The sequence below is a fragment of the Pelodiscus sinensis genome, chromosome 13, assembly GCF_049634645.1.
Source record: "Pelodiscus sinensis isolate JC-2024 chromosome 13, ASM4963464v1, whole genome shotgun sequence".
Lineage (NCBI taxonomy): Eukaryota > Metazoa > Chordata > Testudines > Trionychidae > Pelodiscus > Pelodiscus sinensis.
Genome location: NC_134723.1, coordinates 20,244,255 through 20,316,343, shown reverse-complemented (window position 1 = coordinate 20,316,343; position 72,089 = coordinate 20,244,255). Strand labels below are relative to the sequence as shown.

Sequence of the window (72,089 nt, the reverse complement as noted above, 5' to 3'; positions counted from 1 at the left end):
TATCATAGGAAGCAAACGGGGAACTCAGAAATAGGGAGAGAAAGGAAAATCTGAGCTGAGAGGGGCAAGAAAGGTTTGGAGTAAGATTAACATGACTCATGTGAGGACTGTGATACTAAGTCTTTAGATTCAACTGAGGCTAAGCAAAGGGCTATGGGTATGTCTACACTACAAAGTTAATTCGAACTAACGGACGTTAGTTCGAATTAACTTTGATAGGCCCTACACTAGCGCTCCGCTAGTTTGAACTTAATTCGAACTAGCGGAGCGCTTAGTTCGAACTAGGTAAACCTCATTCCACGAGGACTAAGCCTAGTTCGAACTTACTAGTTCGAATTAAGGGCTGTGTAGACCCTTAATTCAAACTAGTGGGAGGCTAGCCCTCCCCAGCTTTCCCTGGTGGCCAAACCATTTGTCTCGTGCCATCCCTCTCCAGTCTTCCACAAACTTCGGGCAGAGACACCACTCCTACCCCTTGGCTAATACCACTCCATGGACCCAACCTCCATGAATTGATCTCACTTCTCTTTAAACTCTGTTCTAGTTCTAGCCTTCACAGCCTCCTGTGGCAAGGAGTTCCACAGGTTGACTCTTTGCTTTGTGAAGAAGAACTTTCTGTTACTAGTTTGAAGCCTGCTACCCATTCCTTTCCTTTTGTGTCCTCTAGTCCTTCTATTATGGGAACTAATGAAGAACTTTTCTGTATGCACCCTCTCCACCCCACTCATGCTTTTAGAGACCTTTCAGGTCCCTTTAAGCACAGCCCTCGGTTAGCCTGAGACAGCAGCTCCACGCTCTAAGTCCTCCTCTGATGCCCTGCCGACACTGCTTCCGGCCATCCTTAACCTCAGTTCAGGGTCCACTCTGTGTGGACATGCTAGTTCGAATTAGCAAAACGCTAATTCGAACTAGTTTTTTAGTCTGGATGCGTTAGTTCAAATTAGCTTAGTTCAAATTAACTAATTCGAACTAAGTTAGTTCGAATTAGCGCTGTAGTGTAGACGTACCCTATGAGACTTATCTGCATTATGGTGAGTTAACATCTATTTTGCCCCAGGAGGAACAATAGCAGCCATTCCAAGCTCTTTCTTGTATTAACTGACTCAGTCTGACTTTTGGTCTGGGATAGGAGAGAAACTTTGAGATCTCCCAAACCGTGTGTTAGAACTACAGCTATTTTATCATGCCACCTGGGGTATGTCTACACTACAACGTTAATTCGAACTAACTTAGTTCGAATTAGTTAATTCGAACTAAGCTAATTCGAACTAACGGATCCAGACTAAAAAACTAGTTCGAATTAGCGTTTTGCTAATTCGAACTAGCATGTCCACATTAAGTGGACCCTGAACCAGGGTTAAGGATGGCCGGAAGCAGTGCTGGCAGGGCATCAGAGGAGGACTCAGAGCGTGGAGATGCTGTCTCAGGCTAGCCGAGGGCTGTGCTTAAAGGGACCCGACCCCCACCCCGGACAGACAGTTCTCAGGGGTGTCCCCCTTGCAAAGCAGTCCTGGTTTGGATTGCCCGGAGTACCCACACTCGGCACATCACAGCACTCGGCCATCAGCCCGGCTGCACTTGCCGCAGGCTGCCATCTGGGAAGAGGAGGTAATTGGGGGGCAGCAGGAGAACTTCCACCCCGAGGAGCCTGCAGAGCCAGCCCAGTCCTCCCAATCGGGGGCTCGTACCCCATTCCACCCTCACCTCCTTCCACTTACCCTTCCCTAGCCCCCCTTCCTGATGTACAAAATAAAGGACATATGTGTTCAAAAATAGAAACTATTTAACAAAACTGGGGGAAACTGGGAAAAGGAGGTGGTATAGGGGAAGAGAGAGGGTGCGAGAGGGGAGGGGGAAAACTGGGAGGAGGGAGCTGGAAGGGGAAAGCAAGGGAAAGGAGGGGGTGGGGAAACTCAAGGATCGGGGTGGGGGTCTCGCCGGGCCAACCGCCTCCCAGCACGGCGAGGGAGGGGGCCTCGGACATTGAGGAAGAGGGTGTGGGGGTTGAGGAGGAAGAGGTGGGAGGGGGGGCAGGAGTGGAAGGAGGGACAGCAGTTGGGGGGGCATCAGGCGCAGGACCAGCACGGGGCACCATGCTCTGCAGCAGGACCTGCAGGTTTGTGCTCAGCCCTTGGACCTCAGCCAGCAGCTCGTGGCGGAGCTGCAGGTCTGCCCGCATCTAGGCCTCCAGTGTGCGGTGCACGGCTCACAAGGACCCCAGGTGCTGGTCCCAGTACTCCTGCTCCGTGCTGGTGGTCCGGAGCAGGCCACGGGTGCGGGAGCATGTCCCGGGCGGGGTGGTGCGCCCTGCACGAGCAGCTGGTGCAGCTGTAGAGAAAGAAGAGAAGTGGTCAGTCCTCCCTGGGGACACAGCGGATGATGCCCAGCACTCTCCCCCACCCCGCAACGTGAGGGTGACCGTGTCCTGCACCGTCAGAGCTGTTGTGCTTGTACAGAGGCCATGGTCAGGATGTCTGGCTCTCCCCGGGACAGGGAGCTGCCCCAAGACCACACCCATGTCCCCGTGCCATGTATAGTGTGGCTGGGGCAGCGGGGGGGAGGGGAAGATGTCCCCTGCCTCCGTGTAGAGGGGACATGTGAAGGGAAAGCATCCTGCTGGGTCCCGCCCCGGGGTTGGGAGCATGTCAGGTCTCTTCGCACAAGCATGTGCTTATTGGGCCATGGCCCCTGGGTGTCACGCAGCTGGAGCCACCTGCCCAAGGGTGGCATGGTACATGCGAGCACGTGCACAGGTGTCTGCGTGATCCATGGAAGGCATGGCCCATGCGCGTAGTCTCTGGTCTCCCTCCCGCCTCCCCCCCCCGAACTACTTAATTCGAACTACTTACCCGGTACGGTCTCCCTGGACGCTGGAACAGCTGGCGGTGGCCCATCCGGTGTGCCCGGGTCAGGGCCCTCTGGTCCCGGCTCGCTGTCCCCCAGGCTGGCACGGACCGCCCCGCCCCCCAAGAGTCTGTCGAGGGCGGGGAAGTAGGGGCAGGTGTCAGCCCCTGCAGCGGCGCCGCCCCTGGTGGCCCTGGTGTACCCCTGCCGCAGCTGCTTCACTTTAATGCGCACCTGCTCCCGGGAGCGCCTGTGTCCCTTGCAGGCCATGGCAGTCGCTATGCGGCCAGAGACGGCCGCGTTCCTCCTCCTAGTGCGGAGATCATGGAGGTTGGGGGCCTGCCCCCAAACCTCAATGAGGTCCATGACCTCCACACTAGTCCAGGGGGCCGCGCGCTGTCTACGGCCCCTGGGTGCTGAGGTTCTGGGCAGGGGACGGCTCGCTGCCACTGGCTGCCTGGTTCATGGTGGAGCCACTGGGTCAGGGGCAGAGACCGCTGGCAGGGCTGGCTGTCTCAAGTGCCGTCTGGCCAGAGTCTACCCCTTTAAGGGCCCGGGGCTGGGGGAGAGGAGAGGAGTTTCCCTGGTGTTGCCCAGAGAGGCCACCAGGGGGAACCTGGGAAGGGCTAGCCTCCCACTAGTTCGAATTAAGGGTCTACACAGCCCTTAATTCGAACTAGTAAGTTCAAACTAGGCTTAGTCCTCGTGGAATGAGGTTTATCTAGTTCGAACTAAGTGCTCTGTTAGTTCGAATTAAGTTCAAACTAACGGAGCGCTAGTGTAGCGCCTATCAAAGTTAATTCGAACTAACAACCGTTAGTTTGAATTAACTTTGTAGTGTAGACATACCCCTGGAGAGTAACTCACCCTGGGAATTAAGGAGAAGCTGTGTATACATAGAAGGGTTGCTTCAGAGAAAGGAGGCTAATGTATCCAGGATATGTCTACTGAAGATGTAACTTTTAGTTAATTGAATACAGGCAGTCTTACATCGGATCCCTACTTACAAACGGGGTGAGGCAAGCCCACACTAGCTGCTTCCCCCCAGCAGACCAGGGAGACATGAAGCTAGTGCCCACCCCAGCAGACAAGGGAGACGCGGAGCAGCTTTTCTCAGCAGACACCTCAGCTTGAGAATAAAGGACTGAGGGAAGTGAGGTGTGAGAGAATAAAACTGAGCTCTGGAGAAATATTTGGCTAGAGTTTCCCCTACAATATGTACCAGTTCCGACTTACATACAAATTCAACTTAAGAACAAACCTACAGTCCCTATCTTGTACGTAACCCGGGGACTGCCTGTAGTTGCTGCCTACAAAATAAATTCTAAGTGATTATTACAAATCCAGTAGGGTTTCATAGCAGTGTAATAAACATTCATATACAAACATATATCTATGTCCTATTGCTAATTTCAGTAAATAATCCTTTCATTTTTAGGTCACCAAAACCCTGGTGGCCTCTTGCACTATACTATACTATACTATACTATACTATACTATACTATACTATACTATACTATACTATACTAATACTTCTCTATTGCCTTTCAGCCAGTTGTCTCAAAGCACTTTAATCAGACTCCCTGGCCTTCCTGTGACCTAACTATGGGTTGAACCTCTCTAGTCTGGCACTGTCTTGTCTGGCAACATCCGTGGTCCGGAATGATTTTAGTTAGCTGGATGTCCACTTATCAGGCATGTGGCCAGGTTTCCCATGATCCCATAAAGTTTTTTTACAGCCACCAGTCCTGGCTCTCAGTATTCTATGTTGTTCTTTAGCTCTAATTTACACCTAAATGTCTTCTAAGACCCCAGTGAGCAGTGGAAGTACTGGTAACGCTGCTAGACAATATAGACATTTCATGGTTTTGCAAATTCTCTGGTTCGTCACTGATCAGGCCCTGATGGTGACAGACTAGAAAGGTTCAACATGTATTACTACTCCATTATATAGAGGAGAAACTTAAGCACAGAAAGGAATGTGATTACCAAAGGTCGTACACAGAGCCAGGAATGGAACCCCAAACTCCAGACTCAGTTATAGCCACTGACCAAGCAACCCCTGTTCTGCTTTCTTCTCTCCCCCACGGCATCACACCAGACATGAAGGCCTATCCTGTCACATTACTGTTTTTAAATGGAAGTAGAAGCCACCACATCAAGAAAGGATTGCAGGGAGATCCCAGTATCCAGGAGATGGAACTCATTATTAGGGAAGGGCAAATTGGATGAAACAATCCTTTGCCCACAAATCCAGGATCACTTCAGCCCTCCAGCCCAGTGTGAGGAATATGAAAGTATGTGACAAACTTTTCAAAAATGTTTTCAGCTCTTTCTATGTTGTTTGATTCTGGCTCATCTTGGAAGTGACAACACACTAGAGAAATGACTGATCTATGAGTTCTGGCCCAGCTGGAAGCAAGACATTCCAGAAATCTCACATGAGGATTCTGGTTCAATTTTGCAAACCCAAAAGCTTTGGAGAGTTCAGGTTGGCTTTAAGGAACAGTTTTTAGGGTGCCTCTCTGAACCAAGCTAAAATGTTGTTTTGATTCCTACACAGTTCACTTCATTGGATGAGATGTTCTATACTTGACTGGAGAGGGCATGACATGCCTGACCCTGCAACTAACCTGGCCATTATGGGGGAGCTACTTACTCTAATGAGCTATGCCTACCCTGTTACTCTAGGGTGGTGGCTGCTAGGAACCCTTCCCAGGAGAATACAACACTGTCACCCCAAGTGGAGTTGCTACTAGAGCAAAGCAAATGGTCAGCTATTAATGACAAGCCAGTGCAAGTATGCTATTTCCCAGCACTGTGCTGGTCCTGAGTAAGGCCAGCCTCTCTGAAGAGCACCTGATTCCTCTCCACTTTGTTGGAACACAGCACTGGGAACATTTTGCAGCCTTCACTTTGTGCTGTAGAAAATGGGAGCCAAAGCTAGGAGCAAATATAAGTCTCTCTTCCTGAAAACATTCCCTCAAGGCCTAGTGGAAGACTTTCCTTTCTCACTAGGGCTGTTTAAACAAGTGCAGAGCCTTGACACAATTTTGCACCCTCCTTTTCCAAAAGCCTCGCTAATGACTTTTTTAGAAGGGGCCCTCACAGCCTGTTAAATCACCGTAGAATTTAGTTTGTGTTGTGTGGCTTACCAGCTGTCTGCACATGAATTTAAAACTCAGCTGTGTGGAATGGCAGCAGTTACAGCAATGAACTTTGGGACAACAGTAATGATGATAACCTCCTTCTTCTAAGCTAAGCATGTGTCCTCACATTTCCTGGTAAGGAACTGCTCACAGTCTAGGGCTTTGGCTTATTCTTAGATCTCACTGACACTGTTTTTGAACCACTGAAACATTGACTCTTGTATTTCAAACACAGTTCCTCATGACCATTTCCTCCATGCGTGGAGCCACACAGGAAATATTGTCACCATTGATGGGTATTCCAGATCAGCATTGGAGCAGTTTGGCTAGGGTTTGAGGGAAACTAGCCTTGCTACTGTCCATACTGTACACCTGTTGCATGGATGCACAGAGGACGCCAATCTCCACAACTGTCCAGGCAGCATCCTTCACCAGCATGAAAGTACAAGAAGAAAGAAGGAAGCCTGGGTTCTCATCCTGACACAGCCACTCTCCTGCTGGGCATGATCTTCGGCATGTTATGCCACCTCTCTGTACCTGTTGCCCCTTCTGCCCTCTGTCTTATTTATTTATATGATAAATGCTGTGTGTGCACAGAGCCTAGTACAATTGTCCTTGACCTCAGCTGATGCTTCTAGATGTTCTTTTAATACTAATAATGAGAAAGAACCAGGAACCTATGGAAACTAAGAAAGAAGTCAGAACCCTGAAGCAAGACAATAATGCTTATAGAAAGAATAGTCTCCTGGTGCAAAATTTTCTATATAAACAGTTGTAATGGGTGTGATCTTGTGTGGTGTTGGCCACCAGTTACTCAGTAATTTATTGAAAACTTCATCAAGCCAGATCCAATATTTGGGGAATCTCACTGTGAGCCTAAGAGCAAGCCAGTGCCAGTATCCCAAAGTGGGGCATGTAATATATCATCAGAAAGCTAAAAACCATTAGTATTCTTGCATGGTGTATGTCCAGTAAGTCCATAGAGGATTTTATAGATATGTGTTGCAAAAATGATCTTAAAATGCATTTGGAAGGAGTGTATTAGCTATGCCTGTTCTAGGCAGAGGCATTTGGTTTCACCTGCTTGAATATGTCACTGATGTAAATTAACCAGGTGTAACCAATGGCAAAGAAAGCACATTTACATGCAAAGTAAACTATTACTCAGGTTAGCAGGGAAAGAAAGATGAATACTTAACAATCTTGATGGGGGACAGAGACAGCACCTCCTGTAGTCTTCCTGTCTTTTGAAGCAGAATCAATGAACTTTGGAGGGATAGAGGAAAGAGAAAAGGGCATTTTGGCATCCATTACTCGAGGGACTAAAGGAGCAAGAGCTCAGACTGTTGGATCCTTCAGACAAAAGGGTCAAAGCCCCTGAGAACTGGGAAATTTGCTTAGGCAAAGATTGTAACTTGCTATTTTAGTCTGAGAAGCGTATTTTTGCTTTTGTTTGCTTGTAACTTTATTTCTCAGACTTGATACCACGTAAAACTATACCTTGGTGATTAAAAACTTGTTTTACCATAAACCAATTCATTACTGAGATTGAACAAGAATGTTTAGTAATCCCGGTTAAGGTAATAAGCTGTTGCCCTTTAAGAAAACATCAAACTTAATAGCTTCTCTCGGTATTCAGAAAAAGGGCAGAGCACTCTAGGGCAGACGGTATTGGGAAGAATTGAATATTGGGGTCACCCTGAAAAATGTGAGTGGGCGGTGGAAACCAGGCTCTGACTTGCATGCTTGTAAGCTGGCTGTTTCCATCAGGGCTGTGAGCCACAGCAGCCTTGCAGTGAAGTCACCCAGGGTTACAGAGAAGGCAGGGGCACAACCCCTTGCTGGTGTGGGGGGAACTTCCGCACATCACTTCACAAAGGTCACTCAACATCCAGTTTTTATGACACCCCTCACAGCACTGGAGTTGCATTTCTGCCTAGTTTGTGGCTGTATTACTCTGTCCCGGGCTGGATAGGAATTCAGAGAAAGGCTTAGACTCCAATAATCAGTACACTGAGCCACAACCTCCTCGGGCAACATTTCTTTTTTAATATCTGTGTATATGTATTTTCAGAAATTATTAACAGGTAAGTACAAAGGAAGTTACTCCGTTGGCTTAGCACATACAGAGAAATGGAGGCAGGTGAAGGAAAGGTTATCAATTGATAAAGTGACACTCTCCTCTTCTGTTATATGCCATTTGTTATGCAGCTCACTGGAGCAGATGTATCCAGGCAGAGAGGCATGTCTCTGTGCAGCATAAATTAGATAGATAGATAGATAGATAGATAGATAGATAGATAGATAGATAGATAGATAGATAGATAGATAGATAGATAGATAGATAGATAGATCTTGGAAACTTCCTAGTTTTACAATGAAAAGTGAAAAAGAAATCCTAAAAAAATATTTGTTTCAGATTTCAGAAATGTTCAGGTTTTTTTGTCTCATAAAAAATGGAAAATTGATCACCAGAATTTTTCAGCCTACAAATATTGATCAGCTATAATGAAAATGTTCATTGCACCCCTGGTGTAAATAGCCACATATGTAAGTAGATATTAAAAATTATGTTTGTTGCACCTACTGTACATGTGACTGGGTTAGTTACTTCATCTGAGTTTCAGTATATATACTAAGGACTGAAATCATAAGAACATTTAAGTCCAAAAAATGGCTATACTGGGTGAGACCAAAGGTCCATTTAGCCCAATATCCTATCTGCCGACAGTGGCCAATACCAGATGCCCCAGAGGGAGTGAGCAGAACAGTTAATCAGCAAGTGATCTCTCTCCTGTCATCCATTCCTAGTCTCTGACAAACAGAGGCTAGGGACACCATTCCTACCCATCCTGGCTAATAGCCATTGATGGACAAGACCTCCATTAATGTATCTAGTTCCTTTTTGAACCCTGTTAAAGTCCTGGTCTTCACAACATCCTCTGGCAAGGAGTTCCATAGGTTGCTTGTGTGCCATATGAAGAAAAATTTTCTTTTGTTTGTTTTAAACCTGCTACCTATTAATTTCATTTGGTGATCCCTTGTTCTTATGTTATGAGAACAAGTAAATAACTTTTCTTTATTCATTTTTCCACCCCAGGCAAGATTTCATAAACCTCTATCATATCCCCCCTTAGTCTCCTCTTTTCTAAGCTGAAAAGTTCCAGTATTTTTAATTGCTCTTCATATGGCACCCATTCCAAATCCCTAATAATTTTGTTTCCCTTTTCTGAATCTTTTCCGATGCTAATATATCTTTTTTTGTAGATGAGGGGACCACATCTGTATCTAATATTCAAGATGTGGGCGTACCATGGATTTATATACAGGCAATTAGATATTCTCTGTTCTATTCTCTATCCCTTTTGTAATGATTCCTAAAAGTCTGTTTGCTTTTTTGACTGCCACTGCACATTGAGTGGATCTTTCTTTTGAGTATTTGTAGCCAACTTAGTCCCCGTCATATTGTATGTATAGTTGAGATTACTTTTTCCAATGTACATGACTTTACATTTATCAACATTAAATTTCATTTGCCATTTTGTTACCTAATCACTTCGAGTGTGTCTACACTACAGTGCTATTTCGAATTAACTTAATTCGAAATAGTTAATTCGAATTAAGCTAATTCGAAATAACACATCTACACACAAAATCTATTTAAAAATAGCATTTTGTTATTTCGAAATAGTGCGTCCACACTGATTGGATGCTGGATCGCATTTAAGGGCAGCTGAAACCGGTTCCAGCAGGGCATCAGGTCAGTAGTTGCTTTGTGTGGCTGCTGTCTGAGGCTATCTGAGGCTCGTGCTTGGGACCCCCCTGGACAGCCAGTTCTCAGCTTTCCCACTTGCTTGCCAACCTCGCCGAGGGACAGCAAAGCGTTTTCCTCTCTGAGTGCTTTAGTCGCTCTCATTTGGGACACCTCAGCACTCGGCACCATGGAGCCAGAGCTGCCCCTGGGCCACTCTGGTGCTCATTTTGAATGTGTTGCTGCAAGCCTGCCAGCAATTGCTGGAGGTTGTCTGGCACCATCTGCTGCGGGCCAGCCCCCTGGCCCTCCCCCTGCTACCCCGGGGGCCATGGAGGAGCAGCAGCAGCGCCTGGATGCCAATGTTCCCTGCCTCATCTGGCATCTGGACACCAGCAGCAACTGGACACCAGCAGCGACTGGTGGGACCACATCGTCCTAGAGTGCTGGGGAGACCAACAATGGACCCAGAACTTCCGGATGAAGAAGGACACCTTCCTGGAACTCTGCGAGTGACTCGCCCCTGCTCTGCAGCGACGGGACACACACATGAGGCCCGCCATTCCCCTCCACAAGCGGGTGGCCATTGCCCTATGGAAGCTCTGCACGCTGGATAGCTACCAATCCGTCGGCAACCAGTTCAGCATGGGGAGATCCACCATTGGAGCAGTGCTCGTGCAGGTACGTCAGTCACTGGCCACTGGGCCAGGAAGGGGGGCTTCAAGGAGGATTTGGGCTGCCCCAGGGAAAACAGGGCGGGAGGTGGTGTAAGTGCCCTCCACGGGAGGGTTCGGTCTGTCCCAGCTGCACTACAGACCACCCGCGGTGGCCAGGATTGCAGCGGGAGTTGCTCCTGGGAGTGGGGCGCAGGGCAGTGGCGGGGCACAAACACTCCCAGCCACCCGGGCACCCCAATGACCCTCGGTTTTGTGTGTCTCTCTGCAAGTGGTCAAGGCCATCAACAGGGTGCTGCTCTGCAGAGTTGACCACCTCACTGACCTGGACGCAGTCATCTAGGGGTTCGGCACCCTGGGCTTCACCAACTGCAGGGGGGCAATCGACGGGATGCACATCTCCATCTGTGCCCCGGAACACCAGGCCTCCCTCTACATTAACCTCATGAAGCCTTACATGGGACACCTGAACCCCTACTGGCAGGCCTTCAATGCCAGGCTCAGCAGGGCCCGCATTGTGGTCAAGGGTGCCTTTGGTTGGCTGAAGGCCCGATTTAGATGCCTCCTCACTTGTCTCGACCTCTCCAAGCACAATATTCCACACGTGGTGACAGCATGCTGTGTGCTCCACAATGTATGTGAGAGGAAGGGGGAGGCTTTCCTGCCAGGCTGGATGGCAGAGGCTGACCACCTGGCTGGCCAGTACACACAGCCCCACACAGCTGCCAGCTGGGAGGCCGTTCAGGGGACTGTCCACATCCGGGAAGCCCTGCAGGAGAGCTTCCAGGGGGAGAAAGAGTGAAGTCCCCTTAGCGTGCCCCACTGGGGCCTTGTGCCTTACATTCCACCCCCACCTCCTTCCCCTTTCCCCTCCCTAACCCCCCTTTCTGATGTAAAATAAAAACACCTGTGTTGCCACGAATAACTCTCTTTATTTAACTTAACTGGGGTGAGAGGAGGGAGGAAATGAGGGCAGGAGAGGGAAGGGGGGAAACCTGGGAGGATGGAGCTGGAAAGGGGAGGCAAGGGGAGGAAGGGGGAGGGGAAGCTCATATTTGGGGATCTTGCAGGCCCTTTGGTCTCCCAGCACTGCGGATGCGGGGGCCTAGGCATCCCCAGGGGGGAGTGGGTATGGAGGGTGGGGCAGGAGGGATGGGGGGTGGAAGAAGTGGGAGTGGGAGTAGGGGCATGAGCAGGAGCGATAGCTGGGGTGGCCTCAGGGGCTGGAGCAGAAGGAGGCAGCAATTGGTCCGCCAGGGCCTGCAGGTGCTCGCAGAGGGCACGGCTCTGCTCACACAGCTCTCGCAAGCTCTCCCACTGCAGCTGCAGGTCTTAGTGCACCCAGTGCTCCTGGCTGTAGACCTGCCTTCTCAGTAACCCCAGGTGCTGCCGCTGGTACCCCTCCTGGTTCCGGGTGCACCTGCTGGCCCAGGTGTGGGTGGATGTTCCAGGCGGGGTGGTGCGCCCTGCACTCACAGGTGCTGCGGCTGCAGTGAAACAAGAGAAGTGGTCAGTTCTCCCTGGGGGCACAGTGGGTGAAACCCAGCCCCCCTCTGCAAGGTGAGGATGGCAGGTCTCCGCACCATCACGTCCTGCTATCCCCAGGAGTGTGAGCTGGCCCAGGACTGCACTCCAGCCCCTGTGCTGCCTATAGTGTGGTGTGTGTGGGGGGAGGGGAGATGTGCCCTGCCTCTGTGTAGGGGGGCGTCTGGAGGGAGGGCAGTGTGCAGTGTCTCTCCCCGGGTTCAGGAGCCTGTCATGTGCTTTCACGCGTAGACACATGTGGGGAACAGGCCAGGGCCCCTGCATGGCACCTAGCTGGGGCCACATGTCCCGGCTGGCACGGCAGATGCACATGTTGCCGCCTGCTCCATGGTCAGCAAAACCAACGCGCACAGACCCTGGGCTCCCCGTTTCCCACTCCTCCACCCCTGACCCCGCATAAGGGGACAATGATGGCATTCACATGTGGAGGCCTCCCCGGCCTCAGATGAGACTATCTGGTATGGCTCAGGGGTCCTGGGTGCAGGGCACGCTCCCTGCAGGCTCCTGCAGCTCCTGGCTGTCGTCGTCCTCTTCTTCCTCCTCTTCCCCTGTGTCAGGGGCAGGGCCCTCTTCCCCGGGGTCAATGACCACTAGGGGGACATGGACTGTCTGACCCCCCCCCCCCCCGGATGTGGTTCAGAGCCTCGTAATGTGGGCAGCTGTCTGGGTCAGCCTCTGATTGGGAGCCCCTGGCACGGGCCTGCCTCAGCTCCTTGATTTTTGTCCGCACCTGCTCCTGGCTATGCATGTGGCCTCTGGTGTCCAGGCTGCCAGCCAGGCGGCTGTAGACAGCTGAATTCCTGTGCCTAGTGCGGATATCGTGGGCATTGGAGGCCTCCCCCAAACCTCAATGAGGTCCATGATCTCCGCACTAGACGAAGCAGGCGCCCACCTTTTGCGGCCCGTCAGGCTCCTGGGAGCTGCCAGCCTGGTCCTGGGGAGTGGTGGAGGGCTGGGTGGCAGCGGGTTGCTGGCTCATGCTGTGCCAGGTGCACGGTCTGCTGGTTGTGTGCTGGCAGGCTTGCAACTGGCAAAGGCACCGTGGCCAGAGTCTGCCCCTTTAAGGGCTCCGGGGCTGGGGAGGGAGCAGACAAGTTTTCCTGGTTGTGCTCAGAGTGGCCACCAGGGCTCCCTGGGAAGGGCTGGAGGCCCCCTATTTTGACTTAAGTGTCAACACAGCACTTAATTTGAAATAGCTATTTCGAATTTGGCGTTACTCCTCGTAGGATGAGGTTTACCAAATTCGAATTAAGTGCTCCGCTATTTCAAATTAAATTCAAAATAGCGGTTTGCATGTATAGATGCTATTGAAGTTAATTCAAAATAACAGCTGTTATTTCAAATTAACTTTGCAGTGTAGACATACCCTTCGTTTTGTGAGATGTTTTTGAAGCTCTTCACATTCTACTTTGTTCTGAACTATCTTGAGCAGTTTTGTATCATCTGCAATTTTTTCCACCTCAATATTTACCTCTTTCCCCAGATCATTTATAAAAACGTTGAACAGGATTGGTCCTAATAGAGACCTATCAGAGACACCACTTGTTACCTCTTTCCATTCTGAAAACTTACCATTTATTCCTACCCTTTGTTTCTTGTCTTTTGATTAGCTATCAGTCCTTAAGAGAACCTTCCCTCTTACCCTATGACAACTAATTTTACATAGGAGCCTTTGGTGAAGGATTTTGTTAAAGTCTTTCTGGAAATCTAAGTATGTTATATTAACTGGCTCCCTCTTTTCCACATGTTTGTTGACTCCTGTCAAAGAACTCTAATAAGGCTTGATTTCTCTTTACAGAATCCATGTTGACTTTTCCCCAACAAATTATGTTCATCTGTGTGTCTGACAATTTTATTTTTAGTATAGTTTCTACTAATTTGCCAGTACTGACCTAAAGCTTACCGATCTATAATTGCCAGGATCACCTCTAGAGACCTTTTTACAGATTGGAGTCACATTAACTATCTTCCAGGCATTAGGTACAGACGTTGATTTAAAGGATAGGTTACAAACTACAGTTAATAGTTTCACAATTTCACAATTGAATTTTTTCAGAAATCTTGGGTGAATGCCATCTGGTCTCTGTGACTTGTTACTTTTAAGTTTATCAGTTTGTTCCAAAACCTCCTCTAATGACACCTCCATCTGGGACAATTCCTCAGATTTGTCACTTAAAAAGAATGGCTCAGGTTTGGGAATCTCCCTAACATCCTCAGCCATGAAGACTGAAGCAAAGAATTAATTTAGTTTCTCCACAGTGATCTTACTGTCTTTGAGTGCTCCCTTAGCATCACAATTGTCCAGTGGCCCCATTGGTTGTTTATCAGGCTTCCTGCCTCAGATGTACTTTAAAAAAATTTTTTTGCTATTACTTTTTAAGTTTTTGGCTAGTTGTTCTTCAAACTCCTTTTTGGATTTTCTTATTATATGTTTACACTTAATTTGACAGAGTTTATACTCCTTTCTATTTTCCTCACTAGGATTTAACTTCCACTATTTCAACAATGCCTTTTTATCTCTCGCTACTTCTTTTACTTGGTTGTTAAGCCACTGTGGCATTTTTTGGGTTCTCTTACTGTTTTTTTAATTTGGGGAATATATTTAAGTTGTACCTTTATTATGGTGTCTTTGAAAAGTTTCTGTGCAGCTTGCAGGGATTTTACTTTTGGCACTGTACCTTTTAGTCTATGTCTAGACTACATCCCTCTGTTGAAAGAGGGATATGAATGAGCCCGACCAAAAGTGCAAATGAAGCAGGGATTTAACTATGCCACGTTTCATTTACATATTCGCATCTGATCACTATTTTGAAAAAGGGTATTTCGAAAGTGAAACCACAGTCTAGATGCGGTTCTTTATTTTTTCAGGAGTACGGGTTCTTTTGAAAAAGGGTTGTTTTTTTAAACAACTGCGTCTAGACTGCGGTTTCACTTTCGAAATACCCTTTTTTGAAACAGCAATGGACATGATTATGCAAATGAAGTGCAGGATATTTAAACTCCCGCTTCATTTGAACTTTTGATCAGGCTCATTTACATCCCCCTTTTGACAGAGGGATGTAGTCTAGACAAGCCCTTTATTTCTGTTTAACTAGCCTCCTCATTTTTGTGTAGTTCCCCTTTCTGAAATTAAATGCCACAATGTGGGGCTGCTGAGGGGTTTTTCCCACCACAGGGATATTAAATTTTATTACATTATAGTCACTATTTCCAAGTGGTCCAGTAATATTTACCTCTTGGATCAAATCCTGTGTTCCACTTATGACTAAATCAAGAATTGCCTCTCCCCTTGTGGGTTCGAAAACCAGCTGCTCCAAGAAGCAGTCATTTATGGTACAAAGAAATGTTATCTCTGCTTCCCATCCTGAGGTAACATGTAGTCAGTCAATATGGGAATAGTTGAAATTCCACACTATTGCTGAGTTTTTTTATTTTGATAGCCTCACTAATCTCCCTTAGCATTTCATAGTCACTATCACTATGTTGGTCAGGCGGTCAATAATATATCCCTACTGCTGCTTATTATTATTATTGGAGTGTGGAATTACTCCAATAATAGAGAGATTTTATGGAACATTTTGGTTCATTTAAAATTTTTACTTAATTTGATTCTACATTTTCTTTCATATATAGTGTCACTTTCCCACCAGCACAACCTGTTCTGTCCTTCTGATAAATTTTGTACCTTTATATGACTGTATCCCATTGATTGTCCTCATTCCACCAAGTTTTTGTGATGCCTATTTATCAATATCTTCCTTTAATATGAGGCACTCTAGATCACCCATCTTATTATTTAGACGTCTAGTGTTTGTGTATAAACACTTTAAAAATTTGTCACTATTTATCTGTCTGCCATTTCCAGATGTGTTAGATTCTTTTTCATTTGATAGTTTTCATCTGATCTTATCCCTATTTTATCATCTTCTAGCCTCTCCTCCTTACTAGAACATAGAGAATCTCTATTAATAGACCCTCCTCTAAGAAATGTCTCTGTCCAATCCATGTGCCCCTTCATACCCATCTGCTTTTCCCCAGCCCTTAGTTTAAAAACTGCTCTGCAACCTTTTGTAATGCTAAGTGCCAGCAATCTGTTTCCATTTTTGTTTAGGTGAAGCCCATCATTCCTGTATAGGTTCCACCTTTCCCAAAAGTTTCCCCAGTTCATAATAAATCTAAACCCCTTCTCTCTACACCATCGTCTCATCCACGCATTGAGACTTTGAAGTTCTGCCTACCTACCCGGCCCTACACATGGAACTGGAAGCATTCAGAGAACACTACCCTAGGGTACGTCTAGACTACAGGCTTTTTTCGACAGAAGTTTTGTTGACAGATACTGTCGACAAAGCTTCTGTTGACAAAGAGCATCTACACTAAATTCAGTTCTGTCGACAAAGCAAGGTGCTTTGTAGACATGGTAGTGTAGACGCAAAGGACAGTTTACATGCAATAACACCTTAGGTACGTCTAAACTACATGCCTCCGTCGACGGAGGCATGTAGATTAGCCAGATCGGCAGAGGGAAATGAAGCCGCGATTAAAATAATCGCGGCTTCATTTAAATTTAAATGGCTGCCCCTCTCTGCCGATCAGCTGTTTGTCGGCAGATCGGGGCAGTCTGGACGCGACGCGCCGACAAAGAAGCCTTTCTTGATCAGCACAGGTATACCTGGTTTCACGAGGCATACCTGTGCCGATCAAGAAAGGCTTCTTTGTCGGCGCGTCGCGTCCAGACTGCCCCGATCTGCCGACAAACAGCTGATCGGCAGAGCGGGGCAGCCATTTAAATTTAAATGAAGCCGCGATTATTTTAATCGCGGCTTCATTTCCCTCTGCCGATCTGGCTAATCTACATGCCTCCGTCGACGGAGGCATGTAGTCTAGACACACCCCTTCTGTCGACAGAACTCTGTTGACAGAAGACGTTATGCCTCATAAAATGAGGTTTACCAGCATCGACAAAACTGCTGAGTTCTGTCGACGTTATGTCGACAGAACTCAGCGGTAGTGTAGACGCAGGTATAGTTTTGTTGACAAAAGTGGACTTTTGTCGACAAAACCCTGTAGTCTAGACACACCGATAGAGGTCCTGGATTTCAATCTCTTTCCTAGCAGCCTAAATTTGGCCTCCAGAACCTCTCTCCTAACCTTCCCTATGTCATTGGTACCTACATGTACCTCGACCACTAGCTCCTCTCCAGCACTACACATAAGCCTATCTAAATGTCTTGAGAGATCTGCAACCTTCGCATCAGGCAGGCAAGTCACCATACAGTTCTCCCAGTTATCACAAACATATCTGTTTATATTTCTAATGACTTCATCCCTCATTACGAACACCTGCCTTTTCCCAGTGACTGGAGTTCCTTCCCTCAGAGAGGTATTCTCAGTGTGAGAAGATACTACAACATCATCTGGAAGGAGGGTCCCAACTTTAAGATGGTTTCCCTCTGATCTGGTAGAATGTTTTTCTTCCCTGAGCCTTTCACCCTCCTTAACAGCTCAGGTGCTGTTTGACTGGAGGTAGGACAGTACTACAGTGTTGCAGAAAGCCTCATCTATGTACCTCTCTGCCTCCCTTAGCTCCCCCGATTCAGCCACCCTGGTCTCCAAAGCCCATACACAGTCTTTTAGGGCCAGGAGCTCCTTGCATTGAATGCACATATGACACCTGTCTATAGGACAGGTAATCATACATGCTACATTGGATGCAATAAACAGTATAATCGCCACTCTGCTTCTAGGCTTCTGCCTGCATTCTCTCCTACAGATAATTATATTATTGACAGGATTTTACTTAAATCACATAGTTTTGGCTTTAGTTTTCTTTAAAAGTTTTAAAGAATGGCAAGTGTGTCTAGCCCCCTGCCAACTCCCCCTCTAAACTTCCTCACAAAACTCTTTGTTAGCTGCTCCTGGTCATTAAGCTCCTTGGTTGCTTACTAGTGGGCTTTACATAGCCCTTGCCTTCCTGATAGCCCCACCCCATGGTTAAGGCTTGACCAATGAACAGAGGGTTCTAGATTTCTAGTTATGAGGGCATGCTACAGAATGTAGCTTTGAGGTCATTGTTGTCTTATTTCTTGTATATTGTGAAGAGAGAATTAGCTAAAGTCCAACTGCCTTTAAATCTAACATGGGATTGTCTGATTCAACCTGTGATTTCTTCAATCCCTCATAGTCCTTGTATTTTCAGAAAGGGTGAGTATTTTGCATAATTGTTTTTAAAGAGTGTGTCCGAGAATAGTGATTTTGAGCTTTTTCAAAAAAAAGAACATCTCCAACCCCACCTCCATCTAGCCAGGTTCCCTTTCTTAGTAAGTTGTATGAGAAAGGTAAGATGACCTCTGATGCCTCTTCATGACCTCCTCAGGATTGTGACCTAGTCCTAGAGCATAATCGGGTGTGATTTTATCCCAATGTGGGGATACTGTGCTGTAGGGTTACTGTATGTGTGATCAGAACATGCAAGTCTGCAGACAGCTCTAGAAGCTCAGGGAGAGGAAGGTATTATTTACTATTATGTACCCTGCTCTTAAAAACACATTGAAAAATTCTCAGTTTAATCTATCCTTCCATTTCCCCTCCTTCCCATTCCCTGCTCTCTCTACATTATCCCAGTTCATCAGGAGACACCGACTGGTCCATTTGTAAGATAGCTGAGTTGGCCCTCCAGCTGCCCAATTTAGCCTCGCTATTCCTTTTTGAAAGGGTATGTGCATATGGTGGAGCTGGGCTGTGTAACCAGGTCAATGTTAAACACATGCCCCTTTAGGAAGATTATATGGAATGCGTTTTCCATGGCTTTGGACAGCTGTGCTCTGGCAGTATCATCTGTCTTTTAATGGTGCCCTGCAGAGTTCTAAGGTTGCCACTACTTAGACGAGAGAGAACAAAACAAAGCAAGAAAAGGAGTGGAAAGGAAGCAGCCAGCACTAGCGGAAACAAAGGCAGCACCAGGCCTTCCGACCATGGTATTTGGTAAAGGTGTCCTATTAAAGCTTGTCTCTGGCCAGGCCTGCTTCTGTTTATTGAGCCGCAGGCCAAGGTCTCACATTGCAGGTGACAATCGTAATAGTCATTAGTGGGGGAGTAGAGTTTCCGCCCTTCTCGTCGTCTCACAACATGAGAAATGTCTCTGAAGAGCAGCTGCCCCCCACTAACCCAATGCTGTAACCTGATCAGAGGAAGGAGGTGAGTTGGGGTTGGAGTCTAATGACTTTTAACTCCAGGACTAAGGAAATGGCAATCAAAGGGCTTGTTAATGATATAAAGGGCTACTGTGCTGCTGCAACTCCACCAGCCCGTGGATTGCTTAGCCACCTGTCCAGTAGAAAAGGAGGAGTTTTGGAACAGCGTGAGCTCGCACAGTGCCCGTGCTCCTGTGCGCTGGAGTTGCAGTCCCCTGAGGTTAACGCTCCACACTGCTACTAGCGAGACGCCATTTGAATACCTCTTCACGTGTCTCACCCTCCATCCCATTGGGAGGTGCCCCAGAGTCTGAACCCATGGTGGGGAGAAGACAAATGTGTGCTCAACACCTGGAGAAAGGCAATAAGTACAACAGGGCAATAGGGCCTAGTAGGGCATATCTAGACTACACGTGGTTTCCGAAAGAAGATATGCAAATTCTGCTCAAATTTGCATATCTTCTGGGGTTTTTTTCTGGAAGAGTCTTTTCTGATATTTGGCCCATCTACACGGGGCCAAATATTGGAAAAAGCCTCTCTTTCGAAAGCCCCCTGTAAACCTCCTTTTAGGAGCAATAAGGGGACTTTCAAAAGAGTGCAAATTTCCGGGGGAAAAAATGGAAGCAGATATGCAAATTCACTCTGAAATTGCATATCTTCTTTCAGAAGCTGTGCATAGTCTAGATGTGCCCTTGTAGGCCATTTCTGCAGAATAAAAGTGCAGAATACATTTTTATGTGCACCAAGGCATGTGCGAATATGCACCACCAATAGAAACACAAAACCTACCTGTGGGCGTTCTGGAAATCAGCTGAGCAGCATTTGAATCTCTCCTGAGCAGCCATACAAGTGGACAGCTTATACAGGGAGCACTCCCCCGAGCCAGAGAAACCATCCCTGTCACTCAGCAGTCACTCCTCCAGGCAGTGTTGGGAAACTACATCTCTCTGTAACTTGCTTGCTGTTTTCACGTTGTCATGATTTTGTTTGGAGAGGATATAATGAACTCAGGGAAGAACAAGGCACCTGGAAACTCAGGAGAGGTTTTGGAGTGGGAGGTGTGACTGGACTGGGACACAAGGAAGTGGGCAGGATCCTCTAGGAAGCAGGACAATAAAGAAGGAATGATCCAAAGATCTGGAGACAGCAGGAAAGGGAGGGCACAGTAAGTCAGGGCAAGTTGGCAGATCAAACAAAGATGTTCCCATGCTGGAGAGTTTGTATCCAGAATTTAGGGGTGTCTGTATCCAGGGTTTTGTTTCTACCTATTAAAGGGGCTGGAATTGACCATGATGTTGAGAACCCGATCAGGAGGGGGTTGCGGCTCTGTATAAGTCAAAGCCTCATGCACTGACACTCAACCCAGCTTCCCACTCAGTAACACTGACCAGCCAGGGCTTTCCCTCTGCTGTGGTAAGGGGGCCTTAGGCAGCTGTACGGAGCTGCCCTGGATAAATGCCCGACAGCTGAAACAGGGAAAAATGGGGCTATTTCTTTAACTGCCAGCGTGAGCCAATACATCACATCAGCCCTGGCACCTCTTTTCAGAAAGGAATCAGAAGGCTCCTTAGTGAGAGGGGATGGAATGACAGGTAGAAAGGCCAGAGGATAAATCCTGCTGCCTACTGGGACTGCTAAATATTAGGAGAGATTAGTGTTTGACAGGGGAGAGGAGGGCAGCAGCCTTCTAAACAGCCAGGGAAATGCATGGAATTCCTCCTCCTTTGTCAGCGTTAAAGCAGAACACTTAGGGTGGAAAAAATGCCATTGATTTAAATTAAGAAAGAGTCTGTGCTCCAAGCAGCTCCCTACTAAGCCCCTTCCTGGAGCCAGCTCCTACCAAGAGGATAGAATCAGCTTGACTGTCAGGCTTTCCCACTCTTGTGGCTACCGCTGTCCCAGGCTGCTTTGCAGCATGACAGTGGGAATGAAAAGAAGGGGATTGGGCCTGCAGAATGAGATGGGCTAGTGCTCAGCTTCTCCATTCCACTCTTGGCTTTGCCCCATCGGCCCAGCTCCCTTTCTGCCTCTGAAAGCCATCTGTTTAGATTGTTTGCCCTTTGGGGCTAGGGCCTTGCCCGGTGTGGGCCCTGTATAAACAGAAGACAACCAGGAATGAGAACTTATGCTGCAAAAGGCATACAGGACACACACTTGCTTCTCTTTCTCCCCTAGTACTAGGACTTCCCTGTTTACTCAGCTCTCCATTGAGGAGCGGTACAGAGGCTTCTGGCTTGAATGTCTAGGTTGATCACTAGGCATATGGTAGCTTTCTCCTGTGCACTGAGCCTCCCAGCCTTCCCTTCCTTCTCCCTCCTAACTCCTTGTCATCTTTCTCTCCTCTCCTTCCCCTTTATTCCACACCCCTCGTTTCCTCTACTTCCACATGATCACTTTCTGCGCTGTACAATGGTACCTTCCTGATCAGGGCCATGTCAGGGGAAGCAGGGGCTGTCACTCAGGAACGTGTGAGTGTGTTATGGAAGGGAGGATGTTTCAGAGAAGATGGAGCGGGGAGGTCAATCCAGCTCAAGGGGATTATTCAGGGTGATAGTTTCCATGTTACAGGCATCATAAAACACTTTGTACAGGCCAGTAAAATGTATGTGATAGGTTTTTAAATATTTAAAAATTGGCCAATTGTCATGCTTTCCATGTCTGGCATATTACAGCTTATTGGCTCACTGAGGTGTGTGTGTGACAGCAACAGGTGAGAGAATATGTGTATGAATGTGTATATGAATGTGCAGGAGGAGAAGTGTGTGCATGGGTATCTGTAGAGGGGACAGATGCGTACAGATAGTTCGGATTAGAAGCCTAATCCGAACTATCTAGTCCGTGCCGCGTGTAGCCGCGCGGCACGGGGTTCGCACTAGCCGGCTTTTAAAAATGGCAGCGCCGGCTTTATGCTAATGAAGCCCGGGAAATTCAAATCCCGGGCTTCATTAGCAAGTTCGGTATGCATACATTACCCCCCTAGTTCGAACTAGGGGGGTAGTGTAGACATACCCTGAGAGTGTATATAGGAGGAAGAAGAGAAGCTGTGTGTGCCTTTAAGGAGATGGAGGAATGTGTGTCAGTGGGGATAAGTTGATATGTGTTGGTGTGAGAGGATGTGTGTAGTTGTGGGACATCTGGAAGGAGGAAAGAGAGAGAGAGAGAGAGAGAGAGAGAGAGAAATTAAGTGTGTGTGTGTAATATGGGCAAGGGGTAGAAATCATATGGATCTCACATGTGATATTATGAAGAGGCAGCCTTGTCCTCCAGCCTTTTTTCTGGATTGAATATGCAGTGTCGTAGCCATGTCGGTCCCAGGGTATTAGAAAGACAAGATGGGTGAGGTAATAACTTTTATTGGATTCATTTCTGTTGCTGAGCGAGAGAGAGGGAGAGGGAGAGGCTTTCAAAGTAAGCTCACAATCCTATGTCTCTCACCAACCCTCGTGATCCAATAAACCAGGGTTGGGGGCCGCTGACCCACAGAAAGATCAGTCGGGCAGTGGGCAGCGGGGGCTGAAGTGCCAGCACAGGCTCCCCAGTGCTGGGGTGGGAGGAACCCTGAGCCTCAGGGACTGGATCTCGGCAAGCCAGTGATGGCATCTGGCCCCTGCAATAAACAATATTACCTCATGCATCTTTTCTCTGGACCGAATGACAGTCCATCTCCATGTTTTGTTAGTCTATAAAGTGCTACCAGACCATTTGTGGGTTTTTTCTGTAAGGGTGTGTCTAAACTACATGGCTCCGTCGATGGAGCCATGTAGATTAGGCTGCTCGGCAGAGGGAAATGAAACCACGATTTAAATAATCGCGGTTTCATTTAAATTTAAATGGCTGCTGCACTGAGCCGACAAACAGCTGATCAGCTGTTTGTCGGCTCAGTGCGCTAATCTGGATGCTCCCGCGCCGACCTGAAAGCCCTTTATCGACCTCCCCGTTATGCCTCGTAGGATGAGGTTTACCGGGGAGGTCGATAAAGGGCTTTCATGTCGGCAGGGGAGCGTCCAGACTGCCCCGATCTGCCGACAAACAGCTGATCGGCAGAGCAGGGCGGCCATTTAAATTTAAATGAAGCCGCGATTATTTAAATCGCGGCTTCATTTCCCTTTGCTGAACAAACAAATCTACATGGCTCTGTCGACGGAGCCATGTAGTCTAGACGTACCTTAACAGACTAACTTGGCTACCCCCTGAAGCTTCTGTTTCTTCTGGTTCAAGGCTCTGACCACGCAATGTCTCCAGAGCCCTACAGTTAAGATAACACAGAGCACTGCCTGGGATTCCTAGCTACAGTCCCATTCTGGATCATGGGGAGGGTGCCATTTATGAGGGCTAGGGGGACAGTAGCCCCCTTAAAGGTTGAACCCCCTGGATTTCATATCTGAGGTCTGCTTAAAGTGCATGCCTTAGCTCCAGAGGCAGCTCTAACTGCAGCGGAGATTGTGCTGCTCCCAGCTTTGCCTTTGGAAGAGGCAGGGTGATTAAGATAACAAAAGGCTTTGTTATTCAAGTAACTGAAGGATCCTTAGAGCAGGGTTCTGCAACCTACAGCACCTGTGCCACTTACGGCTTGCAAGCCGATTTTCAGGGGCATGCGGGAGGGAGCTCAGCCCCATCCCGCCACTGGAGAATGCTCCCTCTTCCCTGCAACAGATTAGGCTGTGGTGGGAGGAGGCAGCACTGGGACTGTAGCTCCTCAGCAGCGCCATTGTAAGCTCAGGGCTCAGGGTTGGGGGTCTCAGTGGACCACCTTGATTTTCATGCACACCTGCTCCTGGGTGGCCAGGCTGGCAGCTCTAGCCCAGCACTAGGCAAGCTCCCAGGAGCCGCCAGCCTGGTCCCGGGAAGAGGGGGAGAGTTGGGGGGCATCGGGTGGGTGGCTCGAGCCGTGCCAGGTGCAGGGTCTGCTGGCTGGGTGCTGGCAGGCTTGCATCTTGCACGGGCACCGTAGCCAGCCCATGCCCCTTTAAGGGGTCCAGGGCCGGGACGGGGGTAGTAGAGTTTCCCTGGTGTTGGCCAGAGTGGTCACCAGGGAAAGCTGGGGAGGGCTAGCCTCCCACTAGTTCGAATTAAGGGGCTACACACCCCTTAATTCGAACTAGTAAGTTCGAACTAGGCTTAATGCTCGTGGAATGAGGCTTACCTAGTTCGAATTAAGCGCTCCGTTAGTTCGAATTAAATTTGAACTAACGGAGCGCTAGTGTAGTGCCTATGAAAGTTAGTTCGAACTAGAGCATCTAGACTGGCGCGATCCTCCGGAATAAAACCCTTTTCCGGAGGGTCTCTTATTCCTACTTCAAAGTAGGAATAAGAGATCCTCTGGAAAAGGGCTTTATTCCGGAGGATCGCGCCAGTCTAGACGCTTTTTTCCGGCTTTTCCCCAAGCCGGAAAAAAAGCGGCGGCCATGTTTATTTAAATCCCGCGGGGGATATTTAAATCCCCCGCGGATTTCCCTATTCTGAAGTTGGAAATTAACATGCCTCTTCCGGAGAAGGGGCCAATGTAGACGTAGCCCATTTGTGTTGATCTTCTTTGGACTTTCTCCAGTTTCTCCACATTTCCTGAAATGTGGCACCCAGAACTGGACATGATACTCCAGCTGGGGCCTAATGTAGATGGCTCATTCCCTGCCTAGGGGACGTGAGACTGGGTGGGTTAATTTACAATCTTCCTGTTTATTCTTTTCCTAAGCCAGGAGGGCACAGTAGTTCTGATGGGGGGCTCTGCAGAAAGGCTGCCCACATTGTCCCCTGCCTGAAACTTTGTGCAGATGTTAAACAGCTGTCCAGCCCACCCTAGAGGTGACTGCATTTCAGCACGCCTGAAGCAACACTGCACCAGCAATGGACAGGAGAATGGCTCCCCGACATGGCTTGCTCATGACTGCTTCAGTCCCATTGATGGGCATCAGCATCTTTCCTTCCACTCCCCCGCTTTCCAATGGGGCTGTAGACTCTGGGGGAGAGGGGTGGAGGCAGGCAGAGGTGTCTCCCTGCAGCAGATGTAGATATGTCTTTGTATTAATCATTCTCTCATTGAAGTTTTTAGCTTTGTAGTTAGTCCTTTTACATGGAAACTTTGTATTACGTCTTGGTAAAATAGTCCCTAGGACAAGTGAGGCAGAGACTGTCCCTGTGGGGTGAATGAGGTGGAAATGGATAAGGTGGAAGGTGAGCACCCCTGGGTAGTTGCAAAGGTTGGAGAGAGGATGGAAGCCATATCCAAGATCAATGAGCACTGGGAAGTGAGCCCATTGAAAGGAGACTGGACCTGTGGATGCATTGGGGGTCAGCAGCAAGGGCCTGCTTTGGGAAGCCCCCTCTTTGGAGGTGAATGTGGCAGCATTGAGACCACCCAAAAGCAGGCACCACAGACACTAACTGCAGATTCATGGGACGGCTCTCACAGATCTTGCACATGCATAAGATGATATATCTGCAGGATGGGGGGCAGTGGTGTCGTGAGGGGACCAGAGGGGTCAGTTGCCCCTGGGAGAAAAATAATATAAAATTTAGTTAAAAATAGATGTCACACGTTTTTAAAAGGAATACCATCTCCTGCCTTTTGTCTATTTTTGTCTCTTTAGGCTCCCAGTTAAAATTTTCAAAAGCACTTGAGTGACTAAAGTTATTTTTGAAAATTGGACTTGGAAATCTAAGCTTAGATTTTCAAAGGTAATTTAGCTCCTAAAGAGGTAGTTGTCAACTCGGATCTTTAAAGATATCTATCTGATCTTTACACACCTTTTAAAATCTGGTCATAAGTGTCCTAGTCAGTTCTGAACGTGAGAAGTAGGAGCCCAGTCCTAATTCCTTCAGGCTTTTTTTAATTTGAACATTTATCTACACTAATTCCCCTACTTTCTCTTTCACTATCCAATAAATGCATGGATCAGAATTATAGGTGCTTTGTGAATATGCTGACTTGAGAGTGGAAAGATTTCATATTGTCATGTATGATTCCTGGTAACCCATCTCAAATATGAAAAACTAGGTTGATACCTGTTCATATCTGGAGCTGCTGAATTCAGTTCACCATTTGCAGTATCTCATTAGGATGTTTAGTGGAGAAGACAGGGGAAGACAGGGGAGATTCCAGAAGACTGGAAAAGGGCAAATATTGTGCCCATCTATAAAAAGGGGAATAAGAACAACCCAGGAAACTACAGACCGGTCAGTTTAACGTTTGTCCCAGGGAAGATAATGGAGCAGGTAATTAAGGAAATCATATGCAAACACTTGGAAGGTAATAAAGTGATAGGGAATAGCCAGCATGGGTTTGTGAAGAACAAGTCATGCCAAACTAATCTGATAGCTTTCTTTGATAGGATAACGAGCCTTGTGGATAAGGGAGAAGTGGTGGATGTCATATACCTAGACTTTAGTAAGGCATTTGATACGGTCTCACATGATATTCTTATTGATAAACTAGGCAAATATAACTTAGATAGGGCCACGATAACGTGGGTGCATAATTGGCTGGATAACTGTAGTCAGAGAGTTGTTGTTAACGGTGCTAAATCTTGCTGGAAAGGGATAACAAGTGGAGTTCCGCAAGGGTCTGTTATGGGACCCGTACTGTTCAATATCTTCATCAATGACGTAGATATTGGGATAGAGAGTACGCTTATTAAGTTTGCAGATGATACCAAACTGGGCGGGGTTGCAACTTCTTTGGAGGATAGGGACATAATTCAAAATGACCTTAGCAAGTTAGAGAAATGGTCAGAGGTAAACAGGATGAAGTTTAATAAAGAGAAATGCAAAGTGCTCCACTTAGGAAGGAACAATCAGTTCCATACATACAAGATGGGAAGCGACTGTCTAGGAAGGAGCATGGCGGAAAGGGATCTAGGGGTCATAGTGGACCACAAGTTGAATATGAGTCAACAGTGTGATGCTGTTGCAAAAAAAGCAAATATGATTCTAGGTTGTATCAACAGGTGTGTTGTAAGCAAAACTCGTGAAGTCATTCTGCCGCTCTACTCTGCACTAGTTAGGCCTCAGCTGGAGTACTGTGTCCAGTTCTGGGCGCCACATTTCGAGAAAGATGTGGAGAAATTGGAAAGGGTACAGAGAAGAGCAACAAGAATGATTAAAGGTCTAGAGAACATGACCTATGAAGCCAGGCTTCATGAACTGGGCTTGTTTAGTTTGGAAAAAAGAAGATTAAGGGGGGACATGATAGCAGTTTTCAAATATCTAAAAGGGTGTCACAAGGAGGAAGGAGAAAATTTGTTCCTCTTGGTTTCTGAGGACAGGACAAGGAGTAATGGGCTTAAAGTGCAGCAGGGGAGGTTTAGATTGGACATCAGGAAAAAATTCCTAACTGTCAGGGTGGTCAACTATTGGAATAAATTGCCAAGGGAGGTGGTGGAATCTCCCTTTCTGGAGATATTTAAGAACAGGTTAGATAGACATCTGTCAGGGATGGTGTAGATGGAGCTTGGTCCTGCCTTGAGGGCGGGGGGCTGGACTCGATGACCTCTCGAGGTCCCTTCCAGTCCTATGATTCTATGATTCTAAGATATTGGTTTTATTTTTATTTATACTGTGGGCAAAGCATGGGATTCACAAGAATTCCTCCATTGTTTTACCATGAGTCTCAAAACATTTGGTGTTTTTCTAAAGGCCTGGAGTCAATTGATTATGCAGGAATCTCAGCTTTCATTTAAAAAAAGTTCTCTATACTTCTTGCCTTACAGCTAAGGAGGAAAGCTTTAAAACATGAACCCTAAATACTCAAGAAACTAAAGACCAATAAAAATCCAACGTTTTATTTTTAAAAAATCTTCTGATTTGTAGACCATTCTCATAACTTTGTGTAGGTGTTCCTTGTGATTTTTGGGTTGGCAATACTGCTCTTTGATTGGTGAATTTAGAGAGGTCTCTCCCTTCCATTTCCCTTTCCGCCCTCCTTTTTTGTCACAGGTCATCAGAGAATCATAGAGACAATGGAGAGTAGGGTGAGTCCATGACTATGGTTAATGAATGGTCAGGGTGCCTATTATCAGCCAGTGGTCTGAATGAGCTATCTACTGCCATCTGTTAATCAACTGTAGGAAAAGGCTTCATGAGCAGACCTTATTTATATAGACAACCTACTTTGCCACAGAGATCAGTAGACACACGTGCTGTGTCAAGGTGATCAATTTTGGCTCTTTTGGGTTGAAATTCACTTAAGACTTGGAGCTGGGAGAATGAAATGTTGTTATCCATATTGTATGATTAAAAGGTAAAAGACCTGAACTTAATATGACCTGGCTTAGGGGCTACCATAACTTGAACACTAAGCAGAGGATAGTGAGTCACATCTAACTGAAAGTCACAGAAGATGGAAACAGGTTTTATTTCTGGTTGTGTAGAGTCTATATGGGAGTCCTCAATTATTTCTGACACTTTACATCCAGTGTTTAAAGGCAGAGCTGACTAGAATCAGTTGAGAGTCCTTGTCTTGTCTCAGTGATCGCTTGAGCAAAAATCATTGATAAAATCTTGAGTAGACTGACCTTGGACTCAACATGCAGGCAGTGTGTTGAAGGGCAGTGCAAAGGAGGCCATGGTGGTGAGGTGCCATATTACCTAGTGAAATCATTGGCGCTGAAATCACTAAGGACTGGAATTTGACCACAGAACTGACTCTTTCTTAACAAAGACTCCATTTTTGCTATTTAAAAAGTAAATCAATGTAACAGAAAACCGCAACGCTCTCGGGTAACTTTTTAAAAATCAAACTTTAAACTTTATTGAAAAAATTGGATAGTTTGCAATTGAAAATATTTGACCTACACTTAAGGCAACTGATTTAATTTTGTGTAAAATTTTGCATAGTGAAGGATGGCATTTATATTGATATACATTTTGATCATTTCTACTTCTGATGTGATATTTGTGTGTGTTGTGGTTTGTTGTGTGTGTGTGGGTTTCTTTTTTTTGCTCAACAAAAAATCCTGGGTGGGTGGGTGTGGAGGCCCACCAAAACGGTTTGAATTGGGCCCTGCACTTCCTAAAGCCGGCCCTGAATGGAGGGGGCTGAAGCAACTTCCCACCTGCTGTGGGAAGGGGGCTGCTCCAGCCCCACACACAGCCCACTGCAGATAGGGGTTGCTCTTGTCCAGAGCAGCCCCTGTCTGTGGAGGCCCCGGGGTCCCCTCTCCATGGAGAGTCTAGCCAGCCGTGGACAGGGGCTGCTCTGGAGGGGGCTGGAGCCGGCGGGCGGCGGTAGCCCCAGTGTGACCTAACATTAATCAGTTAACTGATGAATGGGAATTTACATCCCTAATGAGATGTACTGCAACTGCATTTTTTGAAGTTACTATGAAACTATCAAGTGTCCTCCGCTTCCACAAGACAATACTGAACTAACTCTGACAATTACAGGGTGGAGAAGACCATGTCACTAAGCCTCGCCACCACTGCTTGCAAGGCACATTTCCCATGGAGATCAATGGGACTGGGCTATTTTATATGTAAAGCTACTGAGACATGTGTATGTCAATACCATGATGGCAATGCCTATGTTATGTAAATAATACCTAATAATAATTGCCAAATGAGACCACTTCCCAACCTGCTTACAAAGCGCCTGATCCAATTGAAATTTTAAGTTAGGATTGGGCCCAAAGCAGTCTGTTGATATTACCCAAGAAGATCCAGTTAACAGTCAGTCATCCTTCAAAAATATAAGGGGCCAATCAGTAAAACCCCCAGTGCCACAGGTAGAGGTGATCTTTGAAGAAAATTGGAAGAAAATTGAAGAAAATTGGAGAAAATTGGAAAGACTTTGAATTTGCTTCTTCTGACAGCAGCGCTTTCTCTCACTGGATGTGGGGTCTTTAGCACAGGTTTCACTTTATGTGTCAGAATAACTCAGAAATGCATTCTCACAGCTAACTCCATTCAGGTCTAGGCAACGTGCAGCCCAACAACAGAAGAACAAATCCCTTGAAACTGGAAGTCAAAACATCTCACCTCTTCACGGAGCTTACAAAGGGCTTACTCACCCAGACACACAAGTCATGACAACCCTCTCTGGAGAGAGACGATTCATCCTGCCTTTCTGTGGATGTGCCAAGTGTTTTCATGTGGCATCTTTACACACTGTTTAAATCATCAACTGTTTGGATAAGAAAGATTCACAAAGAGTCTGTCCATCATCCACACGAGAGTGACACGATGATTTCACAGCCATGATAACAGACCCGATCCCTCTGTGGGCTCTTGTGGTGCAGCAGGGACCCTGCGGATGTCTCTCAGGAGGAGAGGCCAGGAGAATCTCTATGGGTATGTCTATACTACCACCCTAGTTCGAACTAGGGTGGTTAATGTAGGCAACCGGAGTTACACCTCATTCCACGAGGAGTAACGGTAGTTCGGAATAGGAAGCCTAATCCGAACTACCTAGTTCGTGCCGCGTGTAGCCACGGGCACGGAGTCCGAACTAGCGGACATTTAAAAATGGCGGCGCCAGGCAATATGCAAATGAAGCCCGGGAAATTCAAATCCCGGGCTTCATTTGCAACTCTGGTTGCCTACATTAACCACCCTAGTTCGAACTAGGGTGGTAGTGTAGACATACCTTATTTCAGTGGTTCTCAAACCTTTTGGCCTATGGACCACCTGGCTCAATGTAAACCTTTCCGTGGACCACCAGTTGCTAATGGAAACTCGCCATTAATTACATAATTATGCCCAAGCCATTTTGCTAGTGCTGCAGCTAGGGAGACTGGTTTAATTTAAATTATTGAACAGATTAAGTGTTTTAACTTTCTCATGTTACTTTATCAAACTTCATTTTAAATAAAGTAAAATATTAATTTATGTCCAACACAAAAGGTTTCAATGTTTTCTTTATTTACGTCAGGATAGGCAATCTTTTCTGGGTCAGGGGCCACTGACACACAGAAAAATAATTTAAGAACATAAGAATGGCTGTACTGGGTCAGACCAAAGGTCCATCTAGCCCAGTAGCCTGTCTGCCAACAGTGGCCAACGCCAGGTGCCCCGGAGGGGGTGGACTGAAGACAATGATCAGGCGATTTGTCTCGTGCCATCCATCTCCAGATTCTGACAAACAGAGGCCAAGGACACCATTCCTACCCCCTGGCTAATAGCCTTTTGTGGACCTAACCTCCATGAATTTATCTAGCTTCTCTTTAAACTTTGTTATAGTACTAGCCTTCACAGCCTCCTCCGGCAAGGAGTTCCACAGGTTGACTATGCACTGTGTGAAGAAGAACTTTCACTTATTAGTTTTAAACCTGCTACCCATTAATTTCAATTGGTGTCCTCTAGTCCTTATATTATGGGAACTAATGAATAACTTTTCTTTATTCACCGTCTCCACACCACTCATGATTTTATATATTTCTATCATATCCCCCCTCAGTCTCCTCTTTTTCAAACTGAAAAGTCCCAGTCGCTTTAGCCTCTCCTTATAAGGGAGCTGTTCCAAACCCCTGATCATTTTAGTTATCCTTTTCTGAACCTTTTCCACGGTCAAAATATCTTTTTTGAGGTGAGGAGACCACAGTACTCAAGATGTGGGCGTACCATAGTTTTCTACAGGGGCAGTAAGATATTCTGTGTCTTATTTTCTATCCCTTTCTTAATAATTCCTAACGTTCTATTTGCCTTTTTGACCGCCGCAGCACACTGTGTGGATGTTTTCAGAAAACTATCCATGATAATTCCAAGATCTCTTTTCTGATTTGTTGTAGCCAAATTAGCCCCCATCACAGTATGGCTACGTCTTAAACAGTTTTGTATCATCCACAAACCTTACTACCTCACTGCTTGCCCCTTTTTCTAGATCATTTATGAATAAGTTGAATAGGATTGGTCCTAGGACTGATTCTTGGGGGACACCACTAGTTACCCCTCTCCAATCTGAAAATTTACCATTTATTCCTACCCTTTGTTTCCTGTCTTTTAACCAGTTCTCAGTCCATGAAAGGACCTTCCCTCTTATCCCATGACAATGTAATTTACACAAGAGCCTTTGGTGAGGGACTTTGTCAAAGGCTTTCTGAAAATCTAAGTATATTAGATCTACTGGATGTTTGTTAACCCCTTCAAAGGGTATGTCTTCCCTACAAAGTTAGTTCGAACTAACGGACGTTCCCTAAGGGTATGTCTTCACTACAAAGTTAGTTCGAACTAACGGATGTTAGTTCGAACTAACTTTCATAGGTGCTACACTAGCGCTCCGTTAGTTCGAATTTAATTTGAACTAACGGAGAGCTTAGTTCGAACTAGGTAATCCTCATTCCACGAGGATTAAGCCTAGTTCGAACTTACTAGTTCGAATTAAGGGCTGTGTAGCCCCTTAATTCGAACTAGTGGGAGGCTAGCCCTCCCCAGCTTTCCCTGGTGGCCACTCTGGCCAACACCAGGGAAACTTGTCTGCCCCCCTCCCGGCCCCGGACCTCTTAAAGGGGCATGGGCTGGCTACGGTGTCCGTGCCAGGTGCAAGCCTGCCAGCACCCAGCTAGCAGAACCTGCACCTGGCACGGCTCGAGCCACCCACCCGATGCCCCAAGCCCTCCCCCTTTTCCCGGGACAAGGCTGGCGGCTCCCGGGAGCTTGCCCGGGACCGCAAGAGGCGGGCACCCGCATGGGCTAGTGCGGACATCGTGGCCCTCGTCCACGACCTCCGCACTAGGCACAGGAAGGTGGCCGGCTAGGGCAGGAGAGCTGCCAGCCTGGCCACCCAGGAGCAGGTGTGCATGAAAATCAAGGTGGTCCACTGAGACCCCCGACCATGAGCCCTGAGCTTACAATGGCCGTACTGGGTCAGACCAAAGGTCCATCTAGCCCAGTAGCCTGTCTGCCAACAGCGGCCAACCCTAGGGACCCTGAAGGGGATGGACTGAAGACAGTGACCAAGCCATTTGTCTCCTGCCATCCCTCTCCAGCCTTCCACAAACCTTGGGCAGGGACACCACTCCTACCCCCTGGCTAATACCACTCCATGGACCCAACCTCCATGACTTGATCTCACTTCCCTTTAAACTCTGTTCTAGTTCTAGCCTTCACAGCCTCCTGCAGCAAGGAGTTCCACAGGTTGACTCTTTGCTTTGTGAAGAAAAACTTTCTGTTATTAGTTTGAAGCCTGCTACCCATTCCTTTCCTTTGGTGTCCTCTAGTCCTTCTTTATGGGAACTAATGAAAAACTTCAGTCTCTTTAGCCTCTCTTCATATGGGACCTGTTCCCAACCCCTGATCATTTTAGTTGCCCTCCCCTCTCCCAGCCTCTCTCTTCCCCTCTCCCACCTCCTTTTCCCAGTCTCCCCCAGTTTTGTTCAATAAAGACAGATTCAATTTTTGAATACAATTGTCCTTTATTTTGTACATCAAGAAGAGGGGCTAGGGAAGGGTAAGTGGAAGGAGGTGAGGGAGGAATGGGGTACGCGCCCCTAATGGGGAGGACTGGGCTGCCTCTGCGGGCTTTTGGGTGGAAGTTTTCCTGCAGCCCCCCAATTGCCCCCTCTCCCCAGATGGCAGCCTGCGGCAAGTGCAGCCGGTCTGATGGCCGAGTGCTGTGATGTGCCCAGTGTGGGTACTCTGGGCACTCCAAGCCAGGACTGCTTTGCAAGCGGGGCACCCCTGAGAACTGTCTGTCCGGGGTGGGGGTCGGGACCCTTTAAGCACAGCCCTCGGCTAGCCTGAGACAGCATCTCCATGCTCTAAGTCCTCCTCTGATGCCCTGCCGGCACTGCTTCCAGCCATCCTTAACCCCGCTTCAGGGTCCACTTAATGTGGACATGCTAGTTCGAATTAGCAAAACGGTAATTCAAACTAGTTTTTTAGTCTGGATCCATTAGTTCGAATTAGCTTAGTTCGAATTAACTAATTCGAACTAAGTTAGTTCGAATTAACGTTGTAGTGTAGACGTACCCTAAAAGAGTATCATAAGGAAGAGGAAGAAAAATTGTTCTGCTTGGCCTCTGAGGTTAGGATGAGAAGCAATGGGCTTAAATTGCAGCAAGGGAGGTTTAGGTGGGACATTAGGGAAAACTTCCTGCCTGTCAGGGTGGTTAAACACTGGAATAAATTGCCTAGTGAGATTGTGGAATCTCCATCACTGGAGATATTTAAGACCAGGTTAGACAGACACCTGTCAGGGATGGGCTAGGGCAACTCAACTTTGGAAGCCCCAGGGGCCACACTGATACTTACAGAACTTGCCGAGGGCCTCAACTTAAGTGTGATTGCATATGCAAGCAAATATATACAAATAGCTTCTCTCATACTGACAGGCATGAACAGAAAGATTAAGGCAAGACTACACAACACACATGCCCCATTTAAGTCAGTTCTGCTGATATTAATAAAATGCAATATTTACCCAATTTCTACCCATGTGACAGCACTTTTCATGAGCAATAACAGTCCAAGAATATAACTACTAAAACACATATCAACAGAAGATCATTTCACTGACTACTTTTTTGTTTTGGCTCCCCCTCGCAGGCCACATGTTGATCCCCACATAAACCCAAACTGTACCATGGGGCGCAAACAAACTGGCCGTGGGCAGCATACCAAGTTATTAATAAATATTTTATAACCCTTTACCTTTTCTCTCTGCTGCCATGTCTCCTCTCCTTGCTCCATCATCTCCCCTGGTGCCTGCTGCCCCCCAACTCCTCACCCTCCTCTGCTGTCCTGACTCCTGCCCTTCTCACTGCCCTCAGCCCTCCTGCAACCTGTCCCCCTCCACCAGCCGTTCTCTCCCCCCTGTGCCCACTCCCCCAGTAGCCCCACTTCGATCATGTGAGCTACCCCTCTTCTAATACCTCCCTCTACACACCTGCCCTGCCTGCCTCTCTTCTCTGGTGCTGGTTCCTCCCCTGAAGGTGTCTGCTCTTCTACTTCACCCCAGAATCCCCTGGCACCTGCACCTTCCCTTACCCCTGCTCTCCTGGTGACTCCCCCTTCCCTTACTGCCCCTGCCCCCTTTGCCCTCTTTTTCCCTGATGCCCACCCCCTTGTTGCATAAATTGCTAGTTTCGTCCCCTGGAGGCTAGTTCAATTTGCCTCAAGAAGAGAGTCACACTTTCAGGCTGGGTCCAACTCTATTTTATTGTTTGCAAACAAGGTCAGCCAAGGAGCTCAGTGCTCAAAGCAGGGTCGACCTTGAGCATCGCCTGAGCTGAAACTTTTATGGATTCTACATTCCTTCTGGCCATCGTGTCGCAACGTGATTGGTCACTGCAAGTTTACTCAGTTCCCTGGCAGAAAGTTTAGCAGCTTCTAAGACATGCGCAATCAGCTAAATGATACGTGCTGTTTCGAGCTTAAGCAATGGAGGGGAAGAAGCACACTTAGTTTTTACTACACCCTCACCACTCTGCCCCTCTGTGCCCTCACACATGACTTGCTCCATCCCCTCCTTTCTCATGCCCACCCCTTCTTTCAAGCCTTCTCCCAGCACCTCTCCCTCTAGCCCCCAATGCCCTTCCCCTCTCCTCTCCTCTCCCAGCATCACCCTGTCCCCCCTCCCACTGACACCTCCCCTCCTGCCCTTTCCCTCATTGTCTGCACTTGGCCCCCTGGCATTTGTCTCTCCATCACCCCTGTCTCTTGATGACTTCCTCCTTTCTTCCCCTTCCCCTCAAGCACCTTCCCCCAAGCACTTCACCTTCCCCTCCCGCTCAGCCCTTTCCTTTCCTTTCCTTTCCTTTCCTTTCCTTTCCTTTCCTTTCCTTTCCTTTCCTTTCCTTTCCTTTCCTTTCCTTTCCTCCCGCCCCTGCCCCCGCCCCTACCTTCTACCTTCCACGTTGCGGGGCCGGAGTCTGCGTTCAGGCCCCGGAGGCCAAACCCGGAGCCAGCCAGGCCTCACAATGTGCCTGCAAAGAGTTTTAACATCCCAGGCCGTGACGTCACATCACGCCTAGGTGTCCTCCCCACCCACCTGCAGCGCTGCGCATGGAAGCAGCAGCAGCCTGCGGGGGCAGAGCCACACTGAGCCGCGCATGGCAGGGACAATCCGGGGCCGAGGGGGATGCTCTGGGGGTGGGGTGGGGGAACGCGCGGGGGGGCGGAACAGGAGGTCCGGGGCCCGCTCCAGGCAGAGCCGGGGGAGAGACCCAGCTCCACATATTGGTGGAGCAGGGCCCCTGGCTCTGTAACTCGCCGGCACTTCCAGGTTCAGGGGCGTGGGGCCCCCTTAGGCGCGGGGCCTGATTCGGCCAAATCGGCTTAAGGCTGGCCCTGCCTCCGTTTACCAGCAAATTGGAATCAGTAAGTATCATCCAGTAAGAGGACTAAGGAACCTGTCCCATGAAATTGTGGAATAGTTCTGGATGATTCCCAGACCCTAGGTCAAATAGGGCTGCGTCTACACTGCGAAGTAATAGGTCTCGGATCCTGGATCTCATCTTGAATTGAGGTTGGGCCCCTAGGGCTACAGTGTCCTAAGACTCTAGGTCTGGGGCCTGGGTTAATACAATTGCAGTATAGTTGCATGGGGGCTCCTATAGTGCCCAAACCCATCCCTATTGATAGAGGACAGTGGGAGGAGTTCCTAGAGGGGGGGTCACATGATATCTTTTACTTCTGGTCATGTGTCCATCTTGACCCCAGAAGTACTACCCTGGGACTTTCTGTGGCAGGAGGGCAGGGCCTAAGTAGTCAGAGGCATGTCTAGAAGTGTCAGAGGGTGTGGCTAATGTGCCCCTATTTTTGGTTCAGAAAATATGGTCACCGTATCCATAGCATGTTACTGGAAGCCAAAGATACTCTCAGAGGCCATATGAGAGCTAGGAAAGCATTTTACATGGCCACCGTCTGGAGAAAACACTAGGTATTTCCTTTCCAGTGTAGATGGTACTTGCAGATGCATAATACTGATGAGAGGTTGCAAAGGGCTGGACTGGTATTGGCATCTTTTTGATGGTTCAGCCAGTAACAAAGCAACAACTGAAACAGATTCCCTGCACCCAGAAAGTGGCACACTCATGAGCTCATTGGGAAGCAGAGGCATCTCCATGTGTCCTTGAGTCTCTCTGCTTTTGATTAGTTGTTCTGGCTTTCAGAGATTATGTTACACCTGAGGAAGCAGGTAAAACAAACACTGGCATTCTCTGCAGCTGGTGTCAGTCCTTGAGGAGGGCCGAATCCCCACAGTAACTGCAGGCTGGCAGGTGTGCCATTGTCACCATTGGCACTGCCAAGATATCTTTGGATTCAAATCCTGGGGAAAATTGAGTGCTTAAAAGAGGACAGGCTCTCCTGGGTCATATTAGTCATTCCTCGTTAGAAAAGCACTGTTGGGTTCTTTGTTTCTCTCACTCTCCAGTGTATTTAGATAAATACATTTTCTAATTCTCCAAGTCCCACTGAATAAAAGAGAACTGCAAGGTGAGAATATTAAAGCAGCAGATTATCAAGTGCTCCCTGTGAATTGAAACTCTGGCAGAGACATGATTGCGGGGGCGGGAGGGGCAGTATTGTGTGGTAAACTGCAAAGGCAGAAAGACATGGCGGGAGGGAGTGGAGTGAAATGGGGAACAAGAAACAGAGACAGAGAGGCAAGAAAGAAGAAAGAAAAGGAGAGAAACTGAGAGGGCACAGGGAGGAAAAAGGAGGGGAAGACTGAGAATGAAAGAATCACCGTGAGAAGAAAGAGAACAAGAAGAAAAACTAGCAAAGAGAAGAGAGAATGAGAGAAGGCTAATGGAGGAGAGGAGGAGAATGGAAGGGAGAGACTGGAGCAGGGAGAGGCTTGGCAGCTGTTGAAAGTGGTACGCGCTTCAATTTTTAATGATTCAAAAATACAACCATTAACATGTCAGATGCAGAGGTAAATGGCAGGGCTCGTTTACAAGCCCTAATGTCTTTGAAGAACAAATGCCACATAAAAGGAGAGTTTTTAAAGCATTCAGGCTGGGAAACGCCGCCCACATCTCTCTCCTTTTGCTGGGATCGCTCCCTATCAAAAATTGCTAAGGCCAGGGTTGTTTGTGGGATTTTGTTTGGGGCTGCTTTCTTCTTCTTTTTTCTCCTCTCCCTGTAGCCTGCGTCCCCCATTTGTCACATGAAGCTGTGAAATTAGGAGTGTTATGTTCTGCACTTCCGACAGCCACAGGCAAACGGATTTACATCAGGTGCAGACAGTTACAAACTTCACGTCATTGTTCTCAATTTCAGCCGAGAAATTCTCTTCCTGTCTCGGTGATTTGACTTGCTGTTCTCTTTGCCTGGCTCTCTCCCTGCATTGTCTTTCTCTGCTTTCCTCCCTCTGCACATGCCGCAGCAATAGCCTCCATGCAGACAAACAGCACATCACAACTCAAGGCCTGGTAGTTCCCGCAGGGAGTGTAAAACATATGTAAGGGGAAAAGATGCTCCAGAACTACCTCCAAAACAGGAACCTTGTCATCCCATCAAACCCAGGGGAAACTGCAATATGAGCAGTGGCCATTGACAGGTGCAGTTTCCATGTGAGGAGGTCTTCCCTTTAACAAAGAGGCAATTTGATAGTCAGCAGAGTGCCTATAACCGCAGCAATTGACCTCAACCATTCACCATACCTAGACTATGGCAGTGGATAATATCAGCAGAATTCGGTGGACAGACATCATGAGTGTGGAAGAGGGTAGATAATGGAACTACAATCCTGGATCACTAGAATGACAGGAACTGTTAAGAAGTGAGGGATGTGAGAAGGATGAGAAGGAATGATTAGTTGACTAGAATGGAAATATGTGCAGATACTGCTCCATGTTCAACTCAGGTGGGGGGAGCATGAAAGGGGGAGAGAATGACAGTAACTCCAGGACACCATTTCTTTCTTGCTTCCCCTCTCTCCCTGAAACCCACACACTTTATTAACTAACATTGTGGGGAAGTGTAGATAATGGCAGCTTGCCTAAACTCCCCCTAATATCCCCCGTCAGTGCTACAGAGTGAATAGCATGGTACCCAGAGCGTGAAATCCATGCTACCCTTTCATTCTTGCAGTTCTCCAGTGATTGTAGTACATAGTCTCATGATGCAGTTACAAGAGGGATGGTCTAGGTTAAAAATCAATGGATTGTGTAAATTTTACTGTAAAACAATGGTGAGGTGAAGCATTCAGATCTTGCAGATAGTATTCCTTACATAGCAGCTAGGTAAATAGAGAGACAGATACAGCAACACATAGTTGTTTGAAACGATATGTATGGTTACATTTAGGGCACGTCTAGACGACATAGCTCTGTCGATGGAGCCATGTAGATTTGTTTACTCGGTAAAGGGAAATGAAGTGGCAATTTAAATAATTGTTGCTTCATTTAAATTAAAATGGCTGCCGTGCTGTGCCGATCAGCTGTTTGTAGTCTAAATGCTCCGCAGTCGACATCAAAAGCATTTGTTGACCTCCCCGGTAAACCTCATCCCACGAGGCATAAGGGGGAGGTCGACAAATGCCTTTCATGTCGACCGTGGATGTCCAGACTACAGCGCTGTGCCACCAAACAGCTGATCAGAGCAGTGCGGCAGCCATTTTAATTTAAATGAAGCAGCGATTATTTAAATTGCCGCTTCATTTCTCTTTGCCTACAACCCTACTCTACAAGGCTCCGTCGACTGAGCCATGTAGTCTAGACGTGCCCTTAATCACAAAAGTGGTCAAGACAGAAATAATGGCTCTACAGCAAGTGTTTGGCCACTTGGCGGCATGTCTGTCATGTGTGCAGGGTCATAGAATCATAGAATACTAAAACAGAAAGGGTCTAGATCATCCCTGATAGAGGTCTGTCTAACCTGCTCTTAAATATCTCCAGTGATGGAGATTAGCTTTGCCTCATAGCTCAAGTTTTCTAGATCTTTAATCATTTTTGTTGCTTTTCTCATGACCTTCTCTTAGAATTCATTTTCATCCTCTTGATCAGGAAGCAACACACACAGATTTCAATTCATGCTCATTGCCCCTGTCAGCTCAGTGTGCCAACCATTTCATAGAAGAGTCACTACATCAGTCTGCCCAGCACAAAGGCTGCCTGCTGTCCCATGACCAGACTGCAGAAGAAGCAATATAATGATACTCCCAGCCAGGTTCAGTACATTCCCTTTTTGCCCCTTTCCTTTCTCTCCATAGCTGTGTCTAGATTGCATCCCTCTGCCGACAGAGGGATGCAAATCAAGCACTTTGGAAGTGCAAATGAGGAGTACAGGCTCTGCCGAAAAAGCTCCCCTCTGTCGGCAGAGCCGCGGCTACATTTTGCTTTCATTTTCGACACTGCCTGATTGGCACAGCGTTGGAACATGAGTATGCAAATGAAGCCCAGGATATTTAAATCCCGGGCTCATTTGCACTTCCGAAGTGCTTGATTTGCATCCCTCTGTCGGCAGAGGGATGCAGTCTAGATGTAGCCCATGGTTTTTGGAGGGAAACATATGGCAGAATAATTTGGTCCTGGCCATACGACCTTTTTGGAAAGTGCCTCCCATGTTTCCTGTCTCCTGACGAACAGGGACATGGCATCCCTTTGGGTGGAACCAGGGCTTCTGAGACCTAGCTGTGCCCTTTTAGACAAATATACATCACCACTGGACGGCAGGATCTGGACAAAGCAGTACAACAAACCCTGATTGTTGCCATGTATTATCAGTTATTTTCATCAGTGTCAGTAAATGAGGCATTGAGGCAGCTACTGGTTTTTATTTTGTGCTTATTAATGGTAATACCTTTGTGCTAGCCCTGTTCTCCTCAACGGGTGAAAAACAGAGCTCCAGGAACCTGAGTTATGAGAATGCAAATCAAACCACACTACTTTGGATGGAGAAAGGAGAAGCAGTTCCAAAGGGTTACATCCCACAAGCGATTCCATATGAGGCTCTCAGGTATTATCGCACTGAGTGCCAAGAAATAAACTGCTACATAAGTAAAAGAAACAAACCTAATATCACAATGAATAGTGCTGAAGTGTCTTAGGGTATGTCTACACTACAGCGTTATTTCGAAATACCTTATTTTGAAATAGTTATTTCGAAATAACATGTCTAGACACAAAATGCATTCCAAAATAGCATTTTGCTATTTTGAAATAGCGCGTCCACACTGATAGGATGCTGAATCGCATTTAAGGCCAGCTGGAACAGGTTCTGGCAGGGCATGAGGTCAGGAGTTACCTTGTGTGGCTGCTGCCTGAGGCTATCTGAGACCTGTGCTTAAAGCCCCCCGCTCCTCCGGACAGACGGTTCTAAGGTTTCCCTGCTTGCTTGCCTACCTACCTTGCTGAGGGACAGCAATGCATTTTTTTCTCTGCGTGCTCTGGTTGCCCTCACTCAGGACACCACAGCACTCTGCAGCATGGCGCCGAAGCCGCCCCTGGGCGCACCGGTGTTTCTCCTAGACATGTTGCTGCGAGCTTGGCAGCATGTTCTGCAGGCAGTAACAGTCTCCCTGATGTGCCCCACTGGGGGCTTGTGCCTCATTCCTCCCTCACATCCTTCCACTTACTCCTCCCTAACCCCCCTTTCTGCTGTACAATAAAAGACACGTGTTCATTACAATAAAGCCTCTTTATTGAACAAAACTGGAGTGCGGGGGGGAATGAAACTGAGGTGAGACTGGGGAAAGAAGGTGGGAGAGGGAAGGAGGGCAGGGGGGAGAGGGGAGGGAGAAACCTAGGGGGAGGGAGCTGGCAGGGGGAGGCAAGGGGAGGAAGGGGGAGAAGCTCAGGGCTCAGGGTTGGGGGTCTTGCCGGCTCAACTGTCTCCCAGGACCGTGGATGCGGGGGCCTAAGCATCCCTGGGGATGTGGGGAGGAAGTGGGAGGGGGAGATGGAGTGAGAGGAGGAGCAGTAGCTGGGAAGGCAGCAGGGGCTGGAGCAGCGGGAGGCAGCAAGCTCTGCCCCAGGGTCGATGACCCACCTGGGAGGCACGGACCATCCTGCACCCCAGGATGCAGTCCATGGCACCAAATTAGGGGCAGGGGTCCGGGTCTGCCCCTGGTTGGGAGCTGCCCTCTGTGGCTCTGGCATATGCCTGCCGCAGCTCCTTTATTTTCATGCGAACCTGGGTTCGCATGTGGCCTTTGGTGGCCAAGCTGGCAGCCATCCACCTGTAGACGGTTGCCTTCCTCCATTTACTGCAGAGATCATGTACATTGGAGGCATCCCCCCAAACCTGAATTAGGTCTCTGAGCTCCACACTGGACCAGGCAGGCGCCTGCCTTTTCCAGCCCCTGGCAGGCTCCTGGGAGCTAGGGAATTGGTCCTCGGGAGCGATGGAGAGCCGGCTGGCACTGACTACCTGGCTCATGCTGGGGCCACTGGATCAGGTGCAGGGTCTGCTGGCTCTGGGCTGGCAGGCTTGGAGCTGGCACAGGCACTGTGGCCAGAGTCGACCCCTTTAAGAGCTCCGGGGAGGGGGGAGGGAGAGGAGTTTTCTTGGTTGTGCCCAGAGTGGCCACCAGGGCACCCTGAGAAGTGCTGGAGGCCCCTATCATATATATAGTAGCCCAGTGTCTGTGAGTCTGTAATGCTGAAATGCTGGCTGTTCCCTCTGGGCAGCCCATGCTGCATGGGGAGTGTGGGGCTCAAACGGCCACTTGCATGGCTTGCTCCCCCACAGCGGCCCAGTGTGTCAGCTGAGCGCCACGGCGGGAGGAGAAGAGGGGCGGTGATGTACATGGCCAGGGGACGGGGCCTGGCTGTGTATGTCACCACCCTGTTCCCCTTCGCTTCCCACCATGGCGCTTGGCTGACTTCTGTGCCCCAAACGGGACACTTGCTCCCCCGTGGCGGCCCGGCTGAGTGGCGCAGAAGTCAGCCGAGTGCCACGGTGGGAGGCAAAGGGAGGGCTGGGCGGTGTGCGGCATGACAGCGGCTCCAGGCCCCACCCCCTGGCCATGAACGTCACCACCCCGCACCCCTTCGCCTCCCACCGTGGCACTTGGCTGACTTCTGTGCTGCTCAGCCAGGCCGCTGTGTGGGAGCAAGTGGTGCAAGCAACTGTTTGGGCTCTACGCCCCCCCCATGCAGCACGGGGAGTGCGGAGTCCAAATGGCCATTTGGGCTCCGCGGTCCCCTGAGTGAGAGGCAGGAGGGAGAGGAAAAGAGAAAGAGAGAGACAGAGAAAGAGGAAGTAGGAGGAGAGAGAGAGAGAGACCGAGCAAGAGACCAGAGGCTCAGGAGAGAAGACCAACATGGAGGAGAGACCTGAAAATCCCGTCTTATGACGGGCTAATTGGCTAGTTTCAAAATAAGCGTCTACAGAATGCTTATTTCTAAATAGCAATTTCAAAATTGGTTCTATTCCTTGTGGAATGAGCTTTACCAATTTCGAAATAAGTCCTCCACTATTTCGAATTAACTTCAAAATAGCAGTTTGGCTGTGTAGATGCTGGTAAAGTTATTTCAAAATAATGGCTGTTATTTCGAAATAACTTTGCTATGTAGACATACCCTTAGAGACTAACAAAACATGTAGATGGTATCATGAGCGTTCGTGGCCATTTCTTCAGATGAAGAAGTGGGTTGGGCTCACAAACGTTCATGATATCATCTACATTTTTTTTGCCAGTGTCTACAGTGCTTCAGGACTGTTTTTTTAAGGTTTTTTTCAGTTACAGACTAACTCGGCTACCCCTCTGAAACCTTATACAAGTTATTCCTACAACTCAGAAGCCTTTTCAAATACAATAGAAATTGACTCAAACCTGTGCACAAAATGGAAAGTGGCAGCAAACAGAATTGTTACAAGGACAGAAAGGAAGTTCAGTTTGCAATTTTCACACCGCTACCAATGTTATTCTTTCCTGATTCTACACTGGCTAGTTCCAGCTGGGGTTGGAAGTGAAAGTCTCAAAACACATGAAGAAAGACTGTTCTGACAGCACTTTCAGCCTGCTCAGGAGCAGGGGAATCCGAGGAGACCAGACTTTCTCACAACAGAATCCAACCTATTTATACCGACCCAAGAAGTTCTAAAACTTCTAAAAGTGCAGAGACAACCCAACCTTGTAGTCACTCATAAGATCAGATATAGAGACAGATAGATAGATCTATGACTCTTTTGAGTTTTCTTTGTCACTCAGTCCCAGACTGAACACAAATTAATCATTTATGGATTTTGTTTTAAAGTGGATAAAATATCATTTTTAAAAGAAGAAACCCTACTGTTAATGACACAAACAGCTGGGGGGGCGGGAGGGCGAAATATCATTGGAGTAAACCCAGTCAATATCCCTCCATAGGAATCTGGGAGAACCTAACAGCTTCTGACTTTCAAAATGACTCCAAATGCAAAAGGAATTTCAAAGAAAAGACGAGAAACCTCACCCGTCCTTTCAATCACATCAGCCACTCTGCGGTCTTCCTCCACCTCTCCTTCCCCAGTCTGCCCTGGCATCTTCATCTTTATTCATGGAGATGAGTTCAGAAGCAGATGTTTTCACCCCCTGCCCTGGGAAGACAGGGAGGGGGTAGTCTCCAGTTTACGCGAAAACATCTACAAAAAGTTAGGCTTCCATACACTACATGGGCTATAGCTTTTCAAGCCCCCCTTGGACCATTATTGAGTTTGACATGTGTTGTTCCACTCCTGATGGATCCTGGCCCCTGGAACAGTCATCTGATAATAGAATAAAGTAACCAAGCTCTCTCCATGCTGCATATTTCACAGACTACGCCCTGACTTCATATTGTTTAGACTATTAGAACAATTTGTCATCCAACCCCTGCAGCCTAGCAGGATTCAGCCTGCTCCAGGAGAAAGCATGTCCTTTCACTGCTCTCCCAGCTCCAAGAAGAATAGCCAGCAGAGAAGCAATGCTAAGGGGCTGCATAGCCCAGCCATCAGCACAGTGCTGATCAGTATTATTACAAATCTCCTGTGCTGCAGCTCACTTTACAAAACTTAGAGGAAAGCAAGTCCCCTGCCCCAAAAAGCCTACAGCTAGGAGAAACAAAATACAGGACTATGTAGCACTTTAAAGACTAACAAGATGGTTTATTAGATGATGAGATTTCATTGGCCAGACCCCCTTCCTCAGATCAAAAAGTGAGTCTGGTCCACGAAAGCTCATCATCTAATAAACCATCTTGTTAGTCTTTGAAGTGCTACATCGTCCTGTATTTTGTTTCAGCTACCCCAGACTAACATGGCTACATTTCTATCACTATTCTACAGCTAGGAGAGACAGCATAGACAGGATATAAGAAAACAGTTCATGAAAAGCAGGGTATGGGGACTACCAGTGATGGTTGGAAGGACTCCTGGAAGAAGTTGGATCTGAAGTAGAAGAGAGTGGGCACCCGCTGGACAAAAAGAGAGAGGTGGTTCCAGGCATGCTAAAAGGCACACGTGACAAGGTGCGGGGCACCAGTGTTGTCTCTGGCTCCCAAGGGTTAACTCCAGCTCAAATTCCTCCTCTCCTTGCTCAGGAAAAAAGCTTTAGGAGTTGCCATTTGGGTGACAGAGCAGGCAGGGAGGATTGCTGTGGAGAGGTTGAGATCCACACTCAGGCCCATAGAAGTGAAACCAATCCCAAGGTGGGCATAGGGTCCCTTATGGGATTTTCTTGTTATAAAGACAATGCCTGAGGCAGAGCCCCTTCTAGCTGCTCCTGTGTTTGTCTGCTGTGCCATCCTGCCAGCTTAAACTTGATGTCCAGGGCTGGGCAATTTCAAACTTGTAGAGGGACTGTGGATAAACTGAAAGCAGGGAGCAGGAGGCCTTGGTGAAAGGGAGAGTGGTGGCTCTAGATTTTATTTCTGCTAAATTGGTCATCAGTTTCCAGCAGGTTTCTGAACGCTCTTGAGAAATGAACAGAGCAATTTCTGGCTGAGATCTGTTTGCACAAACACTAGCAGTCCAGCCATGACATCTTCCAGGCTGGACAGAGAAAAGTTCCCTTCTGACTCTGATAGACTGGCTGGCTATTGATCCCTGGATCCACGTGCAGGATTCAGCTGTGTAGTACTGTGGAGGAGACCTGTGTGAGTTTGGAGGAGGGACTCCACTGGGTTAAATCTGTTGGCCGGGCAGTTGGAGTGAGTTAGACTGCACTCCACTAGCTCTACCCACCGATTTTTGCATTGGTTGTCTAGCTGAAGGCAGCATCCTGTATAGCTTCATCCGTGCTGTGGGGAAGTGAACAAATTCAACCCTGAATAGCATGTATCCCCTCATAAGAATATAGTGTGCACTGCCAATGTGCGAGTATACCCATTAGCAAATCACACAGCAGTGCAAATGCTCCATGATTTCCAGCACTGCCGCTAAGCCACCCCAAACCTTTCATCATCTTCCAGGCTGGGAAGGATCCCAGCATTAATGATGATGATTATGTATATTCTCCCCATCATTGCAATATCTAGGCGCCAACACATAGGCGTGCACAGCCGGCAGGCATGTAGTTTAGCCTTGTTTGACAGCATCTGTCATCTAGTCCACCAGTGACCTTTGGCCAGTAAGTTTTCCTCTAGCTGCCAGCGCTAAGTGTGTGTGCCGATGCCTAACTGCACTGATTGTTAAACTCACTTACATCTCCTGTCCCGGTAAATTACCTCTGTCTGACAATCAAACACAATGAACCGTAGGCATGAATGGCAGAGCAGGGCCTCACAGACTAAGGGGAAGGCATCCCAGCCATCCCTCGCTGGCTCAGAGCTGTGCAATCCCCACACACCAAAGATATTTGAGCAGAAGAGCAGCCACTGTTGTTCTGCGATGTTCTAAATAGGTAGGTGTACTTCCACAATTTGCATTGCCTGATTGCTGTGTTTCTCTCCCAAAGGCATGGCTGAGTAATGGTGCCTGCACAAGTCCCCAAGCCAAAGGGATATTCCTCCACTAGATCCCTCTCCTTGGCTCAGGAGCAGGCTTCCCACCTTCCTTGTCACATGGATAACAGAAATCTAGAGTCTCCACATTTGTCAGCTAGTTGCCTCTTGCTTTAATTCCATGATGCAGCTGACCAGGGCCAGAGGGATATTGCAAATTACCCTAAACCATCCAACTGCGCACATAGCCAATCTATGTTCCTACATATTCTGTAGCTCAGAGCAGCCTGAGGTTATGTAAGTAGGCTCAGGGAATGAACCTGAATACACGATGGCTACGTCTACACTGGCCCCATAAAACGGAATAGTCATGCAAAGCAGGTAAGTCAGAATAGGGAAATCCGCGGGGGATTTAAATATCCCCCGTGGATTTAAATAAACATGTCCACTGCTTTTTTTCCGGCTTGGGGAAAAGCCGGAAAAAAGCGTCTAGACTGGCGCGATCCTCCGGAATAAAGCCCTTTTCCGGAGGATCTCTTATTCCTAAATCCCCCGCGGATTTCCCTATTCTGACTTACCTGATTTGCATGACTTTTTCGGAATTAGGGGCCAGTGTAGACGTAGCCAGTAGGATTTTATATGCTCTTGTTCACGAGTGGGTGGGTCTGTAGTTTTCTATGAGAGTCTGTAGGCAGGAATTCTTGCTCTAGCCTCAGCTTCTGTTGGTAGCAACCAGGAAGGCCATTTTTCCATCTCCACCTTGGCCAGAACTTCAGCTCTACCTCACTACCATAATCCACACCTGGCTCCCCTCAAGATAAGACACCTCCTGCAGGGTGCACTACCTGCTAAATCAACTCACAAACTGGGGCAGAATGTAGCAGGCCACTTGATATCTCACCTACCCTCTGCTGCATTACCACTCCAAGATTTGAATTGGCCAGCTATTGGTTTGGGGTGGAATGTAAAGTATTGGTTTTGACCTATGAAGTCCGACTAGGCCCATATGAAAGATAACACTGTCCCTCTGGGGTGGTGGTTTGTGTGTACCAATGCCCTCTTGGACTGAAACGGAGCTTGCAGCTGACAGGGAGTTCTCTGGAAGGAGCCCATCACATTGGCACTGGCAATGGTGAGGAGAGAGATGTGTCTGGCCTGGCATTCCCAGCTATGTGGCTGTACCAAGCTAAGCATTCATGTCTATGTGGTTTAAACAGAGCAGCTCCTTGGAGCCGAGCTCTGAGGGTATGTCTACACTAGCCCCCTAGTTCGAACTAGGGTGGCTAATGTAGGCATTCGAACTTGCAAATGAAACCCAGGATTTAAATATCCCGGGCTTCATTTGCATGTTCCCGGGCGGGCGCCGTTTTTAAATCCCCTTAGTTCGAACTGACTGCCTGTGGCTACACGTGGCAGTCAGAAGTTAATCCAAACTAAGTTCTTAGTTCGGATTAACTGTTACTTCTTCTGCAATGAGGTGTAACAGTTAATCCAAACTAAGGACTTAGTTTGGACTAACTTCTGACTGCCACGTGTAGCCGCAGGCAGTCAGTTCGCACTAAGGGAATTTAAAAACGGCGCCCGCCTGGGAACATACAAATGAAGCCCAGGATATTTAAATCCTGGGTTTCATTTGCAAGTTCAAATGCCTACATTAGCCACCCTAGTTCGAACTAGGGGGCTAGTGTAGACATACCCTGAGACTCTGCTTTGCAGAAAAATGGCTCACCTTTGTGTTTGCATCTCTCATTCCTGAGCTCTCCCCACCCCTAACTCCCCCTGGGCAGCAGGTATGGCTGCCCACAGACCTGTATCCCAGACAAAACAGAAAACTTGAGCTTTTTCTAGCTGACTAAATAAGTCCCCATAAAACCTCTAAATGGAAACAGAAGCTTGTAATTAGGAGAGAGATAGAGAGGGAGGGAGACAGAGAGAGAGAATCCTCCAGTGAAACAAATGCCCTTGCACCTGCCATATGCCACATTGCATCACAGTGAAAGGGGTGAATTACAGCCACAGACCCCATGCTTAGCTCCCCTTGGTGCATAGCCCCTTCTGGGCCAGACACACAGACCATTCATTCTTGCTGGGCTGTTTGCATACAGCACACGAAAGGGTTAACTCCCAGCAGCTGCTCCCCAGATGCCGGTTCTGGAATTCACATTTGTGTAATAATAAACCTCAGGGTGAGTGGGGGGGGGCTGCTTTGTCCCCCTTTCTCTCCTCCCCCCAATAACTGCTCTGCTGCCAAATGCCATGGGAGGAGGAGAAGAGCAGAATCCAGGTGCGGTGGGATCTCTTCCGACGGACTCACAGGGAGATGAATTACTGGGCCGCTAGGAAAACCTGGCTATTTTTCATGTTGCTTGCCCTTGCAGCGTTAGCAGCGGGGCGGGATAGGCAGAAGAGAGCTCTCTCCACAGTGTAGGACCAGGGTATAATTTGTTTCAGGAGAGAGCAGTGAGGAGAGACAGATGTAAATTTTATTTAGAGGCTTTCTCCTTAATAGCCCCCATCATGTGGCAGGGCAGCACACCTGCTTCCAATCGCCAGCCTCCACTTAGCACTAGCCCGGCTCGGGTTTGAAGGAGAAAGAGCTGCTCCATGATTGAGTTTGCCGCTCCCTTCCTTCCATGAACACTGATTTAGGCTGAGAGGCCTGCCAGGGCTGGAGGTGCTGTGAGAGGAAAATGGCAAGGTGGGGGAGAGACATTAGCTCCTAATTCAAAGGGGCTGCAGATGGATGTGGTGTGAAACATGGCACTTTCCCTTCTCCCAGACTCTTGCAAACACTTTCCCCCAGTCCCAGTCTGAGCGGAGATTGAATGAACGTAAAATTTCAAGTACAAGTCAAACCCAATGAGTTTCACCTAGGCTTGGAAGGGAATCACTATTCAGTCTGGATTTACTTGAAAAGGTCCCAGACCTCAGCAAACCTTGTGAGCCGAGATTGGCTCTAGCTACAATGCTGGACTTTCCCCATAGATGCCTCAGGGTGTTTGAAAAGTGGTAGAAATGTAGCCTTGTTAGTCTGGTGCAGCTGAAACAAAAAGCAGGACTGTGTAGCACTTTAAAGACTAACAAGATGGTTTAATAGGTGATGAGCTTTCGTGGGCCAGACCCACTCCCTCAGATCACTATTTGATCTGAGGAAGTGGGTCTGGCCCACAAAAGCTCATCACCTATTAAACCATCTTGTTAGTCTTTAAAGTGCTACACAATCCTGTTTTTTGTTTCAGGGTGTTTGGATTCACAGCCCGTAAAGGTGCTAGAGAGTTTCAATGTGATCTCCAGAGAGATCACAGCTGGGATGGGGCGGGAGTGAATTGATCTGGAAATCTGATCTGGACCCATCTCTACCAGTGATGAGTTTAGCACGAAACCCCAAACCGGGTGAGTATCGTGTGCTTCTAGATTTGACAGAGAACTTCTCATGCAGGCCCAGGTGACATTTTCCCCAGCCTGTTCCATAAGAAATGAATGGGGAGGATCTGAGGAAGCCTGATGCTATCTTAGGAATTTTTGCTGCCTGTGCCAGGACTGGCTCCTCATTGCTCCCACTGCCACATGGAGAGCGGGACCAGGCATATGTGGCTGTGAGTGTTGACTGAGGAGCGAGAAAGGTGGGATGGATTTTGTGCCTTGGCTGCGAATGCACGGACTTCAGTACTGCATGGCTGACGGAGCCTGCTCCCTGCCACTGCCTCATTTGGCTGCTGCACCTTAGCTGGGATAGCCCCCATCTACGTGGGTGGGATCGAGTTCCTCCCTCAGCCCTGTGATCTCAGACGTATAGCTCTGCAGCATCTCTTCTTCCCTAGCCCATGGTGGGAGGGGGAGGGGGCTTCTTCTCATCTCTTTTGATCCACACTTTAAGGAGGCCCCATCTGTTCCTGCTATTTGGCAGCTTCTCACCCAGCCCACCCTGTACAGGAAGTGGTTGGTGAGAGCTATCAGGCCGGGAGATCTTTTGAACACAAACAACTAGTTGTGGAGATGTGACACAAGGTACGAGGTATTTCTGTACAGGAAGCCTGACTCGCCGAGGCTGCAGATGCAGAGAAAACATCAGAATCCTGCCTTGTTTCATGGACAGCAAAGTGGATTCACACAGACCCCAAGAGGGTTGAATGAAATTTTCCAGTTTTCTATTTGATGGAATTAGAAAATGCTCAAATAAACCACAGGAATGTACCAGTGAACTCTGCACATCTGGGACAGTCCCCAGGAGAGGCAGGAAGGAAGCACTTCCAGAGACTGAAAGTGTCCTGGCACAGCCCAGGCCTGGTTCTCCATAAATCAGACATGTGGTGGTGTAGGCATGGCCAGGAGAAGCAGGTATTTCCACCACTACAGATCTTTTTTCAAAGCCTTCCTCATCCCTTGTCCCAGCTGCCTCCCCGCACCTGCATTCCGGATGCCCTCAGATGAACCTCATGCTCAGCTCATGCCTTGCCAGTTTCCAGAGAAGGTGACCTGAAAGCACCTGGCTGCCCCACGTGCAATGTTAGTAATGAGATGGGAAGAAACAGGTGAAGCTTGCATTGCCGGTGTCAAACTTGTGCACAGTAGTTACTGAAGGGTGGGAACATTTGCTGGCATTCCCAGAGGCACTGCTGCTTGTTCAGAGCTGTGGCAGGAACTAACTGTACCAGTGTGAAGGTCCTCCTCATCCACTCAACCCCCTGGGTTAAGTGGGTTCGCTCTTCACAATGCTAGGGAAACAGAAAGACATAAGTGCTAAGTATTAATAGTAGTATGATGAATTGGCCTGGAAGGCGAAGCTACTGGTAGGAGTGTGCACTGGAGGTAAAGGCAGGTGCAAAGGGGTTTCTTATTCACTAGTTTGCAGACACAGAATGTGTCTTTTCAAAATCCATCCATCTGCCCCTCCCCACCATCTTCTTTCCCCTGCTCTGCTGTGCACAGAGGTCTATGCAGGGCATGACTCACCACGTCTCTCTGTATCCACGAGGCTCCAAGCATGTGCACGTCCCAGCTGATTTCAGAGGAGATGGGGTGAAGGGCATGGAAAGGACTGTTGGGGCCTAGGTGGGGAGCTCACTCTGTTGCCTCTCTCCTCTGTGTCTCCTTCAAGCAAGTCATGTATTGACGTCACGACGCTAGAAAGAGCAGTTTGCCCTGGGGAAGGGCTCATAGAGTAAAGGCAAGACAATGGAATAGCCTATCAGATATGAAGTGCCACTGCTCCCCCGACCAGGGCGGGATATGGAGCAAGATGGGAGATCACATGGGTCAATGCTGAAGCCATGGTGGACTTGAATTAGACCAAAGGCCACCGCCTCTCCCACTCCTCTTTGTTGCATGATTCACTCGTGCATATTCAACATGGCTGGGACTTGTCGTGATTCCTTCTTCTCTTCATTGCATGGCTCTTTGACACCACTTCCCGTAATTATTTCTCACACCCTTTCAGGTCTGGATGTGATTCTAGATAATGCCACCTCCTCTTGGCCCCACCCCATCTCTGACATCCGGTTCAAATGAGAAGGGGCAGGGTGTCCCCCCCACACACACACCTTACTCTGAAATGGCTGTATTGCCATGGTGTAGTCACTGTAAAACCCTTTGGGATGAAAGCAACTCTGTAAATTTCTTGTAGAACTGTATGGCAATAAAATTCATTTTCTAATTTAGCTTTTTCATGTAGCTTACATGTTTTGTATCAGATATCATGTCTGTTCTTCTGTTTGTTTTGGGAGAATGGTAAGACTCCATTAACCCATTAGTGCCTTGGCAAAGGACATATTTATAAAGTCACCCCCCATTCCCCCGGCAAAGTTTAGGCAGACACACACTCCCCCAAATTTGTGGAGAAATAAGCTAGGGAATTTATCACTTCATGTTATTTTGGCCACTGGAGGGCTCCCATATTGTTCCAGGAAAGTAACAGAAAGACAGTAAGTAGCTGAAAAAATTTAACCAAAAACCAAACATTAGCACTATAGAGTTCAAACAATGTCTGTTCTCTAGCTTACATACATGCCAACTATTATGCAAATCAGGCTCAATTTGAATTCCTCAACAAAAAAAGTGCAAGTACAATGCGTCATGTTCTTCTCCATAAATATGGTACCCATTAAATGTTTGTGTGTGCTGTTAGAATGATTAGGTCTGTATAAAAAGCTAGAAGGAAGGAAGCTATGAGACCTGACTTGCTAGTGAATTTAGTCCTGGATAGATAAGCCTAGTTCACCTCTTTATCTTACTTGGCTCTGTCCCTGGCACTCTCATTATGTGGCACCTTAAAATTCCAGTTCTGTTATCTCTCTCACACACACATAGTGATTCACCATTGCCCTGAATCTTGTGCAGTCATTTATATCCAAACAAAGTGAGTGTGAAACATTAGCACTCTGCTTTGGTGGGATTTTATAATCAATTTGCACTAATGTAAATGTCAACCCCATTTGCAGGGCAACAGAGGGTATGTCTACACTACCCCGCTAGTTCGAACTAGCGGGGGTAATGTAGTCATCCGCAGTTGCAAATGAAGCCCGGGATTTGAATTTCCCGGGCTTCATTTGCATAAAGCCGGCCGGCGCCATTTTTAAATGCTGGCTAGTTCGGACCCCGTGCCGTGTGGCTACACACAGCATGGACTAGCTAGTTCGGATTAGAAGACTAATCCGAACTAGCTAGTCCGTGCCGCGTGTAGCCGCGCGGCACGGGGTCCGAACTAGCCGGCATTTAAAAATGGTGCCGGCCGGCTTCATGCAAATGAAGCCCGGGAAATTCAAATCCTGGGCTTCATTTGCAACTGCGGATGACTACATTACCCCCGCTAGTTCGAACTAGCGGGGTAGTGTAGACATACCCAGAGAAACAAGTCCAGTCATTACCAATTCCTATTAGAGAAGGCTATGCATAACCAGTCATGTCAGTAAACTCTCAGCTGGCCCCTCCTTAATCCAAAGGGTGTACATAGAAATCAGTATAAATAGAAATGATCCTTTGACCTTCACAGGTTCCTCAGTATCAGAAGATTGCAAAGCACTTTACATCCTTTAATAAATTAAGCTCCACAATCTCTGGCCAGTAAATATTAGTATACTAATATCCCCATTCTACAGACAAGGACACAAGGATATGGAGTTAAAACTCTAGTTGACAAGCTCAAAATATGAGGCCCAAGTTAGAGAGGGACCAAACACCCGTTCATTGGCTTCCTTGATGTTTGCCCTTGGAGTGGCTCTCACACCTGGTGCATAGAACCCACGGATCAGTACTTGCTCTTTTGGAAAGTGGATGTTTACCTGTCTGATGTCATCTCTCTCTTGTGTTGCTAATGTGCAGCAGCCAAGGGAAGGTGGCCAACTGGGGTGATCTCAAGAGGAATATATGTTTTTCTCTGACTCCCTCTGAATGATGTTTCCTTTCAATTTAACGTTGCTTCCCCTATGCTAAATGGTTCCTCTAATAAAAAAAATAACCCTCAAATCTTATCTTAAAAAGGGCCCGTTATGATTATTTTATTCTCTGGCTTCAGCCCAGTTGCTGTAGGGCCTTGATTTCATCATGCCTTCCCGCCCCCCCCCCCCCCCCCGCTTTGACATGGAAGGAGGAGGTCTGGCCTGGTTCCCATGCTCTGGACTCAGAAGGGGACTGGATTTCTTTTGGGAAGCACTGGTAATTTACATGAGAAAATACTTTTTTTCATTTTTGCATAGAAACTGATTCTCCTCACATGGCATCTTGAAAGCAAAACCTCTTTTCAAGATAGTGCAAACATGCCAATGGGCCAAATATGTCCCTAGGGTAACACCACAGATTTAAAAAGAATTACACCAGGGATGAATTTGTCCATTTAGCTTTCAAACCCTCCAATCAACCTCTGGACCTTGTTTCCCTTTCTGCTCCCCTTCCAGTTCCCTCTGCTCCTCTGCCACTGGCTCCACACTGCCCTTTTGCACAATCATTCTGGTGTTGGTGCAAGAGGTTCTCCTCCTCAGCTCCTGTCTTGGGATCAGCTTTCATACCAAATCACATCTGAAAGCACACACTCTCTCTTTGCCAGCCTGCCTCCATCCCTCTCTACCTCTGCTACTGCAGCTCATTGAAGCCTGAAGAGAGTGTCTAGGACACAAGTCATTTGACAAAGGTATTGTACTGCATCAGCTCAGAACTGGCCCTGGACACTTCCAGTCCTCTGGGCAAAGCCATGTGAAAGGCCACTCTCTGTACCAGGCATAATGCCTCCTTGACGCTATTCAAGTGTATAATTCCAGTATCATTGGATAGCTAGTCTAGTCTCCCTGACTGGCCACCTATCTATCTACATTTTCTCCTACTCTACCACTCTCTGTGCATCTTAGTGCCCTCTCAGATGTAGCAGGTGGCAAGACCTCCATCCTCCTCCCCCCACCCCCGCTTCATCTGTGCACCATCCCAACCTGAGCATTCCTGGGTTTGTGTTCACTTAGAACAGACTGTAAAGACAAGCACACAGGGGAGTGAAAAACATCCAAATGGAAAGTACATATGGGGACAATGGCAGGAATCAGTGGTAGAGTCTAGAAGTCTAATCTTGCTCTCAGTCACATGTGGGTAGATCAGGAGTAACTCCATTGAAGTGAATGGAATGATACTGATGTAAATCAGAGGAGAATCAGTCCCCAGAAGTTTGGTTTTATAAGGCACTTGTTTGTTGATTGTTCTGAGTTTATATTATTCTTAGAAATAGTTTTATCTCATTGGTTTAAAAGCATTAAAGTTATTAGACAGGAAAAATAAATATACTCTTCCTCCTCTCCACATAATATATGTATATATATTTAATTATTACATCCCAAAAACTACATTAAAGCAATGTTAAGTTTACAAAGTCAAGAACTTGGAAAGTTAGGTAATGCCAGGATTCATCTGGTTCCCTTGTGCATATATGTTATGATAAAGGCTTTACATGATCACATGCTATTTTTTCCATAGAACCTCTTCCTCATTCAAGTTCACTTCAAAGTCTTAATTCATTCCCAGGTACAGTCCATCCTGAGCATTGAATGAGGCAACAGGCTTGTGTGAAAAATAGTATGAGTTCATGTAACTACAGAATGTGAATAACCAATATTTTTGGCTGGCAGGACAACCAAAACAATTTTAAATAATTTCAGAGTTAATTGAAATGCTTTTTTTTTTAAGATGGGGAGGGAGGTGGAAGAGGTTTGGCAAACCAAAAATTGTTAAAGTAAAAACTTTAAAAAAAAGTTTCATATCAATCAAAATGTTCAACCCAAAACAATATGTTTCATTTAATTTTGAAGTTTCTTTACAGATTTTAAATGAGTTTTAACATACAATTGAGTGAAATTCAAAACAAAAATAGGAGACATTTCATTTTGGAAATTCGACAACACATCATTCATGGTTTCTGAACTGTATTAATTTGTTTACCCAAAATGATTTGCCAAAATTAACCTGAATTTTTGATTTGTTTCAATTGATCCATATCTATGGGTTTTTCCAAGAAAAAGGTTTTTCATGAAAAATTTTGCCCAACTCTAATTATAGGGCATATACACAATGGGTCTAAAGTATGATTGCAAAAACAACCTGAATGTAGGAGTTTCTTCATTTCTGAGTGTTTGGTTTTGTAATCTTAGTATTCTTTGTGTAGGTGTGTGTGTGTGGTGTGAATTTTGCAGGGAGACAAAGAGATTTGTACTTTATAGTAGAGTTAGGATGTGAGAGCACGGAAGAAGGAGCTCAGGGCGAGGAATGGAAACACCACAAGAGAGCCAAGAGCAAGGCTCCCACTGCTTTGAGGGGCTGAGAGACAGAGAGCTGGAACAGCCTTCGCTATCCAGACTCCCTCCTCTGAGAGATGGTGAAAAGCCAATGGCTCCTGCCCATTCCCTTCACTCCCTTTCTGGCCCAGTATCCTCTTTTGGCTGATTCCAAGCTCAATATGTTTCTTGTTACTTTGCATTTGTAACTAAATTTGGTAACACTTAATAAATTAACTAACTGGGGACTCGCTGGCTCAGGGTACTGGGAACAGGAGCTGGAGACGTTCACTTTTGGGTCACTGGTTTCAATCCAATCTAAGCTGGTATTGACTGGAGGTGGTTACTATCAGACAGATTTTTGGTGGCCAACATGAAGAAAGTTGTTTTTAGTTCATTTCCTACAGGAAACAGTTCACATCCTAAAACTCCTCAGATATTAATAATTGTTGGGGTTCTGCAGAATGACTTAGACTGAGTGGGTCAAGGGGAACGAACTTCAATGGAGACCTCCAAGTCAGAACTGTGGCCCATTTGCTTGAGCAGAATATGGGAAACTTGTCCTGGGGTTATTGGTGCTATGCATGCTCTATGGCTAAGCAGACAGTGCAGCCACCATCACTGTCAAGCCAGTAGTTTGCATCAGTCAGCACATTGGCTTGTACACTGGTATAAACTACACCTAATGTATGTTAAAATGCAGCCTGAGTGAGACAAGACTTCTAAATTAAATGAATGCCACATCGATCATCAATAGTCTGTTCCCGCTGGCTTATCAGGTTTGTAATAGACACAGATCTTATTGAGCATGGCCGTCATTAACACTCACAAAATCCACTTTTAATATTTAATGGCTAATTTAATAATTAATTAGCATTTAACAAACACACAGCACAGGTGCCTCCCGACTGCCTCTGAAATAGAACAATAAAGACAAAACAATGGCAATGTTTTGCTAATCATTTTAGTTTTGCTTGATTCTGCAAGTTTGGCTCAATCAAACTAAGTGCCACACAGACACCGCTTCCTCGCCTAGTCCTCCGACAAGCCTCCCAGGTGCTCCTCTCTCTCCCCTCCCAATCCACACTGCTGCTTTCCAAGGTAAAGACCCAACACTGGGTTCTGGCACACAATGTACACCAAACTCAGGTTTGCAGACACTCAGGCTCACCAAACAGTAACAAGTCCTTCCTTGGCAGAAGGCTTATTACAATTAGGTTGTTCCATGAGACTTTGGAGGGGTAACTTTGGCTCCTGCTAAAACCTGCAGAGCATGGCTGAGATGAGGTCTCTGACAGGGACGTATTTCACAGCAGAGTATCTGGAAAAAGGGACTTAATACTGTGGACATAGAAGAAGAGCATATGAGAGATCTATAAAGACAGCAAAGAAGAGCAATAATATGTTGCTGACTAGATGCAGGGCTCATGTAAGCAAGGACCATGCAAGTATCCCCCTGCAGTAACTAGGCCAAAGCTCCAGTCCACTTCTCCTTATTCCAGTCCATAGTCCTCGCACAGCTTTGCTAAAGCACTTCCCTTATCATCTACAATGCCCCTGTCCTAGTGCCTCATACTGCTCTGCCAATGCACCTCACACCTGCCATGCCACATTCCCTGCTAGTCCAGCCCTGGGACTATCCCAGGACACACAGCTGGACTGATGCCTCTCATTCCAGAGCTGCAGCAACTGCTATTCCAGTCTTGCCCCTCTGCTGAACAGAGCCCGCCAATCACATTACGCTGCACGAAACACATGCTGGCTTTGTAATATGAAGTAATATCTCCTAGAGATTAAATTTAGCCAGGAAATTTTGTTCATATGTCACAAAATCCAAGCCAGGACTCAAGTTTCCAGAAGGGAACAGCAAATGCATTCACCTTTGATGCTACCTGCCCCCACACTGCTGCCCGCCACCCAGTTCCCTGCTGAGACCTCTCCCCCTTTGTGCGCCACATTTCCAAGCTCCCACAAATCGATCTGTTAATAATCATAAAGTAACAGTCTGTTATTAGTGTTCCTGCTAATTGCTTCAATCGTATATTAAACAGGCACTAATCATTTCATAAATATTTATCTGTTTTTAGAATGGCACTTTACTTAATGACTGACATGAATAAATCTGGCCACACCCCGAAAGGAACTGTTGAGGAGAGCATGGGAAGGTATCAAGAACAAACAAACGCAGCAAGTAGGTGTCATCCTCAAAACTAGAGATGAACTGGAGTGCAGGAAACCAGAAAGCCATGATCCAAATTCAGACCTGGTGCAAGTCAATAGTCAATTGAGATCCCCCACCCAGCCCAGATCTGAATATGGATCTGCGGCCCTCCTTGTTAATACTGCTGTTTTGTAGAGCTCTTCCCTACCCTTGAAACTTCCAGGTGGGGGAGGAGTATGAAAATGTCAAAGATGATGCCCCAGCAAGAATGTGGAGGGTACAAAGAACTGGGAAGAAGAGACTTCTTCAAACCATGGGGGTCTCAATTAGAGCCTTAGTGGCCCAAAGCTTCAGGGCAGGTTCTAAGACAAACTTACCCAACCTTTTTGCTAAGGCACTCGGAGGCTTCTAGTCAGCTTTGGGCACTTGTAAATTAAAGGCTTATTATTAGCAGTACTCGGGATGCACATGTTCTGTCTCCCTTGGGATGTTCACTTCTGCTGATTATCATATATTTTTAATGTAATGAATTTATGGAGATAATTCAGTCCCTTTGACTAGGAGTGTGTCTTACTTTCACATCCAGTGAGGATGCTGCATGTATGAAGATAGAAATTACCAATGCACATTACGTTTTTGTAGGGCTTTTTACCGCAAAGGCTTCCTATATACCTTGCATATTATATCTGCTGAGTACATCTTCAGCCATGACATACCTCACGTCTGGAATTTAGCCTCCTCTGGGATTGAACCCAGAAACTGTGTAACTGTACAAGAAATTTAATCAGATTAAATAAGTACAATTATAAGGCAATAAAGTAAGTTAATTCTATGCAAATAAGTAACCAAAAGGAATAAGCTTTGAAGCATGATCAGAGGTTGTAGTGCAAATCAAGAACACTGTTTTCTCTATTATTTATCAACGAGAGCAAACTTTCTCCCAAAATCCACGTTACTCAAGATGGCTGAGTTAGCACCCCGATAGCAAACGATACACACTGGTCATTATCAGGACTATCCTGGTGAGAGGACATCAACTTAGATGAACCACTGGATTTGTCTTTGAGTAAATTGTCACACCTAAGCCAATATGTAAGAATGTAAAATCAGTTAGTACACACTTTCATTTACTGGGGAGGAATTTGTGTCTGTGGATCTCTTTGTGAATGTACTTGAACAAGTGTGTTCATGAGAATGCATGCATATACATGTGTGTGCACATGATATACATATTTGTGCTGCATTAAGAACATAAGAATGGCCGTACTGGGTCAGACCAAAGATCCACCTGTCTTCCCACTGTGGTCAATGCCAGAGGCTTCAGAAAGCATGTACACAACAGATAATCACCAAATGATCCATCCTCCCTTTATTTGTGGGTTGAGAAGTGAAGTTGTTTTTCCAACATGTCCTCACATTCACTGATCCCTTTGCTTTTTAATAGATAACTACTTCCCATTATTTTCTCAGAACATGCATTTCTCTTCAGTCACATTTCCTTTCCTTTCTCTCCTTCCTTTCTTGAAGACAAAGAAAAATCCATGGCACGGACGTCTTCATGCATCCATAAATCTTTTGCGCGGGTTGAAATAGTGTCATTGAAGAAAGATCTTTTTTTGTGCAAATTTCAATAAATGCCAACGGAACAGTGCAGTAAATGATCCTGAAAATAAAAGAGCAAAAGGGAGACAAAGTAATGGCTGCCGAGGGTGGAAGAGAGCGAAACGCCTGGATTTAAGGCTGCCAAACAATGCATTTAAATAATTCAATTTGCAAAAGCAGAAAAGAAAGAAAGAAAAGAAAAAAAAAGAAAATGCAGCTTGTGTAACAACCCAATAAATGATATCTGAGAGAGCAGGAGTCTGGAAGTGCAACAGGGAGATAGGCCCTCTCCTGTTTAGGACAGTTTTCATTAAAATGTCAACAAAAAAATAGTATTTTGACGGATGAAGGTTGTAATTTCAGGTTTAATTCCAGCAGTGCCTCCAGGGATCCCGCTGATGTCCCTTCCCTGACTGCATCCTAGTATTCAGAGCTTCCTGTTGGCCTCTCACCGGATACTCTCACCAAGGCTTTTGGATAGTTGGCTGTTTGAGGGCATGCGGGAAGCTCAGTGGCTTGCAAGGGTTCCAGCTGGGCAGGTACTTAGTCTATCCACGTGGTCTGGGGCCTCATTAGCCAGCGCTTACCACAGGAGCAGGAAAAATACAGCCCAGGGGCAGGATCTGGCCTGTCAAAATCCCAGATCTGGCCTGCCACCCTCCCATGGCCCAGCCAGAGCTTTGGGCAGGCTCCCTGATTTCCACGTCCCTGCACACTGATCAAAGTGGCTGTCTGTGGGGACCATGTTCTCTATGTATGCCACACACTGGGATGGGAGGGGGGGAGAGAGCTTTATGCACTGTCCTTGCCCCCAGCACAATCTCACAGCTCCTATTGGCTGGAAACTAGCCAATGGGAGCTGCCTGGGCTGTGTTTGTGGCACAGGAAGTGCACAGCCCCCACTACCTTCCCCAGGAGCTTGCAAACAGAGAGCATATGGCCCACAACCAGCTACTCTGAATGGGTGTGTCTAGACTACAGGGTTTTGTCGACAAAAGTGGACTTTTGTTGACAAAACTATACCTGCGTCTACACTACCGCCAAATTCTGTCAACATAATGTCAACAGAACTCGGCAGTTTTGTCGACAGTGGTAAACCTCATTCTACGAGGAATAACGCCTTTTGTCGACAGAGTTCTGTTGACAGAAGACATTATTGCATCTACACTGTCTTTTGTGTCTATACGCTCATGTTGACAAAGCAGCATGTAATCTAGATGCTCTTTGTCAACAGAAGCTTTGTTGACTGTATCTGTTGAAAAAGCCTCTGTCGACAAAAGCCTGTAGTCTAGACGTACCCAATGGCATGCAAGGGAATGGAAAGCAGGGATCCTGCTTGAAGATCCTGCTGGGTTGCTGGCTGGGAGCTGCTGAAAGTAAGTGCCTCCTGGCTACAGCCTGCATCTGGCATCCTAGCCCCTTCTTCCTCAAACACTAGCCCCTTCTTCCCCCCCACTGCACCTCCGCCCCAGGTCACAACCCAAATCCTCTGCATCTCCATTCCTGTACCTATACTCCCCCAGACCCTGTATCCCAATCCCCTGCCCCAGGTCACAACCCAAACCTCTGCATTCCCTCCTGCACCCTTGCCCCAGGACATAACTCCTACCAGACCCAGCACCCCCTTCTACAACTCTCCTCCAGGTTAGAAACCTCTCCTGTGCCTATATTTATATCACCTCCCGGATCCAGAATCAGCTCTCTTCTGCCCCCAACCTCCATCCCAAATTCAGTACCTCTTCCATTAATATCATGGAAGAGTGTGCCCCTTGACAATTTACCAAATTCTTGGAGTGGTCCCTCATCAACAATTCTTTCCCACTCCTGATTTATGCCAATGACACTGTAGAAATACCTCAAGAACTGATGGACAAAGACAGAAATTGGTTTTGAATTAGGCCTTTACTAAGCAGTAGCAAGTTATAAATTAAAGTCAATGGGAATCTTTAATCAGTGGTGCTCCATCATATACTGAAAGGAACACCTGGAGCATAGCAAGGGTCACATGGGTACCATGCTTGGATTTATGCCACCCAACCTTCAGTGCAACACCCTGCCAACATGCAGACAGTGCATCCAGCAAGAGCCAGGCATGGGGTGAAAGTAAAGATTGTTCTTCATGGCCTAATCAGTCTTTGGTCTCTCTGTGGAGACTGCATGTGGGCAGTATCCATAGCTGAGAATATGCGTGGTAACAATTCATTTCATACGGGCTTTTGGACAAGGCTGGCAGCAATGCCTTGGTTGGGACTAGTCAGTGCTGGCTACAGGTAAAAGGCTCCATATCTAGAGCTGGGTGAATAGCAAGCAAAAGCAAATCATTTGTCTGATGAATTTGGCTTGAGTCAATGATAATTTTCCTGAATGGATTTGTTATTTAGATCTGTTTCTGGGAGTGATCTTCGGTCCTATTCTTTGTTTCTGTATTTGTTATTCAGAAATGGAGTGAGTTTGGTTACTTCACACTGGACATAAGAGGGACCTGGTGATTCTGATGCCTGACTGGGTTAGTATCTCTTCTGAAGGTCAGGGTTCTTGAGCAAACCCCTCCTCCCAAAGCTGTGTGTGTAATCTGCTTTCAGTGAATCTCCTCAACTATTTATGCAAACCTGTTCCTATGAACATTGCTGCCAGTAACTCATTGGCTAGTATGTTGGAGGAAAGGAAACAGACCCAGGGTGGGTTTTTTTAAGCAAATAGATTTATTTCAGGTTTCTGAGGTATTGGCTTATCATTATCCCCTGAAGTATGTAGGGGCCCCTGCTGGCAGAGCAGTAATATTGCTAAAGATATTTGATCTGAGGGAGTGGGTCTGGCCCACGAAAGCTCATCACCTAATAAACCATCTTGTTAGTCTAAAGTGCTACATGGTCCTGTTTTTTGTTATTGCTAAAGAGCTCTGCAAAGGATAGGGAGCACAAGGAAATCTCTTACAATGTAACTAGTAGTTGTACTAAGACAAAGCCAAGAGAGACCTTTTGGGTGTGAAAAAAAACAAAATCCACAATCTTTGCTGCTGAAGTAAGGAATCCTCTTTGGACTGCCAGGAGACTGTGTTCAGAAGCTTATTAATGATTCTTTCTGACCCACAATTACTGCTCCTCACACCACCCCTGAGCAATTAATTAAAATTCCCAGCCAAAACTCCCTGGGAATCACTCTCAAAACACACTGTAGATTCCCAGGTGAGAGCAAGCCAGCTGTACATGTCAGACATACAGCATGGGATGCATGCAGCCTCAGTGTTCTACCAGCAACCCAAGTGGGACCTAGGAGAGGAGCAGACAGAGGAGGAGAGGGGGTAGGCATGCTGTGGCAGATTTCTATAAAATCAAATATTAGAATTTTCAAAGTTATGCACCCAGCTCCCTCTGAATTTCGAAGGGATTTAATTACTGAATTTTCTTAGTCTCCTTTGAAAATCTCATCCTAGAGCAATGAATGTCTGAAGAGAGAGATTGGCCTCAAGCAAACTACAAATCCAAACATTCCCAGACTCTGGGTGAGGGGAAGGATGTGTCAAAATCTGGATCCCAAATGAAATTTTCCATGTGTTAAACTGTGATCTCTGACCCAAACCTAGATTTGCGGCACTGCTTTAGGCCCTTCTTGGCTAAAAGGTTTTGCTTACAGAGATGCTGATGGGTGTTCTTATTTTTTAACCTATATGGTTGGGTCAGATTCTGCCCTTTCTAACAGCTCAGAAGCACATCTGAAGACACTGGTGGCGTATGGGGGGGTGGCGCATGGGGGGTGGCCCATATTGAATAATTCATTCAAAATAGATTTTTTAAAACCCTGACTAGTGTAGATTCCCAGCTGCTGCCAAAAGTTCCAGCAATGCCCAGATAAAATATATCTGTTTTGCTGCTGGATGCTGTTGTGCTATCTAATGTCCCAAACAGGTCATTAGCTTGGTATAAATTCCAGGAGCCACCAATGGAATTCTTCATAGAGTCTCTGCTGTGCTTTTCTGAAGGAACAGAATCCCCACAGATCCATTGCTCCCTCCTAGAGCTACTTGCCAAGTGAACCCAGTGTCAGGATTTTGACAAGGGCAGTCAGAGCAGAGCAAACCTGAGGCTGAGAGTAGAGGAGGAGTTCATAGTCATGTTCCAGGCCAGGATCAATACTAAGGATTGCCGTCTGAGTTGAGTTTCAGTGTCTTGATCCAGAGCTGAGGTCCACATCAAGCCACGCATGCTGAAAGCCAGGAGTTCAAGAGCAAGAATGGTTGTGGTTACCTTAAAAATATTCTCACTGGAGACTACCCAGGGTTACACTAGTATGGGTTTATTTCCACTAAATAAAACTAAAGAGGAGAAAGCAGCCACCAAAGGTTTAAGCTAAAGAAGATAGAACTCACACACACACATGCGCGCAAGCAAGCACACACCCCTCCATTCATTCACTCATTCACACCCATTTATTCCTGCCCTCGGGCAATCAAACACTTACACAGACATATGGGTTGCAGAAAGAGCCAAGGCATGTGGATCCTGGAGGGTCTGTATGCTCATCATGGCTGGAGAAGCTGGTCAGGAGGAAAGACACTGGAGGGGAGCTTCTCAGGATCAGTGGAAGGAAAAAAAGAGAGTCTCACGTGCTCCTTCTCCTTGTATTGTGTCTGAATGGCCCTTGTGACTCATTCACCTAGTCATCAGGGAGCATGCCCAGACTTCCCTTTATCCAGCAAGGAGCATGCCCAGACTGTGATGACTCATTGAAATGTGCTCCATTGTTCCAAACCTTCTTCAAACACACTCACACTCTCTCTCCATTCACTCAGGGGAGAAGGCAGCTTAGAGAAAGTTACAAGCAAGGTGGCTGCATGTTACAAAGATTACAAAGTTGCAGTTTACAGTAAATTTGAGAGTTACACAGATTGCAAAGATTGACAAGGATCATAATAAGTTGCAGTTTAAAACCTTACAGTTTAGTGTAGCTTTAGAAAATCCATGTATATAAATCTAGTGAGCTCAGGCAGAGGCTTTTTTATGCAACAGTTGTAGCAGCCACAAAAGATTCACACTGTTCCAGAAACATCCAGGCAAAATCCCCTTGGATTTGAATTTAAATGGGGGCAAGTAGCCAATCAGAATCCATGAGCTGAGGTGAGGTGAGACTTCCCGTGTTCTGCATCTGCAGCAGATCATTGGTATTGGAGCACAAGCTGGCTGGTGCTAGGTGGCAACATGCAGGTGTTTTTGCTGGCAGCTTGCCTGGCCCAGGTTTGAACGCTGCTGAGCCTTTCACGCTGTAGAATCAGTTGACAGCTTTTTGCTGGAATGTGGCATTGGGCACATTCAGTGATGCTGTATTTACCAGCACAGTGCCGTCTGCAACTGGCCCAGCATCCACAAACACCACCTCCCTCATTCTCTGACTGTCAGGCTGCCCTGGAAACCATCATAGGGTAGAAGTGAAACTCTGAAGAGGAAAACAAAAGGCTGGGTAAGAAAGGACATATGAATTTGTTGTCTTCCTCTTCCAGCATCATACCACAGCCAGCCAGCTAGAGCCTTTTCCATCCCATGCTGTCAACAGCTTTTCAATGGCATACACACTCAGACTTGCTCCAAGGGGGTAGAAGGCGTTTGTGGTTTTCTTTCGGGAGAGGATGGGAAGTTGTTTTTTATTTCACTGAATAATTTTATTGGTACCTTGTTCTTGGGAAATGTCATCAGGGGCCTCCTGTAAATATAACATTGGGACTGTACAGGATGGGCTGGAAAATCCACAACAAGCTCTCACAGACATTTGCACACAACACCTACTTGTCAGTGGGAGGAGTCATGTTTAAATACTTCAGTTGCTCTTCCATCTCCTCTGACTTTTCCAGTGGAAACCAAAGGAGAAAGCTTCAGCTCTGCTGTGTGCAGAGAGGAGTATGAGGGTATGTCTACACTACCCTCCTAGTTCGAACTAGGAGGGTAATGTAGGCATACCGCACTTGCAAATGAAGCCCGGGATTTGAATTACTGGGACTCCTCATTCCACGAGGAGTAACGGTAGTTCGAACTAGGAAGCCTAGTTCGAACTACCTAGTTCGTGCCCCGTGTAGCCGCGCTGCACGGGGTTCGAACCAGCGGGGTTTTAAAAATGGTGGCGCCCCTCTTATGCAAATGAAGCCCGGGAAATTCAAATCCCGGGCTTCATTTGCAAGTGCGGTATGCCTACATTACCCCGCTAGTTCGAACTAGCGGGGTAGTGTAGACATACCCTGAGAGAGAGAGAGAAAGAGAGAGAGAGTGAGAGAGTGTGTGTGTGTGTGTGTGTGTGTGTGTGAAGAATAGGTGTTCCATGGAAGTCTGCCACAAGGGCTATCTCCAGTAACACTCCCTTGGCAGTTATTAGCACAGATGCTTCCACCCTCTAGAGCAAGGACAGCGATTGTGTTTTGAAATCTAACATTCTCACAAAGCCTTGGCCTTTGGGAGTGATCTCAGCTGGGAAAGTAACACTATCAGCCAGAGCAATTGGCAGCAGATAAGTCTAGCAAATCCTTTCAAACATCAGGTGAGGAGGAGCAGTGAAGATGCTATGTAACATGAGGAACCAAGACAGCTACAACTGCAAACAGAACAGGTTAATGTACTTTACAAAACACACTGCACTTGTGTTTAATATTTATAATACAGGCACATTTGAGAAGTGCAGTGCCTTTTAAATAGATTTGGACAGCTCGTATATTTGAAATATATTAAACCATGAGGATGTATTTTTAATTATCTGTTTAATGATGCTGAAACCACATTGGAAATACTATTCTTTAGAGGAGGAGAGAACATGACATCTTCCATTCCCAGAGGAGTGGGGGTTACCCACAGAGTTTACACACCTCTGTATTCCTCTTCACACCTCTGTCTTTGTCATCAACCCTCACAGTCTCATGAGAGTGGGAAATGAGACAAAATCCCAAAATGAGGTTCACAAACAAAACATGAAGCAGGGAGGCCAAATCAATGAGGGATCTATTTCTGGACATAGCTCTCTTTCAGACCCAATTTTTCTGCTGTGAGTCACTGACAGCAGAGATGACCCCCAACTATAATCCCAGAGTTGAACTCTACAGTCTTTGAGGAATTTCCAAATCCAGATCTGCACCACAAGGCTGTGACTCCTGACAGTTTCTGAGATTCAGCAATAAGCAACATGAGATTCAGCAATAAGCTGACCAGCTGGGGTAGAGGAAAGCCAGTGTGTCCTTGGCCAGCAGAAGAATGCCACGCAGAGTGAGAAAAGTACCATGTCCTCCACCCTTCCAAGACAGAATCAAAGCAGAGAATCTCCTAGCTAGACCCAGCCACCATTTCTATAAGGATTGACAAAAAAAAAAATGATTCCTCCTAGTTCCCTGGTATGGTACAGTCTTGCATGGATACAAAATTTGTATCTGCATCCACATCTGTATCTGCAAAAATGACCAGTGTATATCCACATTGAAATCCACAATATTGCAAATTTGCAGGGTTCTAGATACAAAATGTGTATCCACATCCACATCTGCAAAAATGAGCTGTGGATGCCCATGGATATAAAGCAAATATTCATGGATGTGCTGGGCTCTTCAGATAGGACACCAGAGAGACCCTACAGATTTCATGTTTCTCTCTCTAGTGACTCTACTGACCTCAAATTTCATGCACCAAATTTTAAAGTAACACTCTTTCTCTCACTTAATTCCTATAGCAAAGCCTATTTCAGGACTGTGGATCTTGAGAGAACTGGGCTGTTTCGTTTCTAGATGCATACCAGAAACACCAATCCACTGCCTTGCACTCTCTTCTGCCTACCTCTCTCATCAGCAGGCACTTTCCCCAGGGTTTCCTATTACCCCCTCCCCTCCTTAGCGGATTACTCCCTAATGAATGGCAGAGAGATTACAGACACCACTATGTGATCCCATGTCACACAGACCTCACAGAGACTGGATCAAGGACCCAATACTTGAAATGCTTTGGACTAAATTTTGGTCCCTTTAAAATCAACAGGAGTTTTTTCAGTAGTTTAGTGGGACTAGAATTTGTCTCTTTCCCCATCAGACTGCCTTTAAGACATTAAATCTAGGCAGGGATCTATCTCCAGCATGCAGGCAGGGAGCTGTGTATCTCTGCTGCCACCAGGAGAAAGAGGGTTCTCCTGATGGGTATAATCTGGTTTAATCACTGCTGAATGTTTGCCAATCCAGCCATATACGGGCAATGATCATTAGTTCAAAGGGCTGCAGATATATCTCCTATTCCTGGAGACTCTAAGATGACATTTTCTAAGTTATCTACAGTTTAACTGGAGCTATGAATCTTCTTTGCGGTTGATAGGGGATTAGTCCACAAACAGCTATGATGCTTTGAGTCCTTAAAAAAAAGAAAGAAAGAAAGAAAACCCTAAAAAAAAATCTTGACTCTAAAGCAGTGCTCAGCCAAGAGCTCTCAATTTATTGTTTATTTTAAACCACCCCCAGCTGTAAAATGCCATTAGGATAGTTTGTATGAGGCTTCGCCCCAACACAGTTTAGGTCTCTTTTACTATGGGTAGATGAGGGGCTCAAATCTCCTCCCACTTACACTGCCTTTGCATGGGTGTAACTCCATTGACTTTTATCATAATTTGCATCTACAACAGCAAGATCAGAACCAGGCCAGTGTCTGCCCATCAAAAGATAAGTCTGAGAGGGAACAGTGCTCACATCTGCTGCCCAGTTAATTTCACATGAAAAAAAAAGGACAGGACTGGAGGGTCTGGCCTATTGATCCTTAGAAAAAAGTCACAGTTGGTTTGAGCTTGAAACTGAGATGCCAGCTTGACAAATAGCACAACATTCTTCCCTTAATAAAGTCATCAGTGTCTTTCTTTCCATTGCAGAACCACCTGGAATAAGGGCAGCCAGGGAACAGAGCCAAAATCTCTCATTTGTTGGCTCTGCTAGGTTGTCCCCTTCTGGGCTACAGGAAGAAGACCAGTGTTCCCTTAGGCTGGTGAGAAGGTTAGCCAAAGCAATTAGTGAGGGCCTTGCTACCATTCATAAACTGGGGAAACCTCTCCCTCTAGCAAGGAGGTAATGTCACTCATCTTCAGTAATTGAACTGACTGAACTGCAACCCCAGATCTAGCTGGCCCGTATGCAGTAATTTCTGTGGGGAGCACTTTTTTAGTAAATGTGGACTGCAAGGGTGCAAATGCACTCACAGCCTATACTCCCCCAAATAAGTGTGCTCTAGCTGGCCAGGGAAAGGCAGGAGAGGCATTCTGCTTGAGCCTTCCTTCCCTGCTTCTCCGGGCAGCCCAGGGAAGACTGGGACTGACATCTACCCCCAGCCCCAGGAGTGAGGCTCAGCACCAGCCTTGCTCCTGGAGGAGGGGGAGTGAACCTTCCCTGGCTGGCTGGAGCATGCGGGAGGGTGACTCAGGCAGTGTGCCCCTTCTGTCTTCTCCTTTGGGTGGCCATGGAAATATGTTCACACCCTTCCCCCACCCTCCCTGCCCCCCACCACCCACATATGCACCTGTTTAAAGTCCAGTTAACAAGGTCTAGGGAGGGTTTAATCCAGCAAGACCCTCAAGGGGAAGCGAGAAAAAAGGAAGAGAACTCCTTGTGAAAAGGCTGCACAGGACCTAGTTTAGTTTCATCCTTTACAGACAGATGTACAGTAATGAGAATTGCCTCTTTCTATTATTGCTGTTTCCAGTAAAGAGGGAATATTTCCAGATGGGGAATTTGTGACAGTGAAGCACTTCCACTAAGACTAAATAAATGCAGTTAGAAAAGCAAATAGAATTGAAGCTGCTGCGATTCAATCAGGGACCCGAGGATACTCTGCAGGCAGCACATTTCCCTCCTGTTACTCAGTGCAACGCAGGAATCCGGAGAATGGCTAAAGCGGAGCATCTCTTAATGTGACTGTGTGTCCTTTCCCACACAGCCCAAAAGGGCTGAGCCCAACCAGTGATCTCTGTGGAGCTGAAATCCTGCTCACCTCACTAAGGCTACGTCTACACTGGCCCCTTTTCCGGAAGGGGCATGTAAATTTCACGAGTCGTCGTAGGGAAATCCGCGGGGGATTTAAATATCCCCCGCGGCATTTAAATAAAAATGTCCGCCGCTTTTTTCCGGCTTTTAAAAAAGCCGGAAAAGAGCGTCTAGACTGGCCCCGATCCTCCGGAAAAAGTGCCCTTTTCCGGAGGCTCTTATTCTTACTTCGAAGTAAGAATAAGAGCCTCCGGAAAAGGGCACTTTTTCCGGAGGATCGGGGCCAGTCTAGACGCTCTTTTCCGGCTTTTTTAAAAGCCGGAAAAAAGCGGCGGACATTTTTATTTAAATGCCGCGGGGGATATTTAAATCCCCCGCGGATTTCCCTACGACGACTCGTGAAATTTACATGCCCCTTCCGGAAAAGGGGCCAGTGTAGACGTAGCCTAAGGGTCCATCTACATAGCAACATTATTTTGAAATAACTTAGTCCGTGTCTACACAGCAGGAGGTTATTTCAAAATAATGTTGAAATACTGTCAAGCTGGAGGACTTCTTCCTCCGACTCCTGTAACCCTCATTGTACGAGGAGTAAGGGAAGTCAGAGGAAGAGTGCTCTGTTTCAAAATAAATGCCGTGTAGACACTCCCGATTCCAATTTCAAATTCAAAATAAGCTCAATTGATGTAGCTCAATTTGTGTCGCGTATTTCGAGTTAAGCCCTGCTGTGTAGACGCACCCTAACATAATGTGATTTCAATGTCAAGTTAGGGAGACTATGTCAAGCTGGTGATCAGAGCAAATGAACTTTTCTTTCATACTCAAGTTGCCACTTAGATACAATCTCAGCAGCACAGATGAACACAAACCAAAAAGACTGAAACTAGCCATCCCCCAGGCTCAGGGATATTTGGATCTGGGATACAGATTCAGGCCCATCTATTCTCCCTTCCATCTCAAGGCATTCTCAACCCCCAAAATAATGCCCTGTCGTCACTGAAAACAATGGTGTAGATGCATGGGAATACTCTTGACAAGTACAACAGATCCTACCAGGGCCCCGGGTTGAGGCTCTGATGCAATTGCATGAATGTCACACATTCAGAGATTCACACATGCACACATACATACTGTTGCTCCAGCTTCCAACCCCTATGAGTAGTTTTGACAGCGGGATCACTCCACTGCCTAAAAGAGGCCCAGCAGGTCAGCTTTGCAGTGAGAAATCAGTGTCATGAACAGGCCCACCCAAAGTGTGTGTGAGGCCCAAGGCAGCACGATGAGCCACACAGCCATGTGGCTCCAGGCTGCGTGGGTGGAGCCAGGAACTGGGCAGTGCAGGGCCCTGAATGCACGGAGTCGTGGGGCCCTGAATACGTGGAGTTCAAGGCGACCGCCTTGCTCGCCTTGCCCAAAGGCCAGGCCTGGACATGCAGGCCTGGTATAATCCAAATGTAACTTGATTTCTTTATTCCTTTTGACTGGGTTCTGAAGTTGGACAGAGATCACAGATAATAAGGCAATCCCTTTTTCCTGTAATCAGCTCTAGTGCCTGGTTCCTAGCAAGCAACTGTGCCTCAAAAATAATCTCTGAGGAGAGAGCTGGGCAGAAGCAAACCCTCTTGAAGTTAATTTTTCTTCCTCTTCCCAGAACCTTGCATAACCCAGAACTAAGAACAACACAGCATGTTTTCCAGAAACTAAACATTTGTTCACATACTAAAAAAATAACTTG

General features: G+C 46.9%; 2 long non-coding RNA genes across 2 annotated transcripts; one reads left to right on the top strand and one right to left on the bottom strand.

The window, feature by feature from the left end:
* Positions 1 to 18,395: 18,395 nt before the first annotated feature.
* On the top strand, positions 18,396 to 60,446 carry LOC112546147 (uncharacterized). The gene is made up of 3 exons (XR_003089779.2): positions 18,396 to 18,473; positions 58,709 to 58,812; positions 60,310 to 60,446. It is a non-coding gene; the product is annotated as an uncharacterized LOC112546147 (long non-coding RNA).
* Positions 60,137 to 65,122, bottom strand: LOC106732165 (uncharacterized). Its single transcript, XR_012906878.1, has 2 exons — positions 64,843 to 65,122; positions 60,137 to 60,445 (listed from the first exon to the last, which is right to left on the bottom strand). It is a non-coding gene; the product is annotated as an uncharacterized LOC106732165 (long non-coding RNA).
* Between the last annotated feature and the right edge of the window lie 6,967 nt (positions 65,123 to 72,089).